The 72089-nt window shown below is 37.4% G+C and overlaps 2 protein-coding genes across 3 annotated transcripts; both read left to right on the top strand.

Annotated features, from left to right (window-relative positions):
* Positions 1 to 36810: 36810 nt before the first annotated feature.
* LOC127119733 (protein farnesyltransferase subunit beta) lies at positions 36811 to 43405 on the top strand. Of its 2 annotated transcripts, NM_001427403.1 has the most exons (14): positions 36811 to 37185; positions 37288 to 37374; positions 37486 to 37591; positions 38526 to 38561; positions 39309 to 39391; positions 39512 to 39565; positions 39949 to 40000; positions 41048 to 41112; positions 41811 to 41867; positions 41993 to 42065; positions 42155 to 42241; positions 42319 to 42472; positions 42608 to 42732; positions 42884 to 43405. In NM_001427403.1, the coding sequence occupies exons 1-14, from the start codon at positions 37055 to 37057 to the stop codon at positions 43118 to 43120; spliced, it is 1347 nt and encodes a 448-aa protein (NP_001414332.1). In that variant the 5' UTR covers positions 36811 to 37054; the 3' UTR covers positions 43121 to 43405. The 2 variants fall into 2 exon arrangements, with proteins under 2 accessions (NP_001414332.1, XP_050906003.1); XM_051050046.1 differs by having other exon boundaries at positions 36884 to 37185; positions 39309 to 39565; positions 42884 to 43385.
* A 1010-nt stretch (positions 43406 to 44415) lies between these two features.
* LOC127115482 (CASP-like protein N24) lies at positions 44416 to 49596 on the top strand. Its single transcript, NM_001427401.1, has 3 exons — positions 44416 to 44934; positions 45106 to 45241; positions 49263 to 49596. Exons 1-3 carry the CDS (start codon positions 44450 to 44452, stop codon positions 49458 to 49460), a joined length of 819 nt encoding a protein of 272 aa, NP_001414330.1. The 5' UTR covers positions 44416 to 44449; the 3' UTR covers positions 49461 to 49596.
* The last annotated feature ends 22493 nt before the right edge of the window (positions 49597 to 72089 follow it).

Genomic DNA, 72089 nt, shown 5'->3' with positions numbered 1-72089 from the left:
ATCTGAATTCATAGGACGAGTGAAATCCTCCCCATCCATAGTTGTAAGTATCAAAGCACCGCCTGAAAAGGCTCTCTTGACAACATATGGGCCTTCATAGTTTGGAGTCCAATTGCCCCTGGAATCGGGCGCGAAAGACAAGACTTTCTTGAGCACAAGGTCACCCTCTCGGAACACACGAGGCTTGACCTTCTTATCAAAGGCTTTCTTCATCCTTTGCTGATATAACAGACCATGGCACATGGCAGTCAATCTCTTCTCTTCAATCAAATTCAGCTGGTCATAACGACTCTGAACCCATTCAGCATCAGTCAACTTGGCTTCCATCAAGACTTTCATTGATGGGATCTCCACCTCTACTGGGAGCACAGCCTCCATGCCATAAACAAGAGAGAAAGGGGTTGCCCCTGTTGAAGTGCGGACAGAATTACGATATCCATGCAAAGTGAATGGCATCATCTTGTGCCAATCCTTGTACGTAATAACCATCTTCTGGATAATCTTCTTGATGTTCTTATTAGCAGCTTCAACAGCCTCATTCATCTTGGTTCTGTAAGGAGAAGAATTATGATGTGCTATCTTGAACTCGCTACACAACTCTTTCATCATCTTGTTGTTCAAGTTAGATCCATTGTCAGTAATGATCTTATCTGGCACACCGTAACGGCATATGAGTTGATTCTTGATAAACTTCACAACCACCTGCCTGGTCACATTTGCATATGATGCCGCTTCCACCCACTTAGTGAAGTAATCAATTGCTACGAGAATAAATCTGTGACCGTTGGACGCTTTCGGCTCTATCATGCCAATCATGTCAATTCCCCACATAGAGAAAGGCCATGGTGATGAAATCACATTCAGAAGTGTCGGGGGAATATGAATCTTATCCGCATAAATCTGACACTTGTGGCATTTCTTCACATATTTACAGCAATCAGACTCCATTGTCAGCCAATAGTAGCCTGCTCTCAACATCTTTCTAGCCATGGCATATTCATTGGAATGAGTACCAAATGAACCCTCATGGACCTCAGTCATTAACAGGTCTGCTTCGTGTCTATCCACGCATCTGAGCAGAACCATGTCAAAATTCCTCTTATAAAGCACATCGCCATTGAGGTAGAAACTGCCTGACAATCTCCTCAAAGTCCTCTTGTCTTTCACAGATGCCCCAGGTGGGTAAATCTGGCTCTGAAGAAAGCATCTGATATCATAATACCATGGCTTGTCATCTTGCACCTCCTCTACTGCAAATACATGAGCTGGTCTATCCAAACGCATCACAGTGATATTGGGCACTTCATTCCATAGTCTAACCACAATCATCGAACCAAGTGTAGCAAGAGCATCTGCCATCCGATTCTCATCTCGAGGAATATGATGGAAGTCAACCTCAGTAAAGAACGTTGAAATCCTCCTCGCATAATCTCTATATGGGATGAGGCCAGGCTGATTCGTCTCCCATTCACCCTTAATCTGATTAACAACGAGGGCCGAATCACCATAAACATCGAGATGCTTGATCCTAAGATATATACATTCTACCAATCCCATAATACAAGCTTCATATTCTGCCATATTATTCGTGCATTTGAAAGTTAACCTTGCTGTAAAAGGAAAATGTGTGCCCTAAAGAGTAATAATCACTGCCTCAATACCATTTCCATACTGATTAACAGCGCCATCAAACACCATACTCCATCTGGAACCAGGCTCTGGCCCTTCATCAAGTGTAGGCTCATCACAATCTTTCATTTTCAAATACAGAATCTCCTCATCTGGAAAGTCGTACTGAACTGACTGATAATCCTTGATTGGTTGATGTGCCAAGTGGTCAGCCAAGATACTACCTTTAATTGCTTTCTGAGCTCGATACTCAATATCACACTCAGATAACAACATCTGCCAACGGGCAATCCTCCCAGTTAAAGCAGGATTCTCAAAGATATACTTGATTGGATCCATTTTGGATATCAACCAAGTCGTGTGATTCAACATATACTGGCGTAAGCGCTTAGCAGCCCAAGCCAAAGCACAACATGTCTTCTCAAGCATTGAGTATCGAGACTCACAATCAGTGAATTTCTTACTTAGGTAGTAGATAGCATATCCTTTCTTTCCTGATTCATCTTGATGACCAAGGACACAACCCATTGAGTCTTCAAGAACTGTCAGATACATAATCAACGGTCTCCCTTCCACAAGCGGGGACAGAATCGGAGGCTCAGACAAATACTCTTTAATACTGTCAAAGGCCTTTTGGCAATCCTCGGTCCAATCATGAGACTGATCTTTCCGGAGGAGCTTGAATATTGGCGCATATGTGGCAGTCATGTGGGATATGAATCTGGAAATATAATTCATGCGGCCAAGAAAACCTCGGACTTGCTTCTTAGTTTTGGGCGCAGGCATCTCTTGTATTGCTTTGACCTTTGCAGGATCAACCTCAATACCTCTTTCGCTGACAATAAAGCCCAATAACTTGCCAGAACGGGCTCCAAATGTACACTTGTTGGGATTCAGACGAAGCTTATACTTCCTTAAACGTTGAAAAAGCTTCAACAAGTGCTCTACATGTTCAACTTCAGTTCTTGACTTTGCAATCATATCATCAACATATACCTCGATCTCCTTGTGCATCATATCGTGAAACAAGGTAGTCATAGCTCGTTGATACGTGGCTCCGGCGTTCTTCAAACCGAAGGGCATCACTCGATAACATAATGTTCCCCAAGGTGTGATGAATGTTGTCTTCTCCATATCCTCGGGTGCCATTTTGATCTGTTTATATCCGAAAAATCCGTCCATAAATGAGAAGACATTTAATTTAGCTGTATTATCTATCAACATATCAATATGTGGTAAAGGGAAATCATCTTTCGGACGAGCTTTATTCAAGTCTCTATAATCCACACACATTCGGACTTTTCCATCCTTCTTAGGCACATGCACAATATTGGCCACCCATTGAGGATATGTAGAAGTCACCAGAAACCCCGCATCAATTTGCTTCTGAACTTCCTCTTTGATCTTCACTGCCATATCGGGATGAGTTCTTCTGAGCTTCTGCTTCACAGGCGCACACTCAGGCTTCAAAGGCAGGAAATGTTGCACGATATCAGTATCCAGACCAGGCATGTCTTCTATGACCAGGCAAAGACGTCGACATATTCTCGTAGCAACTCAATCAACCCCTTCTTAACAGATTCTTCCAGGAGTGCCTCAATTATTTACTTCTCGCACACAATCTTCAGACCCCAAGTTGATTGTTTCCAGATTCTCAAGATGCGGCTGAATGACCTTCTCTTCATGCTCAAGTAGACGGGTAATCTCGTCAGGAATCTCTTCAACATCATCTTCTTCTGCCTAAAATACAGGGAATTCAAAATTGGGAGATGATGTTGGATCATTATGTTCAATGGGTTTGATCAACCTGCATAATGATTTTGGATATAAAAGATTTTAGAATTAAAACAAGGCAAATCATTATGCAGATGAAAAGATTGATTTTATTCTTTTTTTTAGGGTTTTATGTGATCACCAATTTCATGCAAAAGCGAAAAAGGAAAATAATTGGAAAAACAAACATTTATCATGGATTTATTGAATGAAAATATCATTGTATTTATGCGCCAACAATGTCATCACTCCTCCTTTTGGCATGGGAGGAGGGTTTTCAAACACAATGATGTTGGTGTAAGCCCTAGAGGCCAATACTTTTGGTACTTGTATTGAATTATTTATTAATAATAAAAGGCTTTTTCTTTATTATGTTTGTTTAATAAAGTCCCTAGAATAGCTAGTCCGCTTAATGTATCAAGTATGACTTAATCATGAGATCACATTAAACATAAGGACACTATTCTTAAAGTATCTGTAGTCAAGCTTTATTGTGAAGTGGGATAATATTAAAGCATGAAGACTATTATGTTTGTAGACTGATGATCACATCTCATGGATCATGGATAAGTAGTTATCAAGTCTTAAACATAGGTATGAATATTAAGAGTAATATTTATACCGAATTGACCCGCTATGAGAATACTATATAGAAAGTTATGCAAAGTGTCATAAGTTATTCTCATGGTGATAATGGTGTATACCACTCTTCGACCTGAAACCACTATGGACCCTAGATGTAGAGTCGAGTGCTTTATTGCTGATGTAACGTTGTCCGTAACTGGATAGCCATAAAGACAGTTGATGGGTACTCCACGAAGCATGCTGAGGGACATGAGTGACCTAGATGGAATTTGCCCATCCTGCGTAACAGGATAAATGTCTATGGGCCCAATATTGATCTGGACAAGGATGACACGGTCTATGCCTTGTGTTCAATATAGACATAAGGGCAAAAGGGTAATTATACACATAATTATTATCACAGAAGGACTTGTCAGATCACATGACATTTTCGTGTCTTGGGTAGCAGTGATGTGTTGCTAGATACCGCTCACTGTTTATTATGTTAAATACGTGATTTAATATAATTGCCAACGCCGCGAAAACCTATAGGGTCACACACAAAGGACGGATTGATGAGAGATAAAATAATTAAGGAATACTGTAATGTACGGTTTCCTTAAGTGAGTTATAGAACATCGTAAGGTACGGTGTACTTAAGCAGAATACGAAATATGGTAATGTACCACACACTTAAGTGATTTTGGCATATTATAAGATATGAGCCATATTCACTTGAGTGGGTTTTTTAGCTTGCAGCCCACACAAGTGGTTCTATAAATAAAACCCTTGGGTAGAAGCATTGTCACTCTTGCTTGCAATTTCGTTTCTCTCTCTCTCTCACTCAAAGCCTTCATTCGTAACAGCTAGCACTGAGATTGAAGAAATCCGTTCGTGTGGACTGAGTAGAGACGTTGTCATCGTTCAACGTTCGTGATCGCCACAAGAGGTAACAATTCTATCACTGATCATGCCCATTCGTAAGGATCACTAAATGGAGAAAATTTTAAATTCCGCTGCGTCTTGGATGGCAATTCTCCTTCAAATGAATCATTACTTTGACTTATGGATAACTGTCGGAATATCAACAGCGACCCAATTATTGCAGATCCCTCCAGGGATGATGAAGTTTCCAGAATCCTCTTCATCCTCTTCCAAAATAGCAGCAGCCTCTTCCTCTTGACCGGTGTGGATAAATCCACCACTCTTGAACAACCCTTGCTTGTTGAAGACACCAGAAGAATAGCCTATGCCAGCCCGGGATTTGTTGTCTTCTAGCTCAATCATTTGCCCCAATCCAACAGTTGCACCATGCTCAATGGCCAACTTCGCATCTTTATAGGAAGCAAATGAAGAAGTTCCCTTCTTAATAGGTTCAGCAATAGATAAAGCTTGGAACGGAGTTCCAACTTCATCCTTAGCATCTATATAAGAGAAGGAAGACAAATGGCTAACCAGGAGAGCCTTTTCTCCCCCTACCACCACCAGCTTCTTATTTTTCACAAACTTCAGTTTCTGGTGTAGGGTGGATGTCACGGCGCCTGCCTCGTGAATCCATGGTCTGCATAAGAGACAGTTATACGATGGGTGAATGTCCATAACCTGGAAGGTAGTCTGGAAATCACTTGGTCCGATTTTGACTGGGAGATCAACCTCTCCAATCACAGTTTTGCGAGACCCATCGAAAGCTTTCACAACTACTCCACTCTGCCTCATAGGAGGTCCTTGATATGATAACTTTGCAAGAGTGGACTTTGGCAATACATTCAATGATGACCCAGTGTCCACTAGCACATTGTACATGGCGTCGTCTTTGCAGCTCATAGAGATGTGTAATGCCAGGTTGTGGTCTCTTCCCTCCTCGGGGAGATCAGCATCACAAAAACTTAAATTGTTACAAGTGGTAATGTTTGCAACAATACTGTCGAATTATTCAATCGTGACATCGTGATCCACATACGCCACATCCAACACCTTCTGCAGAGCTTCTCGATGTGGTTCTGAATTCATTAGCAAGGATAATACAGAGATTTTGGATGGCGTCTGTAGAAGCTGATCTACAACGTTGTACTCACTTCTCTTGATGAGCCTCAACATCTCATCACAGTCTTCTTTCGTATTGCCACTCGGGCCAACAGAGACAAAAGTTTTCAATGTAAAGGTAGGTTTAGCAACAAGTGCCGGATTCAGAGTGTTCACAGCATTCCCAACCGGACGTTCAGCATAATCAACGGTATCATTCCTTCGAGCATCAACTTGCGGCTTTAGCGGAGCCGAGAAAACACGACCGCTGCGGGTCAGGCCGTTGACGTCGGTAATATTAACAATAGATGAAGAGGGCAGGGGCACCTCTTTCCCAGTCTCCAATGCCATAACATTGTAGCGATAGGGGACCGCCTTCTCAGAAGAATATGGTACAAGGCCGGCTGGCTTAATTGTCAAAGTAGGAGAAATCTTCTGCTTGCTACCATCATACTTGATGATAACAGGCTCGGGGATCCGGAATACTGGAGAAATTACGTTGAATTCATCAGCATCTTCGTCAACATTTCTGTTTTGAAGGATCTCAATGACTCCCTCATCCAGCATTTCTTGAACATCTTTACGCACCTGGCGACAACCTCTTTGATTAACATAACAGACTCGACATCTATCGTGGTCGTGTTCGTAATGACTATAATCACACAGCAAATGATGTATCTCGACCAGAGATTGTCGAATATGACTGACGTATTTGACTTTGTACTTGCCAGGGCAGCCCTGGACCATGTTGACAGATTTCCCATGCTCGGGCAATGGGTTCTTCTTCACGTTAGGACTTACGTCCTCGAAACACAGAATACCACATCTTACAAGGTCTTGAACCTTGGTCTTCAAAGGGTAGCAATTTTCCACGTCGTGGCCGGGAGCACCGAAATGATAAACACAGTGTAATTCAGGCTTGTACCACCACTGGGGGTTAGTAGGTATAGCCGGTGGGTCTCGCGGCGTAATCAACTTCCTCTCTATCAAAGAGGGGTATAATTCTGCATACGTCATCAGAATAGGATCGAAGGTGACCATTTTCCTTTTGTAACTTGCGCTGGTTTGATTACTGTTTCGAGGCTGGTAGGCCTGCTGTTACGGACGGTGTTGTTGTTGCTGATATTATGGATGCTGTTGTTGCTGATTATTGTTGTGTTGCTGATATTGCTGATTATCTCTGAAGACAAGTGCTATATGAGCCACTTGGTGCTGGTTACTGGCAGGACGCGCGGTCTTCCTCCTCACAGAGGGTCTTCTTGGTTTCATATGGGAGGTCACAGCATGTGCCTCACCATCTTTCTTCTTCGCAAACGTCCCATAAGGTTTGGTAGAAGAGCCTTCTTCTCTGGTCAGGCGTCCTTCCCTGACCCCTTCTTCTAATCGCATCCCCATGTTCACCATCTCGGTGAAGTCAGAAGGAGCGTTGGCAATCATCCGCTCATAATAAAAAGAACTCAAGGTCTTCAAAAAGATCTTGGTCATCTCTTTCTCTTCTAGCGGGGGCACGATTTGTGCTGCTACCTCTCGCCACCTTTGGGCGTACTCTTTGAATGTTTCCTTGTCCTTCTGGGACATGGCCCTCAATTGATCCCTATCGGGAGCCATATCCACATTGTATTTGTATTGCTTGACGAAGGCCTCGCCAAGGTCGTTGAAGGATCGAATGTTCGCACTGTCCAAGCCCATATACCAATGTAGGGCAGCACCGGACAAACTGTCCTGAAAGTAGTGGATGAGCAGTTGGTCGTTGTCGGCCTGAGTCGACATTTTCCTGGCATACATGACCAGGTGGCTGAGTGGTAAAGTATTTTCCTTGTATTTTTCAAAGTCAGGGACCTTGAATTTCACAAGGATCTTCACATTAGGAACCAAGTAGAGTTCGACAACAGACTTGCCAAAAAGATCCTTTCCTCGAAGGGTTTTCAATTCCTTGCGGAGCTCAAGAAATTGATCGTTCATAGCGTCCATCTTTTCATATACATCTGGGCCCTCAGACGGCTCAGAATGATAGATGGTGTCATCTACTCTGGGCATAGTATGCACGACAGGAGGAGGAACAACAAGGACCGGGCTAGATGCCGACAGAGAAGCAAAAGTGGGTGCAGGACCCTCAGGCATGAATTTGGGAGGCATCCCCCACGGAAACCCGACTGGCATGGCCGTTGGAGCAAAGTGTGCGCTGGCCACAGGCATAGTTGAAGAGACAATCTCAGAAATGACTGTCCTCTAGGGAGGAGTTGAAGGTGTCGGAGAAGACTGACTCTGGGCAGCCATGAATGACTCCATCAAGGCAGTCAATCTGGCTACTTCCTCCTTCAGCTCGCGGTTCTCTTGTTCCAAATGATCCATCAGTCTTGAAATATTGGCTCTGGTGTAGTACCGGTGAGTCAGCTTGTCTTCAAAATAAATGAAGAACACAGAGTTAGACCATAGAACAAGAAGCCTGGAGCAAAACCTGCTGATGCACATGATGCATGCAATGCTTGTCCATATGATTTGTTTTTATTTATCAGAGGAACTTTTAGAGTTCTATTTGCAAATATTGGAAATATTAAACATTTATCACATATGGAAATACCTCATCAATAATATCTGGAAATATTTTTACACCAAAGAAGTGCAGTCTTGGTAATCCAATACAAAACAAGAGAGAAGAACATCATATGGATCCCTAGAAGCAGTCATCTAAAGCTCTGGACACAGGAAGATAAGATGCACGAAGCCTCTTCACCTCCCTCTTGTAGGCTGCCTCCATATCTGCTTTCTCTTTGGCAAGTCGATCGTACTTCCTTTTCCAAAACTTGGAAGACTGAGGAAGTCGAGAGGTCCATGCATCATCAGGATCATCAATAACCTGATGCTCAAGGAACTCTATCAAAGCATCCTTCTCCTTGATCTGCTGGAGCAACTCCTCTCGTTCACGGATCCAAGCACGTGAACGGTCTTCGTCTCTCAACTCCTCTACTCCTTGGTCAGGGAGGGTTGAAGGCCCAGCCACAACCAAAGGTGTAGGTCTCGGATACTCGTAAGGCATGAGGTATTCAGAAGCTCTCCTCCTAACCCAAGAAGTATAAGGCTCCAAAGCGATACAGTTCTTCGGACCCAGCTCCTTCCTCCATTTCCTATGGATCTTGCGCCAAGCGCGGACCATCCTGCCCTTCAAGCCCTGGGGATCTTTACCCTCCTGAAAGAACACACCCTCTAATAGAATGTTATTGGGTTTATCTTTTAGGGGGAACCCAAGCTGACGACGTGCCAAAATAGGGTTGTAGTTAATCCCACCACATATACCAAGAAGAGGCACATTGGAGAATTCACCACAAGAGTCGATAATCTGCACACCATCATACACACGGTTGTACCAAAAGATATCATCATTGGTGAGAGACATGAGTCTCGTGGACCATCGTAGACATCTTTTGTTCTCCTTGAAGGCGACCGTCTGCGGCAAGTGAGAAATAAACCACTTGTACAACAGAGGCAAACGGCACACAATGGTACCACCACCCTTTGCATTCCTCATATACAAATAAAAGTAAGTGTCACCCAACAGAGTCGGAACGAGATTGAGAGTAGAGAAAATCCTAATAGCGTTCACATCCACAAACTTGTCGATGTTGGGGAATAACACTAGCCCATAGATGAGAAGCACAAATATGGCTTCAAAGGCATCCTCACTCATGGCCTTCCCATACATAGTAGCTTGAGCAATGAGGAACTCAGAAGGGAGACCTTGAATTCCACCTTTGGTAGTCATATGAGCACCAACCAGAGATTCATCTATATGCAACATGTCAGCTATCTCTTGAGAAGTAGGAACACTCTCTAAGCCACTGAACGACAACTGGTCTAGAATAGGTATACCCACAAGGTAGGCATACTCCTCAAGCATGGGCAAAAGCTGAAAATCCGGAAATGTGAAGCAACGGTACAAGGGATCATAAAACTGCACCAATACGATCATCAATCCTTCGTCCACTTGAGTAGTCAGAATAGATAGAAGCTTTCCAAAACGAGCCTTGAAACCCAAGGGATCTAATACATAGGATGTCAAATTCCTTAGCTCTTTCAAGTCGGGTTGTCTGAAACTGTACTTCTTCGTATTCCTTCTTTGTCTTTCCATGTCTGAAAATTTGCAAACAGACCTCTTAAGTTCCTTGAAAATTTTCTTATTATTGATGATATGGATACAAATGGGTGCATGAATGCATGAATGCAACAATCACACTCAAGGATCAAGAAAAGCACACCAAACAAAGGTCATGGGATGGATCATGTCATCCTTAATATCAATTATCCATTTTGGTGGATTATGGTTTACACCTTATCAACACCCAAGTTCCATTGATATTAAGGACACATGAACGGGTCAACCATGAATCAAGGGTTTGTTGCAAGTCACGAGCATGGAGTCTCGGTTAAGAACCACCCAAAGGGAGTGTACTAGGGTTTAAACCTGCCAAACATGTCCTACAAGAGGTTCCCATAGTCATCATCCCATCTTTCGGATATTATCGGATAGACGACTACTCGTATTCCAAAAATATTCTCAAGAGAGACTCTTATGAGTGTAGTATCGCATAACAATCGTATCAAATCTTACACTTGAACGACTTTCGCACTACATCCTAAGAATAGGCCAAGATGGGCTTGGTAAACTAAGGTCCTTGACTTCTAAGGTCTATATTGGAAAGAGTAATGTCTAACCACAATTACTTGTGTGACATTATTGATCCCAACATGACCTCCACCAAGTGAATGGACTTGCAAGTCAACTTGCTAAGGAATAACTCCACACAAGTCAACAAGACTATGCCATTCTCATATCCTAAGTGCACTCGAATTCGGGTATAGAACTCATCTCACCAAGATCACCAAGCACACAAAGAATTAATATTCAAGCAATTCAATCATTACATACAATACAGTAATCCCAAATTGCACAAAAATATGTCATAAGATAATATACACAACAATACAACAAATATGAAAAGTAGGCAAAACCCACTAGGCAAATGTCCCTAGCATAGTCACTACTTTTCTGTAGCGGGGTATTCATTACCATTAGAGATATTGACTAAATCCAAGGTAAACCATACAAGTCAAGTCGCCACCGCACTTCTATTTATCCAAAGGAATGGTTAGAAAGCGAACAAAAATCTAAAAGTTTTATCGAATAAAAAACTAGTAAAAATGTCAGAGATCGGGGTAAGGGGGTTGGTTATGCAATGGGAAGGTTTTAAGCACCCAAAACATCCTAGGTACTCCTAGGGAGCCCTTTTCACACTTGTTGTAAGGTTGGTATTTTGTGAAAATTTGTTTGTGCAAATATGATTGAAGAGATGAGAAGAGAATATACAAGTTATTTACATTTTGTGTTTGGATGGATAAACCCATTGCCTACGTACCATCTTAAAAAAAGATTAGGATCAAAACCTCGTAGTTCGGGGTAAAAATCTCAAAAGAAGTTGGTGAATTGATTGGTCCAAAAGCCTTAAGGTCTTTTGTTATCCAAGGGAGAAAACTCAACCTAAAACCACAAAACCACCATGTGAGGATAGCTTCAACATGCTAGTGAGGGGTTAACCCTATAATAAGCATGGAAGACTCATTGTCCATCACTAAGGATATAGGTGAGTATTACATCTATCTCAAGGATAACTCAAACCTAATAGCTAAAGGTTATGAAATTTTTTGATTAAGGGAGTGGCCATTGAAACCACAAAAAAGACATTTGAATGGATTATATTTACCAATGAAAAGTATGTACAAAATATGGTCAAAGTTGATTTAAAAGTTCAATTCAAAATAAGTGTTATGAAAAGAAAGTTTGAAAATCAAAAGCATAAGGCTTAGGTTTCTAATGTTTGAAAAGAAGTGTTAATGTTTGCACAAAAGTTTTGGCTTGGGTTAGAGTGGAGGGAAGAAGAATAATGGCTAAAGTCCTAATCATACAAGAGATAAGGGATAAGAAACAAGACCACAAATGGAGTTCCTCTCTTGAGATCATATTGATGATCCAAGTAGCTCCCATCCTTTGGAATATGCAAGCAAAATAATAGTAAGCTCAAGCAAACAACAATCAAACAAGCTTCTTGGAAGATCCTCAATGTATCTTGTGCCTTTCACTTTGGATGAACATGGCAATGGTTCTTCAATTTGAGCTCTCATAGGATTCCCTAGCACAAGAGCACACACATCAAAAAGTTTTATGAAGCAAATCAAGAATGGACAAGAGTGAGTTTAGAGGTTTGGTCCTTCTAGTCCATTTCAACATTAAGGTCCTTTTACTCCAATTTGCATAGGGAAAGTCCTAGAAACTAAGTCCATTTGTCCATTTCTTTGCATTTGGTCCACAATAATCAAAACAAAACAAAACACAAGCACAATAGTATATACACAATTATGTGCTCAAGTGAGCAAAAGGAAAATTGCATTAGCATAAACATGTGCTCAAGTGAGCAAAGAGCAAAAGCAAATGAATAATATGTACAAGAATAGTAAATTGCAAAAATGTAAAGAGCAAGAAGTAAATGTTAATGGTTAATGGTTAGTGTTAGTAGTTAGTGTGCCATAAGGCAAATTTAGCGCTATGTTAAGCAATCGTAATTGGACTTATATAGAAGTCACAACTATCAGAGGCCGGTCAATAAAAATGTATGCAACAACACAAGTTAGAGGTCTTGATTAGTGAATCAAACTCCAACAACTTGCCATGCCAAAAAGAAGATGAGAATTGATCTTGTATTGGTTTAGGTCCTTTGCATGATTTAGAAAGCAATCTATCCTTAATGCAAAGCCATTCACTTGATCATTTGATCAAGATGAATTAGATTTGAATCAAGGAAGATTAAACCTTCCTAATCAATGCTAATCATCAACCTTTAACTCATTGATCAAAAAGAGGGAGAAGAAGAAGAAGATGAAGAATAGAAATGAAGAATTAAAGTGCATTAAATGAAATGGAATGTACCAATCAACAAATGTTGACCAAAGATAGGGAAGATCAAGGTCAAACAATAGAAAACAGAAGCAAGATGGAGATTGGAAGTCAAGAAATAAACAAAATATTTTTGGCATTTTTAATATTTAAAATGAAACTTGAATTAAAATATTAAAGAAAGGTCAAACTTCAAATTCACTTCAAATCAACTTTGAAAAGTCCAAGTGAATTATCCCAAGTTCAACAAGGTCAAACAAAGTTTGACAAAAAATTTCATCATTTTTAAAAGTCAGAAACTATTTTTAATCAATTAAAAATGCATAAAAATGACCTAATTGAACTAAAATCTCAAATAAATCTCAAATCAATTAAGAAATTGATGAGAATATTTTTCATAGATCTATCATCATTCAAAGAGATTGAGAAAATATTTTTGTATTTTTTGAATATCAAAAACTATTTAAAATGAATTAAAAATAACCAGAAAAGAGAAAATTATTAAAAAATAGCAAATGATAAAATAAAAAATATTAAAAATCATTTTGAGAAACTAGGAATTAAAAGAGAAATAATGCAAGTGGTCCCATAATTTTTGGACAAATAATGAAAGTGATATGGATTTTAGAAAATGAAATAGAATTAAAAAATAAAATAGAAATTAAAATCAGAATTAAAAAAAATGGAAAAGCGTGAGCCCTTGGATCTGAGCTCATTAATTGAGCTGGCAGATCCAAGCATCCACAAGCGCGCGTCCAACGTGTTCCAAAGTCAATGCAACCACATGGACATTAAAGAAAGGTCATAACAATGTGTGGAGGAGATTAGATCTAGAAACTGAGATGGACGGCTCAGATCCAATCTGGAGACCAGACGGTGGCCAGCGCCACCGTCTTCTCCGGCTAGCTCTGGCGAAGGCCAAAAGTTGCAGGGATTCAAATGTGCATCAAAATGCACGATCTAGGTACCGTTCGAAAGGTGAAGTGATGTACATCACTCCTATGCCACTCTAGGTCCGTATTAAGAGAGAAATCAGAGATGGAACTTTGGTGGTATTTAACTAAACTTGCTTGATTTCAACAATTAAGAACACAATGATGATGCCTCTATACAGAGGACTTCATACAACACAAAATCAAGGCAAATAGAGCAATGTATGAGGAGATTCAAAGCAAAATGCAGTTGAGCAAAACCTTTGGATTGTGAAGAATTGAGTCACGATCTTTGATTCCTTTTGCAAACAGAAGCTTCAATGGATCAAGGTGAAGAGGTCTAGGAACTTTGGATCTTAAGAAAACAGTCAAGGAAACTGAATTCTAGATCTGAAATTTTTAGAGAAAAATGATATTTGTTCCTTTTGTATGGGTGGGGATTCAATTCAGCAGGGATTTAGGCGCCATTAGGTTGAAGAATGAGAGCTCACATACCATGTATTTATAGCCAAAGTCATCTGAAATTGCATGAACAAAGTGTGCACGGGAGAAGAGGGCCTCCATGCATGGGCCTGTACAGGCGCATGAAGGGCCCAATTCTGATTGGAATGGATTGCTAAACATAACCAAATGAGAAATAGATGTGCAGATTGAATGTTAACAGCTCATGCAATGTGTTTGAAATGAATTTCCAAAAATGCACCTAATTCTTCATGTCTTCGAAAATGATGCTTCAAACTCCAAATGCAACATTATCAGTCGTCCAGATCAATTAGACGATTGACCATCATCCACGCCACACTCTTTGTTTTCGATTTAAATCACTCAAACAATGTAAAGAGAAAAACTGTGTCATTCTCAGATATTCATATTCATTTTCACTCTCACATTATTTTTTATTCTCTCACTGACTTGGACTTTGGGTGTTAACCTTGCATGTTAGCCCACTTCTCACCGCACTGGGAAGCTTAAGACCACTGTTGTGAAGAAATACATCATTGTTCACTTAAAAAATATGGTTCCACAATAGAATATTGGCGCCATTTGTAGGAGTTGGAATTTGATTTTTGCGTATGTTTCCACGATAAAATCTCCTCTGATCCAAAGATCCAAATTATAAGTGCATTATCCTCTTAAATATGTTTTGAATGATGTCAAAACTAGGACATGTAGTACTTCTGTACAATGGATCTTGTTGTCTATGTCTATATATTCATTATCATATTAGGACATTTAAAATCAGATTAGATAGGTTATTACAAATAAAACTTATGATTTTTCATGAAAAACATGTCAATGGGTCGATACATTTTGTCTATGTATCAATACTTACTGAATGAGTTTTTAAAGAAAATAGTTATGGCATAAATATATCGATACATAAGATGGATGGGTCGATACAAAGCGTGAATGAGTCGACTCATTCGTGTTTGGAGTTGACTCCAACTGAAAGTTTTTTTTAAGAAAATATGATGGCTTTAATGTTATCGATACATGATTGTTGTGGGTCGATACATAACAAGTATGAGTCGACTCTCACATGTTGGGAGTCGACTCATACCAAAGCAATTTTCAAACAAACTTCCTTGCCCTCAATGTATCGATACATTGAGTGAATGTATCAACTCCTAGGTCTTATGTATTGACTCATTCGAATTTGGAGTCAATACATTCAGTTCAATTTTTTTCAAATTGTAATTTTTTACTGAAAATTTGTTTTGTCTATTATTTTTTCTACACATACACACATATATGAAGGAGAATGGCGATCCAAAATGCAACAGAAATTAAAATTTTCTCCTTTAGTGATCCTTACAAATGAGAATGATCAGTGATAGAAATCATTACCTCTTGTGGTGATTGAAACCTTTGATGCAGATCTAAGGAGTGATCATGAACGTTGAATGGTGACAATGCCTCTACTCAGTCCACACGAACGGATTCCTTCAGTATCAGTGCTAGGTTCTACGAATGAAGGTTTTGAGTGTGTGAGTGAGAGAGAGAGAGAGAGAGAGATGAAATTTCATCTAATGAAATGCTTCTGCACAAGGGTTCTATTTATAGAACCACTTGTTTGGGCTGCAAGCTAAAAAGATCACTTAAGTGTATGTGACCCATATCTTATGATATACCAAAAAATCACTTAAGCGCGTGGTACCTTACCACATTTCATATTCTACTTAAGTGCATTGTACCTTACGATGTTCCACAATTCACTTAAGTGCACCGTACCTTACGATGTTTCTTATTTACTCTATCTCTCATCAATCCGTCATTTTGTGTGTGACCCTGTAGCTTTTCACGATATTGACAATTATATTAAATCACATATTTAACATAATAAACAGTGAGCGGTATCTAGCAACACATCACTGCTATCCAAGGCACGAAAATATCATGTGATCTGACAAATCCCTTGTTGTGATAATACTTGTGTGTACAATTATCATTTTGCCCTTATGTCTATATTGAACATAAGGCATAGACCGTGTTATCCTTGTCTAATTCAAAATTGGACCCTTAGACATTTATCCTGTTAGGCAGGATGGACAAATTCCATCTAGGTCACTCCAGTCCCTCATCATGCTTCGTGGAGTGCCCATCAACTGTGTTTATGATCATCCAGTTATGGACAATGTTTGATCAACAATAAAGCACTCGACTCTACATCTAGGGTCCATAGTGGTTTCAGGTCGAAGGGTGGTATACACCATTATCACCATGAGAATGATTTATGTCACTTTGCATAACATTCTATATATTATTCTCATAGCGGGTCAATCCAGTATAAATATTACTCATAATATTCATACATATGTTTAAGACTTGATAACACCTTATCCATGATCCATGAGACGTGATCATCAGTCTATATACACAATAGTCTTAATGATAATGTTATCCCACTTCACAACAAAGCTTGACTACTGATACTTTAAGAATAATGTCCTTATGTTTAATGGGATCTCATGATTAAGTCACACTTGATACATTAAACGGACTAGCTATTCTAGATACTTTATTAAACAAACATAATAAAGAAAAAGGCCTTTTTATTATTAATAAATAATTTGATACAAGTACCAAAAATATTGGCCTCTAGGGCTTACACCAACAATATAAATGTGCATTCATGCATCATTTCTCATAATTGAAACCAATAACACACTTAGAATTTTCTCTTCATCTTCAATCTTTTTCTTCATACATTCAACAATTACACATAATCCTTTTTGTTGATTGTCATCTAGAATAGATTAATAAGGTCCAATTTAGGATTGTTGTAATCGTAATTGGGTTGAGTATTCTTTGGGGGTTTCTTTGATAAAATCGGTTAGGGTTTTTCCTCCAATATCAAGGATTGATTTGAGGGATTTGTACAAGATTTCACAATGAGGATTCAGCCGAGTGAAAGCTTTGGAGAACGAGGGTTCTGTCAAAGGAATAACGGTAACTGGAGGATCGACTTGGAAGTCTTGGGTCACTTGATCTTGATTAAGATCAAAGGGAGAGAAGAAGTTAGGATCAACATCAAACATAGAGTTTGGTAGTTTAAATTTCTATTTTTTTCTCTTGTATATTGCACTTGCAAAGGTTAATTACACATATTATAATTCTATTTGGAATTGTGGGCAGACATACCCATAGTGAGGACAATTGGGGAACAACCTAAACAAATGTTGATGCTCTCTCTCTCTCTCTCTCTCTCTCTCTCTCTCTCTCTCTCTCTATATATATATATATATATATATATATATATATATATATATATATATATATATATATATATATATATATATATATGTAAGTCATGTGTCGACACATTCAAAGCATGTATCAACCTGTATAGGTCACGTGTCGACTCATAGAAGAAAATTTTCTTCTATGTGTCGACCTGAAACTCCTCCACGGTCGGCACATCAAATAGAGGCTACATGCTTTAAAATCGAACTGCATGTTTCGACTCATAACTCGTATGTATCGACTCATAGAAGAATTTTTCTTTTATGTGTCAACCTGGAATGCTTTATGTGTCGACTCATGCATTACAGAAGCTACAATATTTAAAAATGATCCACATGTTTGACTCATAGTATGTATGTGTCGACCCATACACCTGTTTTTCACATAAAAAACATGTTTTTAATGCATGAAACCTTTTCTAAATGCATGAAATATTTTCTAAACCATTCCTAAGTTTCCTAATACTAAGATGCGCATTTAGACTCAAAGAATACCATCCAATATACATACACGCTAAAGTATCCTAGTTTTGACATCATAAAAAAACATCTAACAGGAAGTTACACTCACATACTTTTTTTTTTATGATGGCAAAACTTGAGACAATGAGTTTCGTGTCTTCATGAAGGTTCCCCTGAATGTATGCATCTGTTTACTGGTAAATTTGGTAAACAAAATAATTTTTTGTTAATACTTAAGGGATCAAACTCGAAAATCTCTCGGAACATATTTGTGTGAATTTAAACCTCTGAATATCATGTTATAATTGAAATCAAAACACAATGTGAAGATAACAATGTGAAATTTTGACGAGAATCGGAATGTAAAAGGTTTTGAAATAAGATAAACTGAAATCGAAATTCAAACTAAAGATAAAAGGACAGGAATTAAAATGTAACTGAAATGCAAAGAAAGGCTTGAATGTAAAAGTGTTTGAAATTTACAAATGTGGAACACGTACGTACATTTTTCTTCACTCGTTTCTCAATTACGCGGATACTTTGAGTATATATAAATGTGAGTACAATTTCAGACCCCTATAACATAAACAAACATCACCTTATATACTAATTTAAAATTACTACCTACAAACTGTCGACTAAACAAATAACGACACATTTTACTTCCATGCAGACGTTATCTTTGACGAGCCTCCACGTGTCTTCGAGTAACCACCTGTTCTAATACAATTCCCGCTCTTTCAATCAGGAAAAATAACCAACTAGAACATTTGAAATTTTCACTAAGTCTACAGACTCTACCAACCCTGCTCGACCTTCAGCTATCTCGACCAACTTGCCACATACATAACTTTCGACATGTTCAAATCACATTAACTCATAACTTTGATTTAATACATCTGCTTTTTAGCTTTCATCATGGCACACTTATTCTTAATTTCCACTTATAAGTTAGGTCAAAAAATCCAAGGTAACAAATTGCCCCCCCCCCCCCCAAATGCCATGTTTCAGTTTGAATCAGAAAAAAAGAAGCGTGGTGTTTTTTATCGTATTTTTGACATTGCTTCCACTTCTTCGCTGACGTCATTGTCATCATTACCCTTTTTACGATGCATTATCATTTTCAATGAGATTTGTTTCAGAATCTCATCATCACTCCTATTTTCTAGGAGGTCATGGATGTGCATGTATGATTTAATTTCCATACTCACATCAATGCTCCACTTTGTAACACACGAAATTGTTTCAACATTTCCACGCATATGCCATATGTACGACCTTAGGCATGCAACGAAAAGGCTATAAATACCCAACTTCAGCTTCTTTCTCTTCTTCTTTATTTCAACTATTTTCATAACTTTCTTGTGCAGAGAAAAAACCCTTTCATTTTCTTCAAAAACGCTTCCATTTTCTACAATGGCATCCACTAAGGCATCATCTTCCAAGTTTGACACTGGAAAGAATCTGATGGCCTTCATAATCTAACGGGAGGAGGAGGAATAAGGAAGAGATTTCATCCTTGAACCTCCAACTGGGCCAAATAGGTACTCATCCCCTTTTATCTGTCCAACAAACTTTTTGCCTTCTTAGGGCCCTATCCGACTGCCAAGTCACAAGTTGGGAAAGTTAGAACTTTTTCCCAGGTTTTCGGTCACAATGCCTTCGTTGTTCAAAGAACGCTCCCTTGATCTATCCTTTATGGACAAGCTTGCACGTGTGTTCCAATCTGCTCCACCTACTCCCAATAAGGAATACATTTCCTGGCTCGACAAAGTCCAGCCCTAGAGGAAAAAAAAGGAAGGCCTATGCATTTATGACATGGTCGATATATCTAGAAATGGCCCTAGTTATAACCCAACCATGTTATTAGCGTCGATATTCTTTTAGGAAGGTTTGAGCAACACTTTCCAGTTTCCTTGTGGCATGTTAACGCCAACCTTGTTTGATGTAGCAACCATCACAAGATTAAACCCCTTAAGCAACACCTTTATTCCAACCTTAGAAACCATTAATGAATTCATCATTGAATGATTTAGTTTCAAAAACTTCATCCTCGACAATCATGAAAAAGAAAACACTAAAGTATCCGACCAGGAGCACATAGACTTCTTGACCCTTTGGCTTTCTTATCACATTTTCTTCTCTAGCTCCATACAAGTGGCTAAGAAATTAGTACCTTTGGTCATTCAACTCCATGAAGGTCGACATATCTTATTAAGCAAACTTCTCTTGGCTAATCTCTACCAATCACTTGGAGAAGCTTCCTACAAATTAAAACATCTCCCTGAAACCAACAAATCTTACTTGGTTTCAGGTCCTTTGTGGCTTTTGCAATTTTGGTTAAACTCCACATTCGAACCAAAACTCCATATCACTACCTCTCCAGCCTTGATAGCACATAATGACTGCAGAGCCATCGAAGGCACCAAGCTTGCTTTGACTACCCCTCAAGAAATTCCCTTACAAAAGATACTTATGAAATATATCAATCTCTTCCTTGAATCAACCATTTTTGCTTCGACAATATCCCCTTTTATGGATCGATGTGTGGGTCCGTCTTAGTTCAGGAACAAGTTTCCAAGGGTCTCTCCTTCAACAGCTGCCATGTCGAACTCCGTTTGGGAAGCCTTTCTGACTCCCACACTCTTATCCACAAGAATCGAAAGTGGGACTCCTGGCTATGGTTTCATTGGCTACCAGCCTAACTTAGTGGCCAGGCAATTTGGCTTTAGCCAAATTCTTCCATGCTTACTTTACATTCACGAAGATGATATATGCTGGTCAAAAAGGAGATTCACCATTTCAGATTACAAAGATTGCATTGCATTTGCTCGTAACCAAGTCCTTGAACTTCTTACTTTCCAATTTCAACAATCATTTTTCATGACTATCGAATACCACAACTGGTGGACATAGTACTTCAATAGCCATTTTATAGAAAATAACTTTCGGAAGAGATTATCTGCTTCCTTCTCCAATGTACCAAAAAATCTAGAATCATAAGGTATATACTAAATATTATCTTCGAATTATTCATACCTTTCATTTTCTTACATTTCAATTGCGGGTGAACCTGAAGCACATAATGACCTTAATGCTGAAGGACCTTTCGACGCAGAAGAAACGAAGAAAACAGAAGAGCCCAAGAAAAAGGCACCTCTTTCTTCTCTGACCTTTCCTCATTTTTTTAGATAATTCCAACAGTTCATCTTTCAAAATCAAAAGCGTGATCCCGACTCCCATGTTACCAAATCCAAGAAAAAGAAGAAGTCTACAGCCACTTGTCTCATTTCACTTAACTTTTAGGCTACTTCAAAGCCAACAAAAACTCAAGCTAAAAAAGAAAGCTCAGAGGAGACTGAGGAAACTCTTATCTTCTCAAGGCCATAGCCTAAAGCCTCTTCTAGACCAAACATAAACCAGAAAAAGAAAGGAACCCCCAAGAAATCGAAACCTAAGAAAGATATCACTACCTCAACTATCGGTCCCTCTAACAAGAGCAAAGAAGAATTAAAGGCAAAAAAAGAAAAAGATAAGAAACAAAATAATCAAGAGAAAGCTCAACATCTTCCCTCAACTAAAAATAAAAAACCAAACGCACCTCAAACCGAACCGGTCAAAGGCTTCGACTTATTCACCCCCTACTCTCCTTTTTGTACCTTACTTTAGGCTTCGACTTATTATTATTTCCTTTTTTCAGGGAACAATAGAAACGAACCAGAATGAGGCAGAAAATCCATCAGTTATCCCTTGTTCAATTCCTTATGAAATATTATCTCACATCCATTGGTCGGATTTCCTCGATTCCATCATTTCATATGTTCATCCAGACAACCAACCCATCAACAAAACAACAGATGCTTCTCCATAACCTGAAGTGGAAATCAACGTCGACCAACATTCTCCATACTGCAACGAAGAATTGGAAGACATTACTACATTCGTTTAAGATAAAATGGCTTAAGATGCCCCACAATTTGATAGCCCATCCAAAACTAATGAAGAGCGGGCTATACCCAACATCAAAACTACCTCAGTTATAAAAAATGATCAACCTGCCAATAAAGGACCAGAGCAAGCTCAAGCTAACATCCATGATTCAGTGTCAAACACGACTTTAGGTCAAGAGGAAATCCTTGCTCTAAAAAGAAAAAATCCTACTGAAGCTCTCAAGAGACTCCAGAATCTTCGCAAGTTGCCGACAGGCTCTAGGTCAAGTCACTCTTTTGACGCCTCGTTAGCTGATACTGGTAATGAATTAGTCAACTTCCTGATTCAATAATTGAAAGTCAACATCTTTGAGGTCGACCTTCTCAATGCCACCAAAGGAGATGCTCGACTTAAGGCTGATATTCAACGCCTGTTGATGAACTCAACAAACAACGAATGTCTGATACCTTGGGTTCAATATCTCTTTGAATTCGAGGCTTACTTTGATCAAGTCTTCAAAGACATTAATCTCAAAGGAACAAACAACTATCAGCTTTAGAAGGTGAAAGACGTCATGGCAGTGGCCTGGGATGTAACACCCCAAATATTGTTAGAATAATTTAAATATTATTTAATATGATTATTGGAAGGTAAAAGGAATTATTAAATAATATCGGGAATTATTATTATTATTATTATTATAGGTGTTATTTATTTTAATAATAATTAAATAAATAAAATAAATGGAATATGAAGAGTGGAAGGGTAAAAGTGGAAATTGGATAAAAGAGGCCAAAGTGAGGACTCAGGTTGTTTTCACGTGTTTTGCCTCAGAGTCAGAGAAAGGGGGGAGAAACGCTGAAGAGAAAGAGAAGGAAGAGGAAAAGGCCAAAGATTGCTCAGAACTTCCTTCAATCCAAAGAGGTAAGGGGTCTGAACCTTATTAAACGATAATATGCGAGCAAATTTATGATATGTGTTGAATTGTTGATGGATTTTGGGGATTTTAGGGAGATTGGGAAAGTTGGGGTTTTGATGGAAAATTCTCCGATTTGTGAGTTTTGTTGAGTTATATGCATTGTAATCGAAGTATGTTGTGTATATATGACTGTTAAATGTTGATATTGGGTTGTTAGCTGTGGGGTATGAGTTATGGCGAGTATAGAAGCAAAGCTGCGCTGGTTTCCTTAGCAGATGGCTTCTGTTCGCGCGCGATTCGCGGCGTGAAGCCCAGTTCGCGGCGCGAACTGGGCAGGATTCAGAGGAGTTCTGTAACGCATCGTTCGCGGCGCGAACCCTGCTTCGTGGCGCGTACTGAAGCGAATTAATTGTTCGCGACGCGCTCCTTCGTTCGCGGCGCGAACTGTGCTGTATTGGAGGAGTTCGCGGCGCGTCCCTATGTTGGCGGCGCGAACTGTGCTGTGAAGTCAATGTTGGTGAGTTTTTGAGTACGTTGAGTTGCGAGACTCTTAGTAAGTCGCTGTAATTGTATTATAAACAATTAACAGTGATTATATGATTGTGTATGAGATGTTGAACTTACGTGTTTAGTTATAAATGTGTTATGTAACGATGTGATATTGTTGTAATGTTGTTGTTGTTTTGTTGAGTTGGATGTCATGCTATTAATGATGATGATAACATGACTATATGATGCTGTTGTTGCAATGTTGATTATGATGCATGTTTGATGTGCATGCATTCATGAAAGGCCGATGCCTAGTGATGAACGGACTGAGTTCCAATGATGTTGTTGACTCCGGGCTTGTTGAGAGGCTTGGTTCCTTGCGGGGAACTCGGATTCTATGGTGATGAATCTGGGAGTGGTGATCCTGTAGTTGGTCACAAAATGGGTATACCGAGTCGTGTTGAGTCATGCATGGGTGTGTGCATTGCATTTGATATGTTGTTTTGTTGATGTTCATGAATATGTTGATTATGAGGATTATGATGAGCTGTGTTGGCATATGTGAAATATATTTATGTTTATATTTCTGTCGTTATATTATTATTTAATAACGTAATTCTCACCCCTTCTGCATGTGTTTATGTTCATCTATGATGAGCAATGTGCAGATAAAGAGGAGTAGCTATTGTTGAGGTTTGAAGAATAAGTGTAGAGTTATTCTACAGAGTCGAGTCAAATGCTCTGGTCATGTGACACCGGGGTTATGGGATTCGATAGATAATTGATTATTAATTACGTTGTTTATGATGACTAACATGTTGAAATGTTTTGTTGAGATAATGTTGAACCATTATTATGAATTGTTATATGATGAATGATAATATTAATGTTGTTGTCCGCTGCGAAGTTTTAATAAAATAAATAATATGTTTTATGTTGTGATGCGATAATTGTTATGTTGTAAGAAATGTAAACTCTTCTACATGTTGTACTCTGATAATCTATTTAAATATGTCGTTTGGGTAGAAGGGTGTTACATTAGTGGTATCAGAGCATTGTCAGTCCAGTCGAGTCATAATGTGAGGTTTTCCCTGTTGGTCGATTAGTGTAAATGACCCTGTCGATATTTAACGGTTGTAGTGGTGTTGTGCAGAGTATGGCTGGAGAAAATGACCGTGCGATTGCTGAGGCTTTGGCTGCTATGGCGCAGGCTATGCAGGCGCAGCAGAATCCGCCGGTCGACGAGTTCAAGAATTTGGGAAGGTTTCTGAAGAATAACCCTCCTACATTCAAAGGGCGCTATGATCCAGATGGTGCTCAGATTTGGCTGAAGGAAATTGAGAAGATTTTCCGGGTGATGACGTGTACTGAAGCACAGAAGGTGCAGTTTGGTACGCATATGTTATCTGAAGAGGCGGAAAACTGGTGGGATAACACTCGCCAGAGAATTGAAGTACCAGGTGCTGAGATGACTTGGGAAAGGTTCAAGACGGCCTTTCTGGAGAAATATTTTCCTGCTGATGTGCGATGTAAGAAGGAGATGGAATTTCTAGAACTGAAGCAGGGTAACATGTCTGTTGCTGATTACGCTTCGAAGTTTGAGGAGCTGGTGCAGTATTGTCCTCATTATAATAATGTTGATGCTGAGGAATCCAAGTGTGTCAAGTTTGAGAACGGGTTGCGTCCCGAGATCAAACAAGGCATTGGTTACCAGGAGATTCGTAGGTTTCCTACACTGGTTAATAAGTGCAGGATATTTGATGAAGATAGCAAGGCTAGGACTGCTCATTACAAGAGTCTTAGTGAGAAGAAGAATAAGGATCGTGGTAGTCCTTATGCATCTCCGAATGGTAAAGGTAAGCAGAAAGTGGTAGATGAGAAGAAGCCAAGTGGGGGAGGATCTCCCATAGCTGGTAAATGTTTCAAGTGTGGCGAGCCAGGCCACCGTGCTGATAGCTGTACCAAGAAAGTGCTGAGATGTTTCCGATGCGGTCAGGCTGGTCATAGAGTTACTGAATGTAAGGATGCTGGTCCGACATGTTTTAATTGTGGAGAGAAAGACCATATCAGTTCGCAGTGCTCGAAACCGAAGAAGGCGGCTACTGCAGCTCATACTACTGGTAGGGTGTTTGCTCTGAGTGGGGCTGAAGCTCCTAAAGAAGATAATCTGATTAAAGGTATTTGCTTGATTAATAATGTTGAATTGCTTGCTATTGTTGACACTGGTGCTACTCATTCGTTTATTTCGTATGAGTGTGCGACCAGGATTGGTGTGATTATGTCGTCCCTAGGCGGAAGTATGGTGATAGATACTCCTGCTAATGGTTCTGTGAAGACTTCTGTTGTCTGTCGAGGTTGTCATTTGACGATCTTTGAGAGAGAGTTCGTGGTTGATTTGGTGTGCTTACCCTTGCACCAAATTGATATTATTCTGGGAATGAATTGGCTAGAATTCTATGGCGTGTTTATCAACTGCTATAGTAAGACGGTGCGGTTTTCTGAAGTTGGTGAGAATGATGAGGCAAGATTTCTATCTGCTAGGCAGGTGGGGGAATTTGTGAAAGATGAAGCTCAGATATTCGCTTTATTTGCGTCTCTGCAAGCGAATAAGAAAGTGGTGAGTATAGATTTGCCTGTTGTCTGTGAATTTCAGGATGTGTTTCCGGAGGATGTAAGTGAATTACCTCCAGAACGTGAAGTCGAATTTGCCATTGACTTAGTACCAGGTACGAGTCCAGTGTCGATGTCTCCTTATAGAATGTCGGCAACTGAATTAGTTGAATTGAAGAAGCAACTTGAAGAATTGCTTGAGAAGAAGTTTGTGCGTCCAAGTGTTTCTCCTTGGGGTGCACCAGTATTGTTAGTGAAGAAGAAAGAAGGTACGATGAGGTTGTGTGTCGATTATCGGCAGTTGAATAAGGTGACTATCAAGAATCGGTATCCATTGCCGAGGATTGATGATTTGATGGACCAGTTGGTTGGAGCTCATGTTTTCAGTAAGATTGATTTGCGGTCGGGTTATCATCAGATCCGAGTGAAGTCAGATGATATTGCGAAGACTGCTTTCCGTACGAGGTATGGTCATTATGAATACACTGTGATGCCGTTCGGTGTGTCTAATGCTCCAGGTGTGTTTATGGAATATATGAATCGTATATTTCATCCGTACCTTGATAATTTTGTTGTGGTGTTCATAGATGATATATTGATATATTCTAAGACGGAAGAAGAGCATGCAGGACATCTGAGAATTGTTTTGCGGGTGTTAAGAGAAAAGAAATTATATGCAAAGTTATCTAAATGTGAGTTCTGGTTGAAGGAAGTGAGTTTCCTTGGCCATGTGATTTCGAGTGGTGGGATTTTTGTTGATCCTGCTAAGGTTGATGCTGTATTACAATGGGAGACTCCGAAGTCTGCTACTGAGATACGCAGTTTTCTGGGGTTAGCTGGTTATTATCGCAGATTTATTGAGGGCTTCTCTAAGTTGGCATTGCCGTTGACGCAGTTGACTAAGAAGGGTCAGGTGTATGTGTGGGATGCAGCTTGTGAAGCGAGTTTTGTTGAGTTGAAGAGGCGGTTGACCAGTGCTCCAGTGTTGATCTTGCCTAATCCTGGTGAGTCCTTCGTTGTTTATTGTGATGCTTCTTTGATGGGTCTTGGTGGTGTTTTGATGCAGAATGGTAAAGTTGTAGCTTATGCTTCTAGACAGTTGAAAGTTCATGAGAGGAATTATCCTACGCATGATCTAGAACTTGCAGCTGTTGTATTTGTGTTGAAAATGTGGAGGCATTATCTGTATGGTTCCAGATTCGAAGTGTTCAGTGATCACAAGAGTCTGAAGTATCTGTTTGATCAGAAAGAGTTAAATATGAGGCAGAGAAGGTGGTTAGAATTACTGAAGGATTTTGACTTTGAATTGAGTTATCATCCCGGTAAGGCTAATGTAGTTGCAGATGCGCTGAGTAGAAAGTCTCTACATATGTCTATGATGATGGTTCGGGAGCTTGAGTTAATTGAACAGTTCCGTGATATGAGTTTGGGTTGTGAAGTTTCCGCTGATAGTGTAAAGTTGGGTATGCTGAAGTTGACTAGTGGAATTCCGGAAGATATTCGGAATGGTCAACAAGTTGATGTCGCTCTAGTTGATCATATTACTATGGTTAACCAGGGTAATGGTGGTAATTTTGAGATTGATGAGAATGACATCCTGCGATTTAAAGGTAGAGTTTGTGTTCCTGAGGTGTCTGAATTGAAAAAGAGTATTCTTGAAGAGGGCCATAGGAGTGGATTGAGTATCCATCCAGGTGCAACTAAAATGTATCAAGATTTGAAGAAGTTGTTTTGGTGGGCTGGTATGAAAAGAGATGTTGCTAAGTTTGTGTATGCCTGTTTGACTTGTCAGAAGTCAAAGATTGAACATCAGAAACCGGCAGGTATGATGCAACCTTTGAAGATTCCTGAATGGAAGTGGGATAGCATTTCCATGGATTTTGTGACGGGATTGCCGAGGACGACGAAAGGTAATGATTCTATTTGGGTGATTGTGGATCGATTGACTAAGTCGGCGCATTTCTTGCCGATGAAGATTAATCACTCTTTAGAGAAGTTGGCAGAGTTGTATATTGAGGAGATAGTGAGGCTGCATGGTATTCCATCCAGTATTGTGTCTGATAGAGATCCCAGATTTACTTCTAGATTTTGGGAAAGTTTGCAGAAAGCGTTGGGAACTAAGTTGAGGTTGAGTTCAGCTTATCATCCTCAGACTGATGGTCAGACCGAAAGAACTATCCAATCCTTGGAGGATTTGTTGAGAGCTTGTGTGTTGGAGCAAAGTGGTTCTTGGGATAGTTATTTGCCGTTGGTGGAGTTTACTTATAATAATAGTTTTCATGCTAGTATCGGTATGGCTCCATATGAAGCATTGTATGGTAGGAGGTGTAGAACTCCATTGTGTTGGTATGAATCAGGTGAGAGTGTTGTACTCGGACCTGAGATTGTGCAGCAGACGACTGAAAGGGTTAAGATGATTCAGGAGAAAATGAAGATTTCTCAGAGTCGTCAGAAGAGTTATCATGATAACAGGAGAAAGGCACTTGAGTTCCAAGAGGGAGATCATGTGTTCTTGAGAGTTACTCCGACGACAGGTGTGGGTAGAGCTTTAAAGTCTAAAAAGCTTACTCCGAGGTTTGTGGGTCCGTATCAAATTTTGAAGAGGGTTGGGGAAGTGGCGTATCGGATAGCTTTACCGCCGTCGCTTTCTAATCTGCATGATGTGTTTCATGTATCTCAGTTGAGAAAATATATTGCGGATCCTTCGCATGTTGTTCAGTTGGATGATATCCAGGTGAGGGATAATTTGACCGTTGAGGTGTTGCCAATTCGGATAGATGACCGAGAAGAGAAGACCCTGAGAGGTAAGAAGATTGCTCTAGTGAAAGTTGTTTGGGGAGGTCCAGCTGGTGAGAGCTTGACTTGGGAGCGTGAAGATCAGATGAAGGAGTCGTATCCGGCTCTATTTGCTTGAGGTATGTTTTCGAGGACGAAAACTTCTAAAGTGGGGGAGAGTTGTAACACCCCAAATATTGTTAGAATAATTTAAATATTATTTAATATGATTATTGGAAGGTAAAAGGAATTATTAAATAATATCGGGAATTATTATTATTATTATTATTATTATAGGTGTTATTTATTTTAATAATAATTAAATAAATAAAATAAATGGAATATGAAGAGTGGAAGGGTAAAAGTGGAAATTGGATAAAAGAGGCCAAAGTGAGGACTCAGGTTGTTTTCACGTGTTTTGCCTCAGAGTCAGAGAAAGGGGGGAGAAACGCTGAAGAGAAAGAGAAGGAAGAGGAAAAGGCCAAAGATTGCTCAGAACTTCCTTCAATCCAAAGAGGTAAGGGGTCTGAACCTTATTAAACGATAATATGCGAGCAAATTTATGATATGTGTTGAATTGTTGATGGATTTTGGGGATTTTAGGGAGATTGGGAAAGTTGGGGTTTTGATGGAAAATTCTCCGATTTGTGAGTTTTGTTGAGTTATATGCATTGTAATCGAAGTATGTTGTGTATATATGACTGTTAAATGTTGATATTGGGTTGTTAGCTGTGGGGTATGAGTTATGGCGAGTATAGAAGCAAAGCTGCGCTGGTTTCCTTAGCAGATGGCTTCTGTTCGCGCGCGATTCGCGGCGCGAAGCCCAGTTCGCGGCGCGAACTGGGCAGGATTCAGAGGAGTTCTGTAACGCATCGTTCGCGGCGCGAACCCTGCTTCGTGGCGCGTACTGAAGCGAATTAATTGTTCGCGACGCGCTCCTTCGTTCGCGGCGCGAACTGTGCTGTATTGGAGGAGTTCGCGGCGCGTCCCTATGTTGGCGGCGCGAACTGTGCTGTGAAGTCAATGTTGGTGAGTTTTTGAGTACGTTGAGTTGCGAGACTCTTAGTAAGTCGCTGTAATTGTATTATAAACAATTAACAGTGATTATATGATTGTGTATGAGATGTTGAACTTACGTGTTTAGTTATAAATGTGTTATGTAACGATGTGATATTGTTGTAATGTTGTTGTTGTTTTGTTGAGTTGTATGTCATGCTATTAATGATGATGATAACATGACTATATGATGCTGTTGTTGCAATGTTGATTATGATGCATGTTTGATGTGCATGCATTCATGAAAGGCCGATGCCTAGTGATGAACGGACTGAGTTCCAATGATGTTGTTGACTCCGGGCTTGTTGAGAGGCTTGGTTCCTTGCGGGGAACTCGGATTCTATGGTGATGAATCTGGGAGTGGTGATCCTGTAGTTGGTCACAAAATGGGTATACCGAGTCGTGTTGAGTCATGCATGGGTGTGTGCATTGCATTTGATATGTTGTTTTGTTGATGTTCATGAATATGTTGATTATGAGGATTATGATGAGCTGTGTTGGCATATGTGAAATATATTTATGTTTATATTTCTGTCGTTATATTATTATTTAATAACGTAATTCTCACCCCTTCTGCATGTGTTTATGTTCATCTATGATGAGCAATGTGCAGATAAAGAGGAGTAACTATTGTTGAGGTTTGAAGAATAAGTGTAGAGTTATTCTACAGAGTCGAGTCAAATGCTCTGGTCATGTGACACCGGGGTTATGGGAATCGATAGATAATTGATTATTAATTACGTTGTTTATGATGACTAACATGTTGAAATGTTTTGTTGAGATAATGTTGAACCATTATTATGAATTGTTATATGATGAATGATAATATTAATGTTGTTGTCCGCTGCGAAGTTTTAATAAAATAAATAATATGTTTTATGTTGTGATGCGATAATTGTTATGTTGTAAGAAATGTAAACTCTTCTACATGTTGTACTCTGATAATCCATGATTCAGTGTCAAACACGACTTTAGGTCAAGAGGAAATCCTTGCTCTAAAAAGAAAAAATCCTACTGAAGCTCTCAAGAGACTCCAGAATCTTCGCAAGTTGCCGACAGGCTCTAGGTCAAGTCACTCTTTTGACGCCTCGTTAGCTGATACTGGTAATGAATTAGTCAACTTCCTGATTCAATAATTGAAAGTCAACATCTTTGAGGTCGACCTTCTCAATGCCACCAAAGGAGATGCTCGACTTAAGGCTGATATTCAACGCCTGTTGATGAACTCAACAAACAACGAATGTCTGATACCTTGGGTTCAATATCTCTTTGAATTCGAGGCTTACTTTGATCAAGTCTTCAAAGACATTAATCTCAAAGGAACAAACAACTATCAGCTTTAGAAGGTGAAAGACGTCATGGCAGTGGCCTGGGACGTAAGCAATGCATTTGAACAAGAGGTCGACAAGCTCGAAACCAAACTTCAAGAATAAAATGACAATAAGACTTCACTAGACAACCAAATTGCACAACATCGAGCCAATACTCTCGAGCTACACAAAGAGGTTATAACCTTGAAAAAGAGAAAACTAATCACTCCCCACCAGAGAGATGATCGATGAAGAAGCCACCAGAGGCGCCGAACACACTGAAGCCGCTCTTAACTTAGGGCTGAAATTAACTCCCTGGAAGAAATCCATGATCGGCTGACTGCCAGACTCAACTTATCCAAGACCAAACTTGAGGAATTCAGATCAAAAATTCCAATTTAATCACATTTCTCTTATTTTCCTTGCTTTTAACATTTTATAATGACAATTCCATTTTGGCGCTTTTGTTTTCCTACTGCATATTATTCTTTAGTAATTCAATTTTTTGTAGCACAGGCTTATACCTCTTAAGGTATTTACCATTTACTCTTAAAATTCGTTTATCGACTGATAATTCTTCGATTTCATAAGCATTTTTAGAAAATGCTTGAATAACCTGAAATGGGTGTTCCCAATTAGGAGGCCACTTGCCTAAAGTTATATCTCTTTAATCCACAGACAGTATAACCTTCCAAATGTAATCTCTAATTGAAAACACTTTCAACTTTACTTTCTTATTTTAAGCATTGGCTACTCGCTCCTTTTATCTTATTAAGACATCTAATGATGCCAACCTTTCTTCATCTAGATAGATCATTTCATCCAACATCATGCTCCAATAATGATCAGATGGAATTTCTCCCTGCCTTTGAATTCGAACTGATTGCAAATAGATTTCGGTTGGCAAGACAACTTTATGTCTATAAGTCAATCGAAATGAATTCATATTTGTTTCCTCTTTGGGAGAGGTTTGACATGCCTATAAGACATGGTCTAACATTTTATGCCAATTCTTTGGTTTATTCCCAACATGTTTCTTGATCAAACTAATGACAACCTTATTAGCTGCCTCGACCTGACCATTTGCTTGAGCATAATAAGGTGTTGAATTCAATAACTTAATCCCCATTTCAGAGGAAAATTCCTGCATCTTCCGACCAGTGGACACCGACCCTTGATCTATCATAATGGTCTCAGGAATTCCAAACCTACAAACAATATTTATTTGGATAAATTCTATTATAACATCTTGGTCAGCATTGACTAACGGAATGGATTAGATCCACTTTATAAAATAATCAATGCATACTAAAAAAATATTTCTAACCTTTAGAGGATGTTGATTGAATTTCACCAATCGAATCCAAAGCCCATCCTCTGAATGCCCATGGCTTTACAACCGCGTGTAATTTACTTGCAGGAACATGTTGAATGACTGAATGGACCCGACACTCTTGACAACCCTTAGCAAAGTCGATACAATCTTTAAGCATTGTAGGCCAATAAACACCTTGGTGACACAACAACCATCTCATCTTGTGCCCTACCTGATAAGCACCACATGCCCTACTATGGACATTCGACACAGATAAATATGCCTCACTTTCACTAAGGTATTTAAGTAAAACCCCCTCAGGCATTTTCTTAAACAATTTGTTTCCTATGACCACATTGCTCAGAGATTTATATTTAACTTTTCGATCATTCGAACCAACTAGATTTTCTAAGTAACAAACTATTGTCTTTCTCCAATTAGTGTCAACCAATTTTTCAATAGTCAGGATCTCAAAGTTCTCTGGATCTACTGTCCCTAAGTTACTTATTTCTAGATCTGATGGGGATAGTCTTATCGAGTTTACTCTCCCTCAAACTTCAATAAATTCCTTTAGTTTATCTTTAGACACTTTATACTCTGGGGAAACTTGCGCCAATTCATTCGCCTCTTGATTTTCAAGTCTAGGGACATGCTGGATATCCACAAAATCGAAACACTTCAGGCGGTGGAACATCCTTTTTGTAGTGGGGTAAGAAATTTCACACACCATTCTTTTTAGTACTCTTTTTCCTGCAACATCTAGTAACGTGGACCTTTTCCACAGTGCATCAATTGCATTGGTCATGTCTGTTGGTGTAAGCCCTAGAGGCCAATACTTTTGGTACTTGTATCGAATTATTTATTAATAATAAAAGGCATTTTCTTTATTATGGTTGATTAATAAAGTCCCTGGAATAGATAGTCCATTTAATGTATTAAGTGTGACTTAATCATGAGAACACATTAAACATAAGGACACTATTCTTAAAGTATCCGTAGTCGAGCTTTAGTGTGAAGTGGGATAACATTAAAGCATTAAGACTATTATGTTTGTAGCCTGATGATCACATCTCATGGATCATGGATAAAGAGTTATCAAGTCTTAAACATAGGTATGAATATTAGGAGTAATATTTATACCGGATTGACCCGCTATGAGAATACTATATAGAAAGTTATGCAAAGTGTCATAAGTTATTCTCATGGTGATAATAGTGTATACCACTCTTCGACCTGAAACCACTATGGATCCTAGATGTAGAGTCAAATGCTTTGTTGCTGATCCAACATTGTCCGTAACTGGATAACCATAAAGACAGTTGATGGGTACTCCACAAAGCATGCTGAGGAACATGAGTGTCCTAGATGGAATTTGCCAATCCTGCGTAACAGGATAAATGTCTATGGGCCCAATATTGAACTGGACAAGGGTGACACGGTCTATACCTTGTGTTCAATATAGACATAAGGGCAAAGGGGTAATTATACACATAATTATTATCACAGGAGGTTTTGTCAGATCACATGACATTTTCGTGACTTGGGTAGCAGTGATGTGTTGCTAGATACCGCTCACTGTTTATTATGTTAAATGCGTGATTTAATATAATTGCCAACGCCGGGAAAACCTATAGGGTCACACACAAAGGACGGATTGATGAGAGATAGAGTAACTAAGGAACACCGTAAGGTACGGTGCACTTAAGTGGGAGACGAAATATGGTAAGGTACCAAATACTTAAGTGATTTTGGGCATATTATAAGATATGGGCCAAAATACACTTAAGTGGGCTTTTTAGCTTGAAGCCCACACAAGTGGTTCTATAAATAGAACCCCTTGGGTAGAAGCATTGTCACTCCAATCCACTCAGACAGAAATTCAAGTAGAGACTTGGAATTTTGTTTCCCTCTTTCTCTCACTCAAAGCCTTCATTCATAACAGCTAGCATTGCGATTGAAGGAATCCGTTCGTGTGGACTGAGTAGAGACGTTGTCATCGTTCAACGTTCGTGATCGCCCCGTGGATCTGTATCAAAGGTTTTGATCATTATCAGAGATCTGCACCAAAGGTTTGAATCGCCACAAGAGGTAACGATTCTATCACTGATCATGCCCATTCGTAAGGATCACTAAATGGAGAAATTTTTAAATTCCGCTGTGCCTTGGATGGCAATTCTCCTACAATGTCCACCTCTGATCCATACTTTGTATCCACGTCTTATTCACCTTCCATGCATATCCTCCTCCAATAGATTGAATATCATCAATTGGTATTGATTCACCATTCAATGTGTATCTCCCTAACTCACAAGCACAAGGTAACCCGTATATTTTTATATGAGTACACCCGCATATTTGGGTGTTTGTACCCACCATGTCAACCCTTAACCACTATTCAACAATGTGTGTAAAAACTCTTGATACTGAACCACATAAATTCCCATAAAATAGACTAGTATGCGCGCACTCAACTTCATAAATTTTTTTATGAAATGAAGCTCTAATATTCTCCAATTGTACCTTGATATTGCTATTCATAGCCTCCCAACATTTGCCCATATCACCTAAGCTGTACTCCAACATCTGGTTTAGTTTCCAATGCGCAGACTCAACCCTAATAAAAATAAAATAAATTAGTATCCTTAATATTAAGATAAACAAATTATGACTAAAATCAAACACCTTACCTATTAGTCACGGTGTTGCCAAAATGCAACACTTGGTTGATCCAAGCTCTAACAAATCAAAGCTCGTGAAGAGTTAACCATGTGTCTTCACATAATCAAAAAATGGTCTAAAATCCATACATGCATGCTCAAGCTGTTGCAACTGTTGATGACACTCCACCTCATTATTAGCCCTTACAAGTTCATACCATAGTTTCTCTATTGACTCTCGCACATCATTCACAACATACTCCTTGCACTTTTCTTTCGCATTTTTTTTGATGTGAAATCGACAGAGCAAATTAACTGTCCTTAGAAATACTGTTTCAATTGATTTCATAAAAGCAAGATCTTTATCAGTTAAAATCACTTGTGGCCATAACCATTGCTTAATAAACAACTGTTTCAACTTATCCAATATCCAAAAAAAATTCTCTATTTGCTCAGATTTCATATAGGAAAATGTAATAACAAATGTTAACTCAGTTGATGTCATACCAACTACTTCAAACAAATGTTGCATGTATTTATTTGTCTAGTATGTACTGTCCATAATCAACACACTAGGAAACATATTCAACAACTTCACTGATTATGGGTGAGCCCAAAAGAAATCTCTCACAACTTCTGACTCATCTTTTTTCCTACTCCAATAAACATAATCTGAATCCTCTATCAGCTTAAACAAATGTTGCATTTCTGTTCTAGGACCCTTGTTGTCTTTCTGGATCTTACTCTTATGTTTATATATTTGGGCTACTCTGGATCTTGTTCTTGCAATGACAACAGTATGTGTCTTGGTGGAACAAGACGTTTTGTCAAATCAATAATATGTTGTTGATCATCAACATTAAGTCGACCTATAAACAAATGACCTTCAAATGTATATGGTAAACCATGACTGTGAAGTCCACATTTTACGTCAATCTTCACTAGAACCATCTTTTGACGATGTTGACCTAATTTTGAATGGACAACCACATTTTTTGGTAGCACTTTGTATTTCACTATCTCCTTCTTTGTATTTTTCACCTCTATCACAACTAAATATAACTTTGTCACTTCTTCCTCTCTTGCCAGTTTTGGTGTCCGAACGGATTATTCTAACAATCAGTCTATTCCTGATTCCAACCTCCCTAATTCATCTAGTCGCATCTTCTCGTGTATCAATTTTTTTGTAATTGAGAATATTTCAGTGGTATCTACACATGTCTGGTTTTTATCGCATATCATTAAAGGAATATCCATACCTACTAAATATAAATGTAACAAAAATTAATAAAATAAAAAAAATAAAAAAGTGAGTTCCAGAACACTTAGACGCAAGAAATCCAATTACTAAAAAATACATTACCGAAACTCTTCCTTATAAGTTATTCGGTTAGTAAAAAACATAAATCAAAAATCACTTGTTAAAGTCATTTGAATAAATATTATGAATCAAATGCCTCAACAACAAGTTATCCGATTTGGTAACCATATAAATCGGAAAATATGACTTTAAGTTTTTCGATTTGAAAAAAAAATCAAATTTTATGAATTAAGATTATCCGATTCGAGTGATAGGAGTTTAACGGTTACTTTCGACCGACTTGAATGAATAATAAAAACAAAAAAATTAAAGTGAAATTGATAAGTGTAAATTTTGAATATTTCCGAAATTTATTGGGAGAGAGGATAAGCGTGGGAGTACAGGTAAAAATTTATCATGACTAATGTTAGAGAGGTGATAATCAGTGGGGTGCTAACACAACCTCAGCTGTCGATATAAGATCGAAAGGCTCATATTCATTACAGCATCCTGCTATTACAGTAGAACATCTGAATCCTTCGCTTTGTACCAAAAAAAAAAGCGACTCTGGAAGTTTCTTTTTCAATTTCAACAACCAGTTACTCAAACCACCGCGGAGTAACACATGGAAGCTTCAACCGCGGCGGAGACACCAACTCCGACGGTGAGTCAGAGAGATCAATGGATAGTAGAATCACAGGTCTTTCATATTTATCAACTCTTCGCCAATATTCCTCCTAACGCCCAATCTATCATGTAACTAACCTCTCTTCATTCTCAATTTCTCACCTTTTCAATTCTTCAATTCCAAAATCAAATTTCATATATAAGAATTTCTCTTCTGTTTTCACTTTTTAGGTTAGAGTTGCAACGAGATAAACACGTTGAGTACCTTTCCAAAGGACTTCGTCACCTCGGTTCAACTTTTTCCGTCTTAGATGCAAAGTATCCCTTTCTTTGTGTTTTGATTCTTTTGTTGCTGTGATCATTGCAAATTCTGTTACTGTTTTTTTGATTTTTGAAAAAATTGAAGTGTTATTGTGGTTTATGGTGCAGTCGACCTTGGCTGTGTTACTGGATTATTCATTCAATTGCTTTGTTGGGAGAATCTATTGATGATGATCTCGAAGATAACACTGTCGATTTTCTTAACCGTTGCCAGGTTTATGTTATTTTCATATATCACTTGAGAAATTATGAATGAATGAAAGCAAACAATCTAGACAATGTGTGTGAAATTAATTTGCATTAATTGTACATGTGCTTTGAGTTTGACTCTATATCTCAATGTTTGCGTTGTACTAGTATGTTTGTTTAGGAAATGCTTTTATGAATGACACCACAATGAAATATGATTGGTCATTTATGCAAAATGTTTTTACAATGTCACTACTTTAATATTGAACTCTTCATTTTATGCATCTTTTATTCAAACTTCCATTTTAATACATGGATCCAATCATGTTTTTACAAATTCTACATGTCATGAAAATGCGAGTCTATTTGGTTATGTTGGCAATTACAAAAGTGTTAACTGAAAATGAAAAAAAACTATTAACTAAGAACCACAAATGCAATTCATTTTATGGAATCAGAGAACCTTGTTACAAGATAGCTCAACTTGAAGTATGCAATAAATATTGTTGTTATGATGGGTATGAGCAAGCTTTTCAATAGTGTTTGCGTTGCGGCCGGTTCTTGATATCATAGAGAATCGCGGTCAAATACGATTGTAATCACGATCGCAGAATCATAAAAAAACCTTGATGTTTTTAAAAACCTTGATAGCATAAATTAGTCTTATTTAATTTTACATATATGTTTGGTCATGTTTTACTATTTTTCCCCATCATAATAATACTTCCTAAAATCTTGATCTCTAGACTCTAGTGCCTAATTTTTTTTTAACAGAGCCATTATTTGTTTGAACATTTTCTTATGTAATGGTTTTGATCGGCCGTGTCAAACATGCCCAAATATTCTTTAATTGTCATGTTTTATGTTGTTATTATTTAAGAGAGTTTTAGATGGCTACTTTGTTTGTACTATCCCATTTTCCCCCGCTTACGAATCTCTTGTTCTTCAAATACCAACAGGATCCAAATGGTGGATATGCTGGGGGACCTGGTCAGGCAAGCAACTGTTGTGCTTTTCACCTATTTCTACTTGAACATGAAGCTATAGTTTTGTTGAATATGATTCTTAGTTTCTCCATTGTTCGAACCACATTTTATTTTCTCTTGATAGTTGCTACCAACTCTTATGTATATGAATAGAAATTAATACCATGGTTAGTTTTTTTTTAGTATAATATGCCCATAATTCTATATAATGTATAGATCCTTCTCAAAAATAGATATCATTTCTTCTTTCAAAGACTATGGAAAATATGTCATAGGGAGGTTTGGTCTATGAAGCACGCATGGACACCCCAAACACAACACCGACACTGACACAGTGACACTTGTAATAATTAGAAAAAATGAATAAATAAATGTAATCCAATATGTTGGTGTAGGTGTCCAACACCGACACTGACACGGACACGTCTTTTTTCAGAGGTGTCGGTGCTACGTTTGGTAGCATGATTCAGTTGTCTGGCGGCTGTAGTGTTTGACTTCATTCCATATTCAGTTGAATTAGTTTCAGCTTTATTTTTATCCCTCTTTCCCCATTTTGTTGATTGAGTTCTAGTCAAAATGAACTTTATAACCTTATTTTTTCCCCATGTAATATGCCATGTATCTGTTGGGTAAACTTTTTGCTGTAACTGTAGTCTTGGATGGAATAGAAAAAGCTTTTCATAATTCAAATTGTGAGTTTCATACTCTAATTGTTTGAAAAGCATAAGCTTATAATATCTTTGAAATCTTTCTCAGATGCCTCATCTTGCCACAACTTATGCTGCAGTCAATACTCTTATTACTCTGGGTGGTGAGAAATCTTTGGCATCTATTAATAGGTGGTCAGTTTATGCTCTTCAAAGCAAAGTTCTTGCAGTAATTTTTTTACTCTTTTGTTTGGTAGAGTTATGTTCTCGTGCATCTGGAATTGATTTGCACTTTGAAAATATTATTTTCAGAAATAAGTTGTACGGGTTTATGCGGCGGATGAAACAGCCAAACGGCGGATTCAGGTCTGTTATTGTATTCATCTACGTGCATTCAATTAACAATAAGAAATTACATTGATGCCTGCCCATATCCATCTTAGTTGTATCTGGCTGCTTAGGCACGTTAATGCTTGCATGTCTATCTTATGCTTGAACACATTGCAAAGATACGCACTATTCACACATATGAACAATGGCAAATTTTGATTTGATAATGTTTGTGGGGCCAGTTGTGTGAAAATTTGAATCTGCCATCATGCACAAATCTAAATGGTGTGACTTTGAGTTGTGTGTTAAAAGCACTTTTAATGCTAATTATTGAACTTGTTGACACATTCAGAATTATTTGGGAAACCATATTTTTTTATTCATTATTTTCTTTTTCAATTATCAAATGCTTTATTCAGGATGCATGACGAGGGAGAAATTGACGTTCGAGCTTGCTACACTGCCATCTCTGTAAGTTGGTTTTCTCTGTATGTCTTTCTTGAACACATGCTTATGTAGTTAGTTATGTGTAAAATGATTATATGCACATATATTGCACTTTTTTGGATCAGCGTCATGCATTGTTTTACTAGTTATTATAATGGCCATTTTATTGTATTAGACAGAGTAGTCAATCCCAGATAGCGACGCGGAGTGGCCAGTCCTAAAAGTGGGATAGCGTATAGCGGGATGACCACTATTTAATAATTTTTTTGGACAAATTACATATAACAATTATAAACATATATTGAATGTAAAATTAAACAAGTAGCTCAAAACCCATAAAATATTCATAAATCAAAGCACAAAACTTAATAAAAAAACACTCAAAAACCAACAAGTTTTAATCAAAACTCCTTATCAACGTCAACAAGTCTTATTCGAAACATTACATCCCAAAATATTCAAACTTAAGTAATAAATATTTAGGGGTAACTTTGGTTTTTCAGAGGGAAAATGAATGGTGGGTCAGAAACAGCTCCGCTCCGCTATCCCGTTATTTACCCTATAGCGGCCACTATTGTGTTTTGCACCACTAAGGCTCTTCCCATAGCGGCTAGCAATGTAGTCAAGCACGAGATCTTAAGTAGGACCGGTTGCCTTGTGAATGATCGTAAAACTTAGAGCATTAGCACAGCATGTAAGATTCTACTGAATGGAAAAATGGCAATTTTCAAAAAGCTTGATCTTGACCACACCGGTGACAAAACATAGCACTCTCAAGCATCTTTGGCACGTAAGATCTTACGATCTTACTATCGAGCACTCAATCTTGACTACACTGGCGGCCAGCCTTTGCTCCGCTCCGCTATCTCGCTATAGTGCTGCTATTGACTACTCTGATTAGACATGCCTCATGTAGCATATTACTTGTAAGGAATGACAGGATGTCGAAGCTATTGCTGTAACTTAGACCTTTTCTACCATTATCCTCTATTATTTCCTTGAGGGGGTGAGGGGCTTTTAATGCTAAGGCTGTTATCTGTTACATAACATTGGGAATCTTGTTGGAGCTAGGTGGCAAGTGTTCTGAACATTTTGGATGATGAGCTGATCAAGAATGTTGGAGACTTCATTTTAAGGTTAGTTTCAAGAAGAACTTGCTTCAGTTTTGAAACTAAATATGGCTTTATTCTTCCAGCTTGATTGTCTAACATTTTAATGTTAATTTCAAGAAACACTTGCAATGTTTAGAATAGAAACATTTTACAAGTCAAACTCATTACTTTTATTCCTACTGCCTTGATTAATGAGTGGTTTTCCTTTAGGGCAATTTGCAAGGGTTCAAAATAAGGTGGCATTTAAGAAAACATTTTTAATGATCTCTTCATGAAGTATGTGGGGTCTCATGTGTGACCTTCAAAGTATAAACACTAATAACAGTTGAAAGCGGCATTACATTATGTCTTTGTTTGTATGTACGGAGAGTACTAAATTCTCTTCATTTTTGCTAACCTAATGGTTTTGGCAATAAGGCAAACTGTCATCTCTTCAATAGCTATTTCTGGCCTTAAATGGGACCTTTAAGTATAGCATTGGTTAATAACTGAAAGTCCCAATAGCCACAATGTTTGGTGCCTTGGGGTATGTTGTATTGAAGTAATGAGCTCTCCATTTATTATTATTCCTACTATTTGACGGTTTTGTATAACTCTAAATTTCTTGCTGTGTAAAATAGTTCATTGGTCAACTAGAAAAACTTAACAGTTTATTGCCTACTGTGTACTATCTGTTATGCAGATTGTAATACATGTGTTATCTCTATGTTGTTTATTTGCAGCTGTCAAACATATGAGGGAGGCCTTGCTGGTGAGCCTGGGTCTGAGGCTCATGGCGGGTATGTATCATCATACTCTCCATCTCTCGATTCTTATTATACATCTTCACAATAATATGATTTGGAATAAATAACAAAAGGAAGTTTGATAAGTCATCTTATGTTTTTACCATATTTTTTATCAGGTATACCTTTTGTGGGTTAGCTGCAATGATTCTGATTGGTGAGGTTAATCGCTTGGATCTGCCTCGTTTACTTGTAAGAGAGTTTCTCTTTTTAGTATCTTCCAATTAGTTCCAAGAGCTTTTGAACTTGTATGAAACTTATATTATATTTCCTTGCATTAGGATTGGGTTGTGTTTCGGCAAGGTAAAGAGTGTGGATTTCAGGGGAGAACGAATAAATTGGTAGATGGATGCTACTCGTTTTGGCAGGTGATTGAAATTTTAAATTTTCTTCGTCAGTCTTCTCTGTGATATAGTTGGCTTACAATATTAAAATAATCAATTAGGGAGGTGCTGTTGCCCTATTGCAAAGATTACATTCTATTATCGACGAACAAATGGCAGAGGCATCACAGTTTGTTACAGTATCTGATGCACCTGAAGAAAAGGAATGTTTGGACGGAACCTCAAGTCATGCAACTTCCCATATTAGGCATGAAGGTAGGCAAAGAAGCCCAAATTTGAAAAATTTCTTCAATCATGAAATTAAGTTTTCCCTTGAATATCTACACATGTTTCTATTTTAGTTTCTCATGACATGAACTAACACTTCACTTTTAATTCGAATCCTTGCAGGCATGAATGAATCCTGCTCATCTGACGTTAAAAATATTGGTTATAACTTTATTAGTGAGTGGAGACAAAGTGAACCACTTTTTCACAGCATTGCCTTACAGCAATATATTCTTTTATGTTCACAGGTATGCACTTTATATTTTGGTAATATATCTGTTTCATGCCTTGATCCCTTGAAGCTTGAAATGGAAGTTCTGCTTTATGCGGCTTCGATATACCAATTTCTCTCATTTTTCATCCATCGGTCAACCATTAATCTGTGCTTGATTGATGCAGGAGCAAGATGGTGGGCTCAGGGACAAACCGGGTAAACGCAGGGATCATTATCATTCATGTTACTGTTTAAGTGGGTTGTCACTGTGCCAGTATAGTTGGTCGAAGCGCCCAGATTCTCCACCGCTGCCTAAGGTAGTAATGGGCCCATACTCCAATCTCTTAGAACCCATCCATCCTCTCTTTAATGTTGTTTTGGATCGATATCGTGAAGCTCATGAATTCTTTTCTCAGTTGTGACGGATGACAAGGTTTTAGCTACCAATAGCTCGATCATTAGAATGTAAAATGTAAACTAAAATATGAAATATGAAATACCAAAAAGATATTATTGGATGAAATTCACGTGGATCTAATACAACTGCGTGGTTTTCATTCCTGATTTGATTTTGATTTACATGAGTTAAAACGTTAAACCCTTCTTATTCATACATTTGTTAAGAGCTTAAGGCTTAATGGTTAAGCCAATGTTATAAATATTTATGCAGAAAGCTGTTGCTTATCACCAACGGTAATATTAATAAGCAAACAAGTATTCTGTGATAAATTAATCATACAGACATCTTATAATTTTGATATATTTAAGAACTTTAATGATAATGTCTTATACATCTAAATCAAGACAACTGTCTACTCTATTTTTTAAAGTTTAAAGGAAAAAATATTCACTATCCAAAAGTTCTTTGGCTTCACAATGTAATAGACTGGAAACTTATGGCTTTGTTTAGTTTTAAAAAATTGTTTTTTATTTTAAAAAATTAAAGACTTCTTTTTGAAAACAGTTTTGCAAAAGTATTTTTCATTCAGTTTTTATTTTCTTATAATATAGAACAAATGAAGTCATCAAATTAATTGATTATATAATAAATTTATTTTACATACAATTTCAACATAATGATTTTTATATAGTGTTAATCAACCATAAGAATTATTAGTTATAAGTGTTTGGAAAATAAAAGTATTTATTATTTTTTATTGTTTAAAATAATAATTTTAAAAAAATTAAATTATCAAAAGAGTTATTTGATTTTATCATTTCTAAAACAGTTTTTAAACATTAGATGACCATATCAATTCTCTCCTTTTCTCTTTTCTAAAAGAATTTTGAAATTTTTGATTACTAAATAATTCTTTTCTTTTTTTTTAAATAAGTTTTTTAGAACAAATTTATAAAACAAATTTTAGAACTAAAAATTAAAAGTCATTCAAACACTCCCTTATTTTATTTAGGCTCTTCCTTGTCATTCTCACTCATGACTATATAAGAATTTGTTGCAATACTTTCATCTTATAAAAAATATGTCATCTTTTGTATATGGGATTGGATATGGTACTTCTCATCATGGCCAAAAGCTGGTTTTTTTTCCAACTAGAAGAAAAGGCAAGGTCCTTTCTAGTTCTCACAAATAAAACAGTAAAATAAATCATGCATATCACTTATTATACACCAAAAGTCAAGAGGTAAAAACAAATTTAAACCAAACAAGATAGTTTCATTTTAAATGTACAATAAGAGTGATTAAAGAAAAAAAATAACAATACTGTTTTTTAGTAAATTCGGAGATATTTATGCCAGAAAGGTGCATGCATTTTAAGCTGTGTTCATTTTACTCAAAGTGGAAGCTAAAACTACAACTAGTTGTGTTTTTAGCTGCAAAGGTTTTGATTTTTGAACATTCCACTATGAGTACTAGTAGCATTGAAAGCTTAACTCAAGATACAAAAGATGAATTGAAAGAAAAAACACTTGAAGAGAATAATGAAGTTGAATTAGAAGTCTTGGAGGAGAAGGTTACCATGATGGATCTTAAGGACATTAGGGGAGACAATGAAGTTTTATCGAATTTCTTGAGGTCTAAGAAAGAGGTGAAGTGGTACATGGCTTTGTTGGGGCTTAGGATTGTTGCTTTTGTGTTTTGTTTGGTTGCTTTTTCTATTTTGGGTGCCAATGAGCAAAGGGTTTTGGTAAATGAGGAAATAACAAATTGGTTCTCAAGCGGATTTTCGGTTAAAACTCCGTATGAGTTCCATTGGTATGATTACGACGAATTCAGGTATGGTTCTCTCCTTCTGTCCTTCCATCTTATAATAGTGAGATTTGTGTCCGAAGAACTTGAGATCTTCTATACGTCGCAATTGCTATTGTTTGTACTTGCCTTATGATCTTGTGATTATATTTAAATGTGATGATGGTGTGTGATTTTGGTTTGGATGTGATTATGCAGGTATAGTTTTTCAGTAAATGTGATTGGATTTGTGTATTCTGGATTGCAAATTTGTTATCTAGTGAGGTACTTGGTCACAAAGAAGCATGCTATGAACCCCAAGTTGCAAAGTTACTTCAATCTTGTTATTGATCAGGTAAAGCCTACGGTCTTTTAAGCAAATTTTCAAACTAAAAATAATATTCAAAAGTTTTTTGGTCTTTTAAGCAAATTCTGTTGTTTGGATTTTGGAAGAATCAACTCAGTTTTGTGATATAAATTGGTCTTGGTAAATCATATTATATTGAATGAACATGTTTGAGTATCACTTTGCTAACATTATTAGTCTTTAGTCCTTTTGATATTGATTATAAGCAAATGTAATTAATTGCATATTCGTCAAATAATTTAGTGAAGGGCGAATCTCCCGCGATTTGTTGGAAATTCAACTTCTTAGTCATGACAATTTCGTGGCACTGGAGAGAGGTTGAGGCTCATAAAAAATCAACAAGCTTATAGTTATGATTGATCTTCCTTTGTTGGATAGACAATTTACTTGGCTCCAACCGAGCGGTAGTGCGATGAGTCATCTTAACCGTGTATTGTTATTTGAGGGGTGATTGGGACCAACTAACTAGGACTTTTCTAAGAGATGTCTCTCGCCACTACCTCTTAGTTCCGAGGCATTCATCTCATTTGCGGGGGCCAAATTCTTTAAGGTTAAATAACTATTAGGTGGTTGCTAATAGTTTGGAGCACCCGTGTTTCTGGGGGATGGAGGCTTGGCATTCTTATAGACAAATATAAGAGCTTAATAAGTAGTTTTTGACAACTTACACATGAGGATTAAAAGATAATGGATGAGATCAAAGTGTGGACTTGAAGGCAGAAGGTGGACCTTTAGCAGTGGGAGGTGTTCTCTCTAGGAGTAAAGCATTTGATGAATTTTAGAGATTTTTTAAAGATAAGGACCCTCAAATCTTCCAAATGTCTAGATCGAAATGACATACTCTTCTTCCATTCTTGAGTTAAGAGGCGCACCAAGAGGAATGCGATCTTGGTTCTCTAGGTTAGATGAGCTGGGGTGGAAGATGTGACAGGCGTTTCCCACAAAAGTTGTTAGTTTCTTCGTGCAAATGACTTAAACAACATTATTGATCTTTCGAAGCTGGTGGCTTAAGACCTATTTTGCTTCTTAGTTCTCTTTATAATTTGGTGGCTAAGGCCTTGGATGCTTGATTATCATCGGTGCAATTATTTAATGTAATTAACCGACCTTCATTAAAGATAGACAGGTAGTGAACATAGTGATAAAGTTATATTTGTTCTTAAATTCAGCAAAGAAAAAAAAACAAAATGAGTGGTTTCTGTTTAAGGTATATTTTGAAAAGACTTATGACTCAAATATTTTGAGTTTCCTTGATTATATGATGAGAAGGGTCAGGTTATGTCCTAAGCGTATATCTTGGATTTATAATTGTCATATCGAGGAGTCTATCAATATTTTTCAATGGATTCCCAATTCAGAATATATATATATATATATATATATATATATATATATATATATATATATATATATATATATATATATATATATATATATATATATATATATATATATATATATATATATATATATATATATATATATATATATATATATATATATATATATATATATATATATATATATATATATATATATATATATATATATATATATATATATATATATATATATATATATATATATATATATATATATATATATATATATATATAGAAGGCTGAATCAATGAGATACCCTAATCCTTTTCCTTTTCCTTTTGGTGGTGTAAGGTATCAATGAATCAATCACACCTGCACATACTCTTGGGTTATTATCAGGGTTCAATATTGGGAATAAGGGGTTGATGATCTTTCACTTTCATTATGTTGATGATATTGTCTTCTTGTGAGAAACCATAGTTGACCGTCTTTGTTCCCTTAAGATTGTTCTTAGGTGTTTTCAATTTTGCCTGACCTTAGAGTTAATTTTTTAAAAGTTTGTGTTAGGATTGAATGTGTCAAATTCTTTATTAGGGATGACTGACCGATTCTTAAACAAAAATTTGGGACCATTTCCTTTCAAACAACTGGTTCTTCATAATTGAGAACCTTTGGTTAGTTTGATAACTAATAGGCCCACCTTGTGGAGTAATAAGTATGTTAGCATTGGAAGGACACGGTGCTTATAACACGAGGAATGCAATCTTAATTCTTTGGGTTGGATGAGCTTAGGTGTGTAAGGAGAAAAGTAATGATTGATTTTGGGTAGAGATCTTTTCCTAGTTAACCTTTCACTCTTAGGTAAACGAAACTGGAACACCCTTACCACGAGTCATACTTTGTGGAATAATGTCCACATAACTACTTATGGGGAAAACATTCCTTTGTTCCAGTTCATATGTCATTTTGAGAGATTTAGGTATACCTCTTTATGAAGGACATTTATTTCTCTTCTTGGAGCTAATTTTGGACTCGAGCGCTGACAAATTCATTTAGGGATTAGTAAAGGTGGTTGGGAATGAGCGGTTGACGTCATTCTAGAAGGACAACTAGGTTAAGGTGTGTCTATATGCAAGAAATAATATAGACTCTATTAGGTGTCAGGCCAATGGGATGCTAAGATTGGTTAAATGGTGTGTGGGTAGGGAATCTGTGAGTCTTGGATCTGAGGTGGATGAAAGTTGTAATTGTATGGGAGTAGGAGTTTTTAGTCTCTTTTAATTGTTAAACTTAATAGTGAAAACATGAATATTTTGGTCATTACTTACTAATCTTGATTTATTGGTTCTTCAATAAGCACCGGTTCTTCAATAAGCACCCTAGGAGACAGAAGGTAGTTAAATGAAGTTAATATCAATTTTAGCAAGTATGTGCAATAGTTGGACCCTTTATAAAATTATGCTTTTTTCTTGGCCATTACTTTAAGATAAAATTCAAACTCCCCCTACCTGTTTAGGAGGAAGGCTATTACGAGGCATACCAATATATTATGTGCATTTTTTGTGATATGGAGGCAAATTCGAATGATCACCTCTTTGAAATTTGCGATTTTGTACTTAGTTTATGGTATAGTGTTTTTAGATGGTTAAGTTGGGAGACCAAAATACCTTTAAGTATTGTTTCATTTCTAGAGAGTTTTTTTTGTGTGTTCAATACTAGGAAAAATGTTAGATCTAATTTAGCATTCACTTGCTTTTGGAAATTGGGTAACAATCTTATTTTCTCTAAATAGGCTACCCATGTTTAACATTTGGTGAATATGATTTTATTCTCCTCGTAAAAGTGGTTAAATGATTTATCTAATAGTTTTTTTTTCTCATTCTTAATGGGGATAAGATCCTCTCATGTGCTTGATCTAATATTGTTTTAGGTTGTTTACTACAATATTTTCTCTTAAATTTGTTGTGGATTTTGGTTGATCTTTTCTCCTCTTTTTACGAACTCCATGATACTTCTCTTTGCTTAGGTTGGATGGAGGTCCCGAGTAGGGACCAAATAGTTCTGTAATTTACTTGTTTATTTATTTTTATTCTTCGTCTTTTATTTTTTTTACCCAATTATTATATATAATCTTTTATGTGTTCTTATTATAGACTTTTTTTCTTTAATATATTTTCAATTAATTTTTTTTTTAATTTCATAGAAAAATAATTGTATTACAAAAAATATCCATCATAGAATAAACAATTATTAAAAAATGAAACATATATTAATTAAGAGATATTATAGAAATGTCATCATTGAATAGAGTCAAAAGTTTGGCTATATTTGAAATAGAAAAGAATTCTTTATTTTATTAGTAGATTTAGTTTATATCTTCCATTCCATTGTTAAAAATGTCAAACTGATTGTTAAAATTAACAAGTAGTGGCTTAATGATATTTTTGAAATTGATCTCTAAATTTATCACAAATTTAGAGACTGAGTTAGAAACTGATTTAATAACCAATTACAGAATTCAGTAGTTAGATTATATATATATATATATATATATATATATATATATATATATATATATATATATATATATATATATATATATATATATATATATATATATATATATATATATATTAATGAATCATAGCAAATCCTTACATACAGGCTTGTTTTGTTTTCATCTGTAGGCTTTGGCATATATTCTAATGTCAGCTTCATCATCAGCTGCAACTGGAGCTTGTCTTTTGAGAAGCTATTGGATTGAACATGGCGCACACAAGTTCATAGAAATGGCAAATGCATCAGTTGCTATATCTTTCTTTGCGTTTGTTGCCTTTGCCTTAGCCTCTCTTGTCTCTGGTTTCATCCTTTTTAGGTTCAACTAATTATAAATGCAATACTCTTTGTTTGTATTAATATGATTCTAAAGTACTAGTGTCCAGTACTATATGTCTCATTTTGCAAATTTTGTAAATTTAAAATTCCTGATAAGATTCAAAATCTGCATCCTTTTTTTGATTCTCTAATTTCCTTCATACTTGATTTGTGATAATATCTCATACGCTTTTGATCATTTAACAAACATGATGCATCCCTTTTCTTTTGATTTCCTCATTTGTATGTCTTTGTGATTCTTGATCTTGTTCATTGATGGGTTGGTCACCATATGAGAAACATGACAGGAATGAAGGAATGAAGATAGTCAATGATTTCTTCAATGTCATGCCTCAATTCTTCACCTCAGATTGATTGCTTTCAAACTATAACTCTACTAGTAAAAAATGTTGGAATTTCGACGAATTCCTTATGATGGAATTTCACTAAATTTTTTGAGAATTCCGAATCAATCTTGATGAATAAGAATCATTTTTTTGGATTGATTCCTCTTCTTGTTCTTCACTCGAATGAATCAACTACACCTTGGTTGCAAGATGATCCCGCTACATAGAAATTTGAGAAGAAAAGAAGAGATGAGTTAGCAGTGGCGGAGTCAGATAAAAAAATTTGGGATGACTGCTAACGTAAAATAAAGATTATAAAAAAAATGTAAATAGTATTTTAAATAAAACATTAAAGTTAAAATAAATACAAAGTTAATTACTAAAAATTTAAATTACATAACTTAAAACTACCTTAAAGTAATGCTTTACGCGTTCCGAGTGACTTGAAATCGTCAATAATTGACTCCGAACTAATGCTTGCACTAATCTCCCTTTCAATATATACTGTCATGCTATCTCCAAGAAACTTATCATCCATCTTGTTTCTCAACTTAGTCTTAATAATTTTCATTGCTGAAAAAGACCTCTCAGTTGTGGCCGTAGAAACGGGAAGAGTCATGATAAGACGAAGTAGTCTATCAATCAAGAAATAAGTTTCAGCCTGTCTAGATGCAACCAAACATGAACATAGTTCTTGAATAGTTGATAAATTATTCAAGTTTGATGCTTGACGAGCAACAAATAGAAAATGTTGGAGTTGAAATTGCAAATTATTCTTCTCTTGATCACTAAAATCCATAGGATAATATTTTTCAACTAAAGAACAAATAGTATCAATGCTAAAAGCTTTATATCCATCCTTAGGAGATAAAGAACAAGAAAGAGTTAACAAATCCATTGTCTGTTCACTGAATCTGCTATTCAACTCTTGTAATTGTTTGTCAATGGTAGTGAAAAATATTTCAACTTTAAAGTAATGTTGAATTGTGACTTGATTCTCTTCAAGACGGGAGCGTCCAAATCTTGTTGTTGAATGAACATCATTAAGATCAGGAATCTCAATACCATGTTTTTCACAAAAAGATACCACTTTAGTAAACAATATATCCTAACCATTTTCTCTCAAACCTTGAATAAGATGTTTTGTTGAACGAACCAAGTTCATAGCATTAACTACATCTTGATTTTTTTTGTAAGACTTGACAAAGCATATATGTTATTCCCATGATTTCTTTCATCAAGTGCAAAATAAATATAAAATCAAATGCCTTCAAGTAATTATAACAACTATCTGCATCCCCACGTGTAGCATAACTCCCTCTATCTTTTGCAATTTTTTTTAAAACTAAACAAGTTGCTTCATACATGTTTATAAAGCTAGAAATTGAATCGTAATGTGATCCCCAACGAGTATCTCCAGCTCGTTTCAATGTACCAACTTGATTTGCACCTTTACCAGTTACAATCTCATCAATCTCTAACAAATAAGCAATTTCTTCTAATTGGACAGCTTGTAACTCATCATGACGCTTTGTAGAAGAACAAACAACATTCACAACAAAGATCAGCTTCTCAAAAAATTTATGAACAGGTTTGACTTCTCTTGATGATGTAACTAATGCAAGTTGCAATCGATGAGCAAAACAATGAACATAGTATACATAAGGACAATCCTTCATAAAGAGGGCTTGTAAACCATTCCATTCTTCTCTCATATTGCTAGCACCATCATACCCTTGGCCACGAATGTTAGAAACATCAAGGTTATGTCGAGAAAGTATATCACATATTGCTTCCTTAAGAGTTAAAGATGTAGTGTCTTTAACATGTGCCACATCAAAAAATCTCTCTTGTATTAAACCAACTTTATCAATAAATCTTAATACAAGAGCCATTTGTTCCTTTTTTGACTCGTCACGAGCTTCATCAACAACGATACAAAATTTGGAATCACCAATTTCCTCATGAATACTCTTTTTCACCCTACTAGAAAGAATTTGCAAGAGCTCTTTTTGAATTTGATGTGAAGTATACTTGCAATTTTGTGGAGTATTTTCCAACACAACTTTTGCAACTTCATCATTGTAGGATGCTAAAAGTTTCAATAACTCAAGAAAGTTACCTTGATTTCTTGATTTGCTACTTTCGTCGTGACCCCTAAAAGCACAAGCTTGTAGTGTTAACCAACGAACATTGTCAATTGAAGTCTTGAGTCGTAACCGATTATTCATTCTTTGACTTGAACTTTGCACTTGAATAACATTTCTAATATGACCATCTTGATTCAACAAGTCTTGATAAGCTTTGATTGCATTGTTGTGTGGTGAGCAAGGATCCTTCCCTATGTGTTTAAGAAAGGAACAATGTTTTCCATTCCTAACTTTCTTCAAATTTCTAAAACCCATAGAAATAAAGACAAGTGATCCGGGACGTCCACTTAGTTTTTTTGCTAAAATGGTAACATGGTAAGAAATATGCGACATCTTCAGATGGTGAATATTCTAACCATGATGGAAATATGCTAAACCAAGTATGTTGAAACCTTCTCGGATGATCCTCGTTACCGGACAAAGGATAGTTTTCTAAATGAATTTGATATGGACCACATTTTAGATAAGTTCTTCGTATTACATCCACTTGATTTGGTGGATATTGCCAAATCGGAGGACGCTTTCCAGGATCGCGTTCGAAAGAATTTTCAAAACCATGATGCTCTTCAATTGTTGGATTCTTAAGAACTGTTTCAGATTCGGATGTCGGGATTATAATTTCTTCATCTCTCTCTTCTCTTTCAATTTCACATGCTTTCCTTTTGAAAAAAGAATCAACTTTCCTATTATTCATCTTTACTCTTCCTATAATATCATATCAGATCCAAAAATCAATTTAGAGAACATAAAAATTAAAAGAGAAAAAAATTAATAAACTTAATTAATCAACTTTAATCCGTTTTCAAATACCGGTAACTTCACTATTAGAAATTAGCAGCAACAATGATTAAATAAACCTTATTACAGTGTATAACTATATTTGTAAATTACAGTGTTATGAATTGACTTAACAAACCTCATATAGATTATTTTAACACATCAAGAAAGAAGAATCCTAAAATTCTCAAAAATACAAATCAAACAATCACTTTAATTTGTTACTTTTTATAAAAGAAGAATGAATAAATTTTTTTACCTGTAAGATGCCGATCACTTTAATCTGTTCCGATTCCGGTGCCGGTAGCAAACCCATATGAGAAAGAAAGGAAAGGTAGGAGCTTTTTACCTTATCTGTATTTTAACCTAACTTTGAATGAAAAAGAAAAAATAAAAATTAATTTTAATTTAAAATAAGGATGTTTTAGTAATTTAATATATATGAATTAAAAAAAAATAAAAAGTTGAGGGGTGGCCGTGGCCTTCCCACGCCCCCCTCAGTTCCGCCACTGTGAGTTAGGGAAGAAAAGAGAAATTAGAATTTTAGAGAAAATGGGAAGAGTGAGGATATTTCTGCAGAGTTTCTCTCTACCTTCAAATTGAGGTTTTTATTCAATCTTTTCTCTAAGCGATTGTATTATTAGAATGATAGGGTACCTCCCTATTTATAGTTTGAGATTGCTTGTAACCAATCAATCTCCAACTAATCTAATTCAGCTAAAAACACAAAATAAAGCTAAGTCTTAAATTTCTGTCGAAGACACACTTCTTCGACATTTCGACAATTATACAATTTATGCGTAAAGCATTTCGACAATAATAGACTCTGTCGAAGTGGTGCTTTGATACAAAGAATTATATTTTCAACACACCACCCAATTAATTGTGTCTAAACTATCTACATTCATCATTGTTATTAGTCTTTTGAACACTTCGAATTGCACACATTTCATTATGATTTCTGCAATCTGATTCTCAGTTCTGCAGTATTCTAAGTTCTGCCTCCCATTTTCTACTTGCTCTCGAAGATAATGGAACCTTATTTTGATGTGTTTGCTTCTTCCATGTGCTATCAGATTCTTCGTCAGATTGATAATAGATATGCTATCGATTTTTACGGTAATTTCTTAGTGATTCTTTCCTATAATTTCTTCGACCAAATTCATCATACACGTTGCTTGACATGCACAGAGGGAAGTAACTATGTACTCTGCTTCACACGACTATAATGCTACTATTGGTTCCTTTCTTTAGCTCAAAGCAACTGGTGCACCACGTAACAAAACATATAACCAACTGTGGATTTTCTATCCTTAGCATCACTACACTAACTTAAGCCGATTGCATTCTTTTGCTTCATCAGATGCAGGAAATAAAATGCCATAGTCGATAGTTTCTTTGAGATACCTTAGTATCCTCTCCGTCACTGCTAGATGTGATACATTTGGCTTTCACATGAATCTACTCATCATACCTAAAATGTATGCTAGATCAGGCCTTGTGTCACAAAGGTATATTAATGACCCAATAAGTCTTCTATACTGTGTTGGGTCGACATCATCTTCATATTCAATAGTTGCAGTCTTGGTTTAGTAGGTGTCGAAGTTTCATTGCAGTCTTCCATCTCAAATCTTTTGAGTATTTCATTTATATATCTTCTTTGATGTATTATCAAGCCTCTACTACTCTTGTAGATTTCAATACTAATGAAGTATGAAAATGTTGCCAAGATAAGATATTTCGAACTCCTTGCTAAGGACACCTTTAAAGTCTTCAATCTCTTTCTTGCAGCTATCTGTTATTAATAAGTCATCGACATAGAGGCACAATATAAGAAAGTCGCTCTTGCTTCTTCTTACATATACTCCATGCTTAGTTGTGCTCTTCATAAATTCCTTATCCCTTAGTGTAGCGGTGTATTCGTCGCTATATGATCTATTGGTTAAATCATAAGCAAAGTATACAATGAATATAGAGTCGCCACCGCACTTTTATTTATCCTAAGGACTGGTTAAAAAGCGAACAAAAACCTAAGAAGTTTTACACGTAGAAAACTAATGAAAAAGATCAGAGATCGGGGTAAGGGGTAGATTACGCAATGGGAAGGTGTTAGGCACCCAATGCGTCCTAGGTACTCCTAGGGAGCCCTTTTCACACTTTGTTGTTTGAAAATTATTATTTGTTATGACATATTGTGCAAACATGAGTGGGATGGTGAGGAAAAAATGTACAAATTAATTATTTTTGTGTTCGAACGGATGAACCCGTTGCCTACGTACCTTCCATCAAAGGTAAGGATCAAAACGCCGTAGTTCGGCTAAAAGATTTCCAAACGTTTGTGAGTTCATTTTAAAACAATAGCACTAAGGTTTTACGTTATCCACGGGAGAAAACTCAATCTTATGAAACAACACGTCCACCATGTGAGAAAAGCTTCCACTCGCTAGTGAGGGGTTAACCCTATAATAAGCGAGGAAGACTTACAATTCAATCAACTAAGGACAAATAGGTGAGGTTAACATCAACCAACTAGGATAAATCAAACCTACGGCTAATGTATGAAAACTTAATGAGCATGGACAAAGCCACAAAATCATTTGAATGGGTGAAGTTATTTGGATTATTTACAAAAAGTCAAAGTATGATTAAAGTCAATTCAAAATGAAGTATTTACAAAAATGAAGTTTGGAAAATCATGGACTTAAGGTCCAAGTTTCTAATTTGGGAAAGAAGGTGAGAATGTTTGCACAACACTTATTTCAAGTTTTAAACATGTGTGAAAAGGTAGGACACAATGGGATGAATGGATAATGGAAGAGTGAATGTAAAACTTCTTAGGAGGGTCCACCTCTTGAAGTCATATAAAAGATGACTCAAGTGCGTCCTTTGGAATAAGCAATGAATGAGCAATAAGATGAACATGGTAACAGATGAAAGTAAATAAAAGCGGATACTGGATGCCACTCAATGGTCTTATACCTGTCTCCTAAAACAAGTAAGGATATCAGAGGCCACTCTATGGACTTACACTAATCTCCATCAGAATAAAACAAAAACAAAACAGGGAAGTCAACTGCCAATCTATCTGGACTTATGTTAACCTCCACAGTATGATCCTAGGAATACAAATGCCACATCACAGGGACTTACAATGAATCCTCACATACAACAACAATGCTCAAGCAAAGAGCAAAGAAGATATGAGTGACCAATGAGGTCTTACACTCTATCTCTTCCATGTCATAGGAACAGATGCCAACTCACAGGGACTTATAACTGGTTCCTCAATGGGTAAACAACAATGTCACAAGGACAAAAGAAATGATCATGCACTAATGGCAAACAAAGACGATAAATGCACAATGGCAATCAATGGTAGTAAATGCACAATGGCAATCAGGTAATCATGTATAAATGAATCAAGTAATCAATCACATAAATTCAAGTAGCACACGCTATAACCATTCAATGAGGCTCAAGCAAAAGGGTTTGACTATGAAAGTCCACTGTAAGAGGTAAGTGTCGCTCTTAACCTTGCCATTGAGGGGCTAAGGTGAAGCAGATGAAAGGATATGAGGGGTGTGCCTCATTGCTTCTATCTCAGGTCCGAGAGAGCATGTAAATATAAGAATGTGGGGGAGTTCAGAAAGATGGAACTCTTTCCCCGATTAGACTCGATAGATCTTGGGTTTGGATCTCAATGCTACAACCATGTAATGGGAGCAAGGAGAAGACTCACAGAATAGTGGGGGATAGATTGCATATCCCTACCTTCCACCAATTGCCTTATTGAAAGGACTTTTCCTGCTTGGGACAAATATAAACATACACAAGCATTGCCTCTTAAGGAGGACTTCAGACAATTTGCCCGGCCAAATAACGGGCCGGGTCTCCAGACTACATGAAGAAGAAGGTTCTATACCTCAATGCCAATTGCTTAAAGCAAAGCAATGCAAGTTCTTAAAAGAACTAAGCAACTAAGGGTACCTGAAAAAGTCAAACAGAATCAGCATCCCAACATAAACAAAACAATGACATAAGAATCAATCAACAATCAAACAATAATGTGCAACATGTGCATAGCACAAGGGTCAAGTGAACCAAGCCCTACAAAACAAACAATTGGTCAAATGATTTCAACTCAATTATGCATCAACCTCCTTAAGGCATTAGCTTTTCAACCTGAAAATTCAAAGTCAAGCTCAAACATAAGTAACAAGACCACTAGGCCAAGCCTAGGGTCCAAAGGATGGAAAAATCCTAAAACAGCAAGTAAATCATAATCAAAACCAAGATATTTCAATTACAAAGGGATCCCAATTGGTCCCATATCCAAACTATACACCTATTTCATTCTATGCAACATGTAAGGCAAAGGAAGCAAAGGTAAACCACATATGAGCAACCAGCATGATTACATCCAAAAAAATATCAAAACAGCATAGAAAATTCCACAAAAATTATATCCTAAACAGAGGACATTCAACAAGCTACATATTAATTTCCAGGCCATTTGGATTAGTGAATCTATAGGAATTAATTCAACATGTCAAAGCATGCAAAAACACAATCAAATGAAGTCACAAAATGTATACTAACTTCAATCCAATGGTAAACAGTGGTATTAAATGGGAAATGGATGGGACCAAAGCCAAATTGTAGCTTAATGTGTTAAAAAACACTCTACCAATTTTCATTATCATAGGGTTAGAGATGTGGATTTGGCAACATATATACAAAAGGTTACACAAGTAAAGCCCTAAAATGCTAGGCAGCAAGCAAAAATCCTAATCAAATAGGAAAATGGATTATAAAAATCCACGAAAAATCATAGTGAACGTTAACATATCAAATGTACTACATGCAAAAAATCAAGGCCATAGGCCAAAGGGAAGCATGGTAAAAAATTCAGGGAACTCAACATATCATTTTGTGTCACATTTTGTCACACTCAAGTTCAATAAATCATAGCTAAAAGACCAGAGGTCTAAAAAATACAAATCCTATGTCAAAAATTCCAGAAATGAGTGTCAAGAATCATATTCTAAAATTTCATTTCATTTGGAGTTAGCATGGTGATTTCATGATTAAAATGGTAGAATATGTAAAATTTGCATACATTGTAAAGACCTCTATACCAATTAGAAATTTCACCAAGCACTATTTTATTTCTTGATTCTATAAAAAAGTAGATGAAATGTGAAGATTAACAAAAAAAGTCTTGAATTATTTGGATGAGTATTGAGTAATATATGATTTTTAGAAGTTTTATTGAATTTATGAAATAATTATTTAAGATTGAATGAGGATTAATTAATTAATTTGTGACTGAGTGGCAAATTCGTAATAACTTAAGCTAATGCCAAAACCCAGCGTGCCGTTTTAATGATGTGGCAGCATTCTACTGGTCCAAGCGCGCGAAAACACAAATTCGAAAGGCAAATGGACGGAAGCGGATCAAACGTGCGAATTTTCCAGCCAGCTTCTTCACCTTCGTCGCACAGCTTTGTTCTTCATCGCCGGCGAATTCGGTTACGGCTATTTCTTGACCAAATCGCACGAACCGCATACCGTTGGAAAGGTTTAACCGAGTAGAACTCGAATATCCTAATGGAAACGTCCAGAACCTCGTGTACGCAGCGAATCGATGGAAAGAAAATACGGCATACGAACTTCAAACGACGATAACTTAATCATTTCATAACGAAATCACAAACTACAAGTTCCAGATGACTCTACAATGAATATTCTACAGAATCCCTAACATAATTGAGACAATCGCGAGTTTTGATTCCAACCTTTCTTGGAGCTAGCAGTGTGGATTCCGCGCGATTTGAGCTCAGCAATACGAAACAGATGAAGGAAATTGCTTCAGAAGGCGAATGGTGATGAATCTTTAGCTCCGGCACGCTCGAATCAAGAAGATTTCGTGGACTGTTATGGAAGAAAGCAGGTTTTGCAATAGCTTGATTCAGTCACCGTTTTGCTTCGATCTCCTTCAACAGCAATTCAACAATACCTGCAAGTTGTGAATCAGTAGAGAAAGCACACAGAAATTGATGAAATCTTGGTGAAATGAACAAAAAGGTGTTGTGTGAATTGGAGAAAAATGAGAGAGTTTGAGAGAATTTTCTTTGAGATTTTTCTGTTAGATCGCAGATTGTGATTAGCTAGTGCAATTCTGTTAGAGATTAAGTATATATATGAATCTCTTAATCCAAGTTTAATCCTAATTAGTGAAAAATGAGATTTAGCCAAAATGAGCTTATGATGCATTTTGGCTCTTATGCCCTTGGAATGGTTAGAAGCATTGTAACAGCAATTTCTCACTTTGAACAAGTTGCAAATATCATTTGGAAGCTAATGGCATAGGTCTCATGTCCAAATTCCTCATACTTTGCATTTTGGACCATTTTGCCCCTCACTTTTAATTAGTTCACTTCAAAAATGAGCTTTTGCATTGAGCAATTTTAAAGAAATCCAATTATGCACCATGAAAGTACATGTCAAATGGAGTTTGTGCATATAAAGAACAACCAATTTGGACAATCCACGTGGGAGTTATGGCCTCCTGATTACGAGTCATTTCTGAATTTCACTGAGCCATAATTTTCCAACCATGCATGGGATTTTCAAGTTCTTGGACTTTTTGGAAAGGTGAGATCAAGATCTTCAACTTTCATGTTGGACAAAATTTCATTTGAAGCTTGTATGATGAAGTTATCTTGAGGGGAAAAACTTTCCACTTTGGGCAGCTGAGATTACAGGTCACCTGCCATTTTGGGAAACTGTCTGTCTGACTTCAATTCCTTCAACTTTGGTCTTTGAAATGCCAAATGAAGTTTATATAGACATGAATGAGGTCTTTCCAATCAATTCCAATCATCAAATCCTGATTAAATGCACAGTTGACCACAGTTGACTTTTGTTGACTTTTCTTGACTGGGCCATGTCTTGATGAATTCCAAGCCTCTTTCAATTGAGATCTTGGTTCCAAATGATATCACAAGTTATATGAACTCTTTATGAATGATCATGGTGTCCAAATTCTTCAAGGATGGCCACCATCTATTGCTCAAGGCCTGATTTGACTGCATTGACCTAGCTAGCTTCATCTGCAAGCAACATGGTTAGATGACAATATTTTTGTACTTTTGGTTAGTAAACATATGAAAAGCAATGACATACAACTGCAATACATGCTTGGTGATCAAGAACCACACTCACAAGGTATCCCACCCACTAGGAGGACAACTAGGGTATGCATTGATCCTTGAGGCCATGATATGATATGATATGGGCCATGAGGGATCTTAGGGCCAAAATTGGGGTCTTACAGATGCCCCTATTTAAGGTCATTCTAGCCGGAGAAGTGAAGTTTAGAAATCTTCATCTCGACGCGGTAGAATGGGCTTAAATAATAGTGATGAGACAAATTTTGGTCCCTAAGAGACCTCATGCTGCAGATGTATGCATGCAAAAAGCAAATTCTGTGGGTAATATATGATTCGCACAGAAGAAAAGACGATCCATCGGAGTGATACACTCACCAGGAACAGAGACTCTAATAAGACTCTTATTGGGGGGTAGTAAGGAAAAAGAATGCGTGAGCAGGACACGACTTTGATTAGGGAAAACAAAACTGACACAGCGTGAATTAGACACGACTCCGAGTGGGGATAACAGACATCGGACTGGAGAACTTGCTGGGGAAGCAAAGGACTCACACCGGGGAATAAGGAATTCCAGAGGAAAATAAATCCATTGGAAAGACATAAGCTGACTCAAGTTATCCACAAAGGATACTTCGGATAAAAATCCGGACTCGGACCAGGAAAAGATTCACAGAGAACCTCCCTGCCGGGAAAATGCATATACTGGGGGAAACGCCCGTATAGCAAAGGGTAAAAATCACCAAAGGAAACTCCGCAGGGGGACGTCTAACAAAGAGACTCTCATGGGAAAAGCAACAAGAAACGAGGTGTCACCGGTATAAGGGTAACAAACTCAGGAAGAATGAATATCTAAGACCGACATAAGGGTGAGAGATATCAATCAACCAAACATCTGAGAAAGACCTGGGAAAGGTACATAAACTCAGGAAATCTGACTCCACAAGGGACCAAAGTCATAATAGGGAGTGGAAAGGAAGGGACACCAGGGATACCGGGTTGTAGGTATGTAACAGGCGACCGACCAGGGCGTGATTTGGTGTGTGTTCCAAAACACTCATCATCCTGAAGAGAGCGAAAGCAAACTTGTTTATAGGATGAAAATTTGATTCTGTAAAGAATACAAATCTTACTCAGTTGGGGAAACAAACAAAGTGTTCGACAAAAGAGTGCATGAGATATATTATCTATAGCCGTCAAAACGTAGACAATATCCTCGCATGGAAAATTATCCTGAACCGGGTGGTAGGTTGTTTATAGGATAAGATCCGGAATCGTGAATTGGTTTGTGTTCCAAGACACTCATCACCCTGAAGAAAGCTAGAACAGCAGACTTGTTTATAGGATGGATATTCGATTCCACAAGGAATGCGAATCTTACTCGACTGGGGATGATCAACAAAGGAATCCAACCAAAGAGCGCATGAGATATATTATTCATTACCGGCAGACCGTGAATAATATACTCGAATGGGAGATTATCCTTAACCGGGTTGTAGGTTGTTTATAGGATAAAAATTCCGAAAACGTGAATTGGTTTGTGTTCCAAAACACTCATCACCCTGAAGAAAGCTAGAACAGCAGACTTGTTTATAGGATGGACATTCGATTCCACAAGGAATACGAATCTGACTCTACGGAGAAAGCCATCAAAGATTGACTCGAGAGTGAACGAGATATAATATCCATTACCGTCAGAACATGGATAGAATACTCACATGGAAGATTATCCTGAACCGGGTTGTAGGTTGTTTGTAGGATAAAATCCGAAAAGAAAGGCATCGGGATACCAAATTAGGTATATAATGATGACCAGTCAAAGGGAGCAACAGACATTACCAACAAGAGGGTAAATGAAAGAAGACTCGCTGGGATACATTGATGAAAATCAATGATCCGGGTAACACAATCACTGACAAAAGGTGAAAGGACCCGCTGGGGATAAAATTGCTAGCATACGGCAATTGTCCACAAAAGACTTGCTGGGGATATAAGTGCTGATCTGAGCAACTTATCCAAGCAAAGGAAAATCAACATCAAGAACTAGATGAAGATATCCACAAAGAGGGAATTGTCATCGGTTGGGATGAACAACAAAGTTAACTCTGCAAGGAGAGAACAGGGTTTATGACTACTGGTTTGTAGAAAAACCGCAAAGATAGGACTTACGACTGCTGGTTTGTAGGCAGAAGGCCAAAAGATGGTGGGGTTGACCACAAAATTAGGGTTTACATCTACCGAATACGGGGTAGAAGACCATAAAACTCCGCGTGGGGATAGAATAAATCACAAATCCGCACGGGAAACCAAAATAGGGTTTATAACAAACCACAAACTGCTGGAGAGCAGGAAAATAGGATTTACGACTACCGACTATCAGGTAGAAAACCAAAACTCTGGCTGGAGAATAAAAGGTGTATAACCACAAATTCTGTCAAGAAAGCCAGGAAAGATAGGACTTATAACTACCGGTATGGGGGTAGAGGCCCGAAACTACTCCGCTGGGGAACAACCCACTGGGAAGCACAAGACATTTGACAAATGTCAATTCAGGAAAGATCCGAAAAGACAGACTGAATCAAGACACGTCCTAATGAGGATATAACTCAAATAGGAACCTCCATCCCAATATATGTGTTGGGAGGAAACGGAAGAAACCGTCATCCACGAGGGTATATCTCAGTGGGGAACTGCAGAAGGACAGACAGACACTTTCTGCTTATGGGCTGACTCTATATGGAGAGATTTAACACCCGACATCTGCTTAGGAAGATCTATAAAGATCTATATCACCATAGCAGGGAATAACAAACAAAGGATATATGGCGAAAAATGCAACATGAATATCTGAATGTTTTATGAATATGCATGAATATGCGTGATTTATGTTTGATGAATGCTGACAAAACAGACATTTCTAACACAACAGGTCCAGGAATCAAACGTCCGGTATTATACTTCCAGGGGAAAACCAACTGGAAAGCCAATTCTGCTGGAGATCTATATGCTATAAAGCAAAGATCTGTGGGTACTGCTGGGAAGCAGAAGCAAAAGAATCAAGGATATCTGGAGAATACCAAATCTCTGAGCAACGGATCAGCGATCGCCCCAACTGGGGCACAGAAAGTCACAACAGGCAAAGAGCCACAAAGACAAATCTGTTGGGGAACAAGAGAATCTCAAAGTCCTGCAGGGGATCCTAGCAAACACTGCTATGGGAACGGATCCAACATAACTCCATTGGGGAACAACCCACTGAGGGAGCAAAGGTCACCCGGATAGAGTTTGGCTGCACAGGCAACTCTACTGGGGATATCATCAACTACTCTCTTGGGGAACAACCCACTGAGGAAGGAAATGCACCAAACAAGTAGATTCTGCAACAAACCACTCTACTCGGGGCGAACACACATCTGATGGATCGCATCGGCAGATTCTGCAACAAAGTTTGCTCTACTGAGGATCGAAGAGTAATCAGGAAATCAATACAATCTCTGGATAACGGAGCCATCAACCGACCATACCAGGGATTGAAGGAGGTTCAACAGGCAATATTGCCACAACAAACACTCTGCAGACTACGCTGAGGAAGTTGGATGAAAATACGGGGATATCAACCCAATCAACCACGGAGTAGGAAAATAAATCCTGCTCTGCTGAGAATAACAACCATTCTGATAGAGAGAAAGTAAACAACTCCGCTCGCGACTGCGCTGGGAAGGAGTGACAACAACTCTGCTCGCGACTTCGATGGGGATGTCAATAACAGCTCTACTGTGCCAAGGAGACAAATAAAGTCTGGGCATAGCGACCCACTGGAGGAAGTGGCGAGGCACCAAGGTGGCAAACCATCAACCGCCGAATCTTCCACAAGGAAATCATCCATGCTGGGGAAAACTGCTGCTGGAGAAAACTGAGTCTTCAACAACACTCCTGCTTGGGGAACAACCCCACCAACAACTCGGCTTGCAATTATGCTGGCAGATCACTTGGGGAGAAATACGGGATACGGGGATATCAACCCACTAACCACAAATTTTCTGAACACCTGAGCAATCAAACCGGAGAGAGACTACTGCTGGAGAACAGACTGAGTCTTCAATACACTCCTGCTTGGGGGAGTCAAAATCCACAGAAGTTCTGCTTAGGGAACAACCCCAACAACCAAATCTCTACTTGGGGAACAACCCCAACAACCAAATCTGGAGAAGAAGGATACAAACCAAACCAGGAGTATGAACAAATGTCTTTCCTGTTGGAAACCATGTCACCCTTGGGAGAGCACTGAGAAATCCTTTGAGTATCCTTTTATCATCGTGAATGTCCACTTTGTTTAAAACAATAATCTTTGAAAAATTTTGTTTTTAAAACAATGACATTTTTATCAATTAAAACATGCAAAACATTTGTTGAATTGAAACAAATAAGAGTGCAAATAATTGGATAAAAGCTCAAATTTATTTGATGGAATGGTAGTCTGCAAATGGCAAGACTCCATAGATCTGTACAAATTTGAAATCAGTGATATATATTGGAAGAGGGCTACATTGAACATAATGATCCTTTCTCTACCAATTTGAATCTCGATGTATTCGCAGCTTCAGTTGACGACGGATCGAGAATCCTCTGACGAACAGACAGCTGGTGACCAGAAAGTCTTGTCAGGACGCAGTTACTTGCCATATCCCTAATTTCTGCCTAGATTGCCCCAGGGTGAGGTACTCAATCTAGCGGGATGCAAATATGCTTTTTTATCAAGTCTCTAACTTTTGCCTGGATTACCCTTGCAGGTTTTCCACCGAGACGCTCATTTTTGCCTAAGCCGCCCTTTCGGGTTTTCAGCTTAGCGAGTTATTCTGTTTCTCATTTGCATATACTTTTTTTTAGGCAAAGTATCTCTTAACTGCATCTGAATTCACAGGACGAGTGAAATCCTCCCCATCCATTGTTGTAAGCATTAAAGCTCCGCCTGAAAAGGCTCTCTTAACAACATATGGACCCTCGTAGTTTGGAGTCCACTTGCCCCTGGAATCGGGTACGAAAGACAAGACTTTCTTGAGCACAAGGTCGCCTTCTCGGAACACACGAGGCTTGACCTTCTTATCGAATGCTTTCTTCATTCTCTGCTGATATAACTGACCATGACACATGGCAGTCAATCGTTTCTCTTCGATCAAATTCAGCTGGTCGTAACGACTATGAATCCATTCAGCATCAGTCAACTAGGGACTTGAGGGTATCATTCTTCTTTTTTCTCTTAAAAAAAAAAATTCCTGATTTTTCATTTTATTCTGATTTTTCACCCTCTTCTCCTCCTTTTTTTTTTTTTTTTTTTTTTTTTTTTTTACATTACATTTGTAATGCCCCAGTCTGACTGTTGCTGGGTTCTTGAGACACAACTGAATGATCTGCTTTGCATTACTCAAGTGCTCGGGAAATCTCATCAGGAATCCCCTTCAACATCATCTTCCTCTGCCTCGAATACAAGGAATTCAAATTTGGGAGATAGCGTTGGATCATTATGTTCAATGGGTTTAGAAATCCCTGCATAATGATTCTGGATAATGAAAAGCTTTTGAATTTAAACAAGCAAATCATTTATGCAGATGAAAAAGCTGTTTTTGTCTTTCAGGTTTTTTGTGATCACTGATTTCATGCAAAAGCAAAAAGTGAAAACAAAAGAAAAACAAATGTTTTAACAATGCATTAATTAAATGAAAACATCATTGTATTAAATGTTGCCAACAATGTCATCACTTCTCCTTTTGGCATGGGAGAAGGGTTTTGAACAAAGTGAACATATTACTCTGATCTATGGATGACTGTAGGAACATCCACAGCGACCCAATTGTGGCAGACACCACCAGGAATAACAAAATTGCTCAGATCTTCTGCATCCTCTTCAATGATAGCAGCAGCTTCCTCTTCAGGCTGATCATCATGGATAAATCCTCCACTCGTGAACAAACCTTGCTCATTATATGCCCCAGAACAAAAGCCAATGCCAGCCCGGGATCGGTTAACCAGGAATAAATCCATCACCAGTACTAAGTCTGGCAAAATCCTCCTCGAGTTCACAATTCTCTTGCTCAAGATGATCCATCAAGCTCGAAGAATCGGCTCTGGTATAGTACCGGCGAGGTGCGTCTTCAAAATAAATGAAGATCGCAGGGTCAGACCACAGGACAGGCTGAGAACAACACCCGCTTATGCAAATGATGCATGAAGTGTTTATGCATATGCTTGTTTTTATTTCAAAGGAACTCGAAGGTTTTATTTGCAAACTTTGAAATTTTAACATTTTGATCATATATGAGAATATCTCATCAGATACATCAGGTGAAAATTTTTTCCAGGTTTTTTCATGTTTGAATTTTTTTGCAAATAAAGTCCTTTGCGTTCCTTGAAAATTTTCTTTTTATATGATGATATGGATGCGGATGAATGTATGAATGCATGAATGCAACAATCACACTCAAGGATCAAGCAAGGCACACCAAACAAAGGTCATGGGAAAGCTCATTGTATCCCTAATATCAATCATCCATTTTGGTGGATTTAGGTTTTCACCTTATCGACACCCAAGTTCCATTGATATTAACGGTACATGAACCGGCTCTAACATCCTTAATATCAATCATCCATTTTGGTAGATTCAGGTTTCACACCTTATCAATACCCAAGTTCCATTGATATTAACAATGTTTGAACGACTCAACCACGAATCATGGGTTTGCTGAGAGTCACGAGCATGGAGTCTTGGTTAAGAACCACCCAAAGGGAGTGTACTAGGGTTTAAACCTGTCAGACATGTTCTACCAGAGGTTCCCATAATCATCGTCCCATCTCTCGGATATTATCAGAGGAACGAATACTCGTATTCCAAAAATATTCTCGAGAGAGACTCTTATGAGTGTAGTATCGCGTAACAATCGCATCAGAACTTACATCTGAACGACCTCCGCACTACGTCCTAAAAATAGGCCAAGATGGGTTTGGGTAAACTAAGGTCCTTGGCTTCTAAGGCACATGATTGAACGAATAATGCCTAACCACAAATGACTTGTGTGACATTATCAATCCAACATGACCTCCACCAAGTGAATGGACTCGCAAGTCAACTGGCTAAGGAATACTCCACACCAGTCAACGAGACTATGCCATTCTCCTATCCTAGAGTGCACTCGAGTTCGGGTATAGAACTCATCTCACAGAGATCACCAAAGCAAACAGCAATTGTATATCAAGCAATTCACACATTACAATCAATACAGTTATCCCAAATTGTACAAAAATATGTCAAATAACAAATAATAATATATCACACAACAAAGGTGAAAAGTTGGCAATACCACCAAGGATGCATCCCCAGCAGAGTCGCCACTTTTCTGTAGCGGTGTATTCGTCGCTATATGATCTATTGGTTAAATCATAAGCAAAGTATACAATGAATATAGAGTCGCCACCGCACTTTTATTTATCCTAAGGACTGGTTAAAAAGCGAACAAAAACCTAAGAAGTTTTACACGTAGAAAACTAATGAAAAAGATCAGAGATCGGGGTAAGGGGTAGATTACGCAATGGGAAGGTGTTAGGCACCCAATGCGTCCTAGGTACTCCTAGGGAGCCCTTTTCACACTTTGTTGTTTGAAAATTATTATTTGTTATGACATATTGTGCAAACATGAGTGGGATGGTGAGGAAAAAATGTACAAATTAATTATTTTTGTGTTCGAACGGATGAACCCGTTGCCTACGTACCTTCCATCAAAGGTAAGGATCAAAACGCCGTAGTTCGGCTAAAAGATTTCCAAACGTTTGTGAGTTCATTTTAAAACAATAGCACTAAGGTTTTACGTTATCCACGGGAGAAAACTCAACCTTATGAAACAACACGTCCACCATGTGAGAAAAGCTTCCACTCGCTAGTGAGGGGTTAACCCTATAATAAGCGAGGAAGACTTACAATTCAATCAACTAAGGACAAATAGGTGAGGTTAACATCAACCAACTAGGATAAATCAAACCTACGGCTAATGTATGAAAACTTAATGAGCATGGACAAAGCCACAAAATCATTTGAATGGGTGAAGTTATTTGGATTATTTACAAAAAGTCAAAGTATGATTAAAGTCAATTCAAAATGAAGTATTTACAAAAATGAAGTTTGGAAAATCATGGACTTAAGGTCCAAGTTTCTAATTTGGGAAAGAAGGTGAGAATGTTTGCACAACACTTATTTCAAGTTTTAAACATGTGTGAAAAGGTAGGACACAATGGGATGAATGGATAATGGAAGAGTGAATGTAAAACTTCTTAGGAGGGTCCACCTCTTGAAGTCATATAAAAGATGACTCAAGTGCGTCCTTTGGAATAAGCAATGAATGAGCAATAAGATGAACATGGTAACAGATGAAAGTAAATAAAAGCGGATACTGGATGCCACTCAATGGTCTTATACCTGTCTCCTAAAACAAGTAAGGATATCAGAGGCCACTCTATGGACTTACACTAATCTCCATCAGAATAAAACAAAAACAAAACAGGGAAGTCAACTGCCAATCTATCTGGACTTATGTTAACCTCCACAGTATGATCCTAGGAATACAAATGCCACATCACAGGGACTTACAATGAATCCTCACATACAACAACAATGCTCAAGCAAAGAGCAAAGAAGATATGAGTGACCAATGAGGTCTTACACTCTATCTCTTCCATGTCATAGGAACAGATGCCAACTCACAGGGACTTATAACTGGTTCCTCAATGGGTAAACAACAATGTCACAAGGACAAAAGAAATGATCATGCACTAATGGCAAACAAAGACGATAAATGCACAATGGCAATCAATGGTAGTAAATGCACAATGGCAATCAGGTAATCATGTATAAATGAATCAAGTAATCAATCACATAAATTCAAGTAGCACACGCTATAACCATTCAATGAGGCTCAAGCAAAAGGGTTTGACTATGAAAGTCCACTGTAAGAGGTAAGTGTCGCTCTTAACCTTGCCATTGAGGGGCTAAGGTGAAGCAGATGAAAGGATATGAGGGGTGTGCCTCATTGCTTCTATCTCAGGTCCGAGAGAGCATGTAAATATAAGAATGTGGGGGAGTTCAGAAAGATGGAACTCTTTCCCCGATTAGACTCGATAGATCTTGGGTTTGGATCTCAATGCTACAACCATGTAATGGGAGCAAGGAGAAGACTCACAGAATAGTGGGGGATAGATTGCATATCCCTACCTTCCACCAATTGCCTTATTGAAAGGACTTTTCCTGCTTGGGACAAATATAAACATACACAAGCATTGCCTCTTAAGGAGGACTTCAGACAATTTGCCCGGCCAAATAACGGGCCGGGTCTCCAGACTACATGAAGAAGAAGGTTCTATACCTCAATGCCAATTGCTTAAAGCAAAGCAATGCAAGTTCTTAAAAGAACTAAGCAACTAAGGGTACCTGAAAAAGTCAAACAGAATCAGCATCCCAACATAAACAAAACAATGACATAAGAATCAATCAACAATCAAACAATAATGTGCAACATGTGCATAGCACAAGGGTCAAGTGAACCAAGCCCTACAAAACAAACAATTGGTCAAATGATTTCAACTCAATTATGCATCAACCTCCTTAAGGCATTAGCTTTTCAACCTGAAAATTCAAAGTCAAGCTCAAACATAAGTAACAAGACCACTAGGCCAAGCCTAGGGTCCAAAGGATGGAAAAATCCTAAAACAGCAAGTAAATCATAATCAAAACCAAGATATTTCAATTACAAAGGGATCCCAATTGGTCCCATATCCAAACTATACACCTATTTCATTCTATGCAACATGTAAGGCAAAGGAAGCAAAGGTAAACCACATATGAGCAACCAGCATGATTACATCCAAAAAATATCAAAACAGCATAGAAAATTCCACAAAAATTATATCCTAAACAGAGGACATTCAACAAGCTACATATTAATTTCCAGGCCATTTGGATTAGTGAATCTATAGGAATTAATTCAACATGTCAAAGCATGCAAAAACACAATCAAATGAAGTCACAAAATGTATACTAACTTCAATCCAATGGTAAACAGTGGTATTAAATGGGAAATGGATGGAACCAAAGCCAAATTGTAGCTTAATGTGTTAAAAAACACTCTACCAATTTTCATTATCATAGGGTTAGAGATGTGGATTTGGCAACATATATACAAAAGGTTACACAAGTAAAGCCCTAAAATGCTAGGCAGCAAGCAAAAATCCTAATCAAATAGGAAAATGGATTATAAAAATCCACGAAAAATCATAGTGAACGTTAACATATCAAATGTGCTACATGCAAAAAATCAAGGCCATAGGCCAAAGGGAAGCATGGTAAAAAATTCAGGGAACTCAACATATCATTTTGTGTCACATTTTGTCACACTCAAGTTCAATAAATCATAGCTAAAAGACCAGAGGTCTAAAAAATACAAATCCTATGTCAAAAATTCCAGAAATGAGTGTCAAGAATCATATTCTAAAATTTCATTTCATTTGGAGTTAGCATGGTGATTTCATGATTAAAATGGTAGAATATGTAAAATTTGCATACATTGTAAAGACCTCTATACCAATTAGAAATTTCACCAAGCACTATTTTATTTCTTGATTCTATAAAAAAGTAGATGAAATGTGAAGATTAACAAAAAAAAGTCTTGAATTATTTGGATGATTATTGAGTAATATATGATTTTTAGAAGTTTTATTGAATTTATGAAATAATTATTTAAGATTGAATGAGGATTAATTAATTAATTTGTGACTGAGTGGCAAATTCGTAATAACTTAAGCTAATGCCAAAACGCAGCGTGCCGTTTTAATGATGTGGCAGCATTCTACTGGTCCAAGCGCGCGAAAACACAAATTCGAAAGGCAAATGGACGGAAGCGGATCAAACGTGCGAATTTTCCAGCCAGCTTCTTCACCTTCGTCGCACAGCTTTGTTCTTCATCGCCGGCGAATTCGGTTACGGCTATTTCTTGACCAAATCGCACGAACCGCATACCGTTGGAAAGGTTTAACCGAGTAGAACTCGAATATCCTAATGGAAACGTCCAGAACCTCGTGTACGCAGCGAATCGATGGAAAGAAAATACGGCATACGAACTTCAAACGACGATAACTTAATCAATTCACAACGAAATCACAAACTACAAGTTCCAGATGACTCTACAATGAATATTCTACAGAATCCCTAACATAATTGAGACAATCGCGAGTTTTGATTCCAACCTTTCTTGGAGCTAGCAGTGTGGATTCCGCGCGATTTGAGCTCAGCAATACGAAACAGATGAAGGAAATTGCTTCAGAAGGCGAATGGTGATGAATCTTTAGCTCCGGCACGCTCGAATCAAGAAGATTTCGTGGACTGTTATGGAAGAAAGCAGGTTTTGCAATAGCTTGATTCAGTCACCGTTTTGCTTCGATCTCCTTCAACAGCAATTCAACAATACCTGCAAGTTGTGAATCAGTAGAGAAAGCACACAGAAATTGATGAAATCTTGGTGAAATGAACAAAAAGGTGTTGTGTGAATTGGAGAAAAATGAGAGAGTTTGAGAGAATTTTCTTTGAGATTTTTCTGTTAGATCGCAGATTGTGATTAGCTAGTGCAATTCTGTTAGAGATTAAGTATATATATGAATCTCTTAATCCAAGTTTAATCCCAATTAGTGAAAAATGAGATTTAGCCAAAATGAGCTTATGATGCATTTTGGCTCTTATGCCCTTGGAATGGTTAGAAGCATTGTAACAGCAATTTCTCACTTTGAACAAGTTGCAAATATCATTTGGAAGCTAATGGCATAGGTCTCATGTCCAAATTCCTCATACTTTGCATTTTGGACCATTTTGCCCCTCACTTTTAATTAGTTCACTTCAAAAATGAGCTTTTGCATTGAGCAATTTTAAAGAAATCCAATTATGCACCATGAAAGTACATGTCAAATGGAGTTTGTGCATATAAAGAACAACCAATTTGGACAATCCACGTGGGAGTTATGGCCTCCTGATTACGAGTCATTTCTGAATTTCATTGAGCCATAATTTTCCAACCATGCATGGGATTTTCAAGTTCTTGGACTTTTTGGAAAGGTGAGATCAAGATCTTCAACTTTCATGTTGGACAAAATTTCATTTGAAGCTTGTA

This window comes from Lathyrus oleraceus, chromosome 1 (genome assembly GCF_024323335.1).
Source record: "Lathyrus oleraceus cultivar Zhongwan6 chromosome 1, CAAS_Psat_ZW6_1.0, whole genome shotgun sequence".
Classification (NCBI taxonomy): domain Eukaryota; kingdom Viridiplantae; phylum Streptophyta; class Magnoliopsida; order Fabales; family Fabaceae; genus Lathyrus; species Lathyrus oleraceus.
Note: the sequence above shows the minus strand (reverse complement) of the source record. Positions and strands in the feature narration are given on the sequence as shown.

Excerpts from the sequence above, each read along its gene's own strand:
- LOC127115482 (NM_001427401.1), top strand. The coding sequence starts at position 44,450 with ATGCCAGAAAGGTGCATGCATTTTAAGCTGTGTTCATTTTACTCAAAG. Across the intron at positions 44,935-45,105 it reads TATGATTACGACGAATTCAG|GTATAGTTTTTCAGTAAATG; the intron begins GTATGGTTCTCT and ends GTGATTATGCAG. Across the intron at positions 45,242-49,262 it reads TCAATCTTGTTATTGATCAG|GCTTTGGCATATATTCTAAT; the intron begins GTAAAGCCTACG and ends TTTCATCTGTAG.
- LOC127119733 (XM_051050046.1), top strand. The coding sequence starts at position 37,055 with ATGGAAGCTTCAACCGCGGCGGAGACACCAACTCCGACGGTGAGTCAG. Across the intron at positions 37,375-37,485 it reads TTTTCCGTCTTAGATGCAAA|TCGACCTTGGCTGTGTTACT; the intron begins GTATCCCTTTCT and ends TTTATGGTGCAG. Across the intron at positions 42,473-42,607 it reads TTCCCATATTAGGCATGAAG|GCATGAATGAATCCTGCTCA; the intron begins GTAGGCAAAGAA and ends GAATCCTTGCAG.